This window comes from Oncorhynchus kisutch, linkage group LG14, assembly GCF_002021735.2.
Source record: "Oncorhynchus kisutch isolate 150728-3 linkage group LG14, Okis_V2, whole genome shotgun sequence".
Taxonomy (NCBI): Eukaryota; Metazoa; Chordata; class Actinopteri; order Salmoniformes; family Salmonidae; genus Oncorhynchus; species Oncorhynchus kisutch.
The window spans coordinates 35,489,358-35,561,064 of NC_034187.2; the positions used below are offsets into that span (position 1 = coordinate 35,489,358).

The following is a 71,707-nucleotide window of genomic DNA, read 5'->3' on the forward strand; positions in this document are numbered from 1 at the left end:
AACATTTATGCAGCATTGAAGGTCCAAGAAAACAGGGACCTGCATCATTCTTAAATGGAAGTTTAGAACCACCAAGACTCTTCCTAGAGTTGGCTGCCCAGACAAACTGAGCAATCAGGGCATTGGTCAGGGAGGTGACCAAGAACCAATGGTCACTCTGACAGAGCTCCTCTGTGGAGATGGTTGTCCTTCTGGAAGGTTCTCCCATCTCTGCAGCACTCCACCAATCAGGCCTTTGTGGTAGTGGCCAGACAGAAGCCACTCCTCAGTAAAAGGCACATGACAGGCCACTTGGAGTTCACAAAAAAAGGCACCTGAAGGACTCAGACCATGAAACAAGATTCTCTGGTCTGATGAAACCAAGATTGAACTCTTTGGCCTAAAGCATCACGTCTGGAAGGAACCTGGCACCATGCTGTGGGGATGTTTTTCAGAGGAAGGGACTAGGAGACTAGTCAGGATCGAGGCAAAAGACGGAGCAAAGAACAGATTCTTGGTGAAAACCTACTCCAGAGCGCTCAGGAACTCCAACTGGGGCAACGGTTCACCTTCCAACAGAACAACGACCCTCAGCACACAGCCAAGACAACACAGGAGTGGCTTCGGGACAAGTCTCTGAATGTCCTTGCGTGGCCCAGGCAGAGCCCGGACTTGAACCCGATCAAACATCTCTGGAGAGACCTGATAACTGTGCAGCAACGCTCCCTATCCAACCTGACAGAGCTTGAGAGGTTCTGAAGAATGGGAGAAACTCCCCAACTAAAGGTGTGCCAAGCTTGTAGTGTCATACCCAAGAAGACTCGAGGCTGTAATCACTGCCAAAGGTGCTTCAACAAAGTACTGAGTAAAGGATCTGAATACTTATGTAAATGTGACTTTTTTTTGTATAAATTTGCAATGTCTAAACCTTTTTGCTTCGTCATTATGGGGTATCATGTGTAGATTGACAAGAAAGAAAAAACATCTAATGAATTTTAGAATAAGGCTGTAAGGTAACAAAATGTGGAAAAAGTCGAGGGGTCTGAATACTTTGATGTCAAAATTCCACAACGTTGTGCCCTACTGAACCTGATCACCTAAACGTTTCTGCACTCAACAGCACTAGCATTGCCAAGACATAAACAGCTTAGTTGAAGCAGTACGAATTAGAGCCAGGCCACTAGATTAACAGTTTGTCCACTCATATACTCATTTCATATTTGGACTTCAACTCCTCTTTGGGTTGTACAGTAAAGTAAATCATTACCTGTTCACAAAAAAACAAAAAAAACATGACAGCCAGAATATTCAAAGGAAACCATTAAATTATCCAGAATAAGTACAGTATAAGTTAAAAAATACATATTTTTAACAGACTATATAAAGTTGAGTTAGCCAAGCAGAGGCATGAATACGGTGTTCACCGATCAGCCACCTTAACTTCAGCTCCAGCCATTGGACATCTCCTGTAAATCTGCTTTGATTGACAGGCAGTAAATCCCATCCCTCCCAGACTATTGGCTCAGACTCCATGGGGGTGTGGCTCCATCAGTTAAGACCACAGTAAACATTTCAGTTTGTTAAAAAAGTGAAGATATGACACATTTGTAACATTAATACTCTAGACTCCCCCTACCCCACTCATACATGTATACAAGGCTCACTTATAGCATTCAGAAAGAGAGCAAAGTTCACCGCAGACATTCATGCATAGCCGTAGTGACCACACAGAGGCAGAGAACTTTAAGGCGGAGAGCAGGTGTGCTTGTATACAGCCACAAAAAAGGCGAATGGCAAAGACATTAAATGCACTTCTAAAGCACAAACAAGTAATACTGACATGTGATAACTGTTGGCTTCCTTCCCAAAACAAGTTGCTACTATAAAGAGAAGAGTAAACAGAGGGGGACTGACTCGGGCAGCCCTGCAAGGCTATATGGTCCCCCATAGATTTAAGCCTTATTCACACTGCAGACCTTAGAGCTGCAATGTTACTTTTTGGGCGACCCAACCAAATTCACATTCATTCTCATTGATCAATGCTTTTGTCACTTCTAGGTTAGACGACTGCAATGCTCTACTTTCCGGCTACCCGGATAGAGCACTAAATAAACTTCAGTTAGTGCTAAACACGACTGCTAGAATCTTGACCAAAAAATGTGATCATATTACTCCAGTGCTAGCCTCTCTGCACTGGCTTCCTGTTAAGGCTAGGGATGATTAAGGTTTTACTACTAACCTACAAAGCATTACATGGGCTTGCTCCTTCCCATCTTTCCGATTTGGTCCTGCCGTACATACCTACACGTACGCTACGGTCACAAGCCTCCTTAATGTCCCTAGAATTTCTAAGCAAACAGCTGGAGGCAGGGCTTTCTCCTATAGAGCTCCATTTGTATGGAATGGTCTGCCTACCCATGTGAGAGACTCGGTCTCAACCTTTAAGTCTTAATTGAAGACTCATCTCTTCAGTAGGTCCTATGATTGAGTGTAGTCTGGCCCAGGAGTGTGAAGGTGAACGGAAAGGCACTGGTGCAACGAACCGCCCATGCGGTCTCTGCCTGGCCAGTTCCCCTCTTTCCACTGGGATTCTCTGCCTCTAACCCTATTACAGGGGCTGAGTCACTGGTGGTCTTCCATGCCATCCCTAGGAGGGGTGCGTCACTTGAGTGGGTTGAGTCACTGGCGTGATCTTCCTGTCTGGGGTCGTGCCGAGGGGGAGATCTTCATGGGCTTTACTCGGCCTTGTCTCGGGATAGTAAGTTGGGGGTTGTGCTTTGGCAAATTGGGTGGGGTTATATCCTGCCTGTTTGGCCCCATCCGGAGGTATCGTTGGATGGGGCCAGTGTCTCCCGGCCCCTCCTGTCTCAGCCTCCAGTATTTATGCTGCAATAGTTTGTCGGGGGGCTAGGGTCTGCTATGTCTGGAGTATTTCTCCCGTCTGACCAAATCAGATGAATGGGTGTTCAGACAGCAGTCATTGCTGACAGGGCTACACTAGTTGTCATTAACGACGGGGGTGTGGTGTAAGCTGATGGCGGTACTACCCATCACTTATGTAGTTAGCTAAGGTAACAATGCCTGGCATAGACATTTCCCAGTTGCTTTAAATGTTCAAAATCAGAGTTAATTAAGAAACACCTTTAAAGCCTCAAAAGGATGAGATGACCAAACTTTCAAAACAAGTGCCATTTTGGCTAGCCACAGCAATCAATCAACTAGCTAGCAGTTTAGCTCTCTAGCACACCCAATCGTTTGTAAACAATTAACAAAAGCTAGGTAGCTACCACATGTTCTTGTCAAACTGTCAACAGAGAAGCTATCAAGCAACAACATAAGCCAAATAACAGTAAAAACTATTTGAGGGAAAATAAATCAGATTTGACTGTTCAGACAAGTCGCACGGCTAGATATTAGATTTGTATCCGATTTCAAACCACCTACGGAGGTACCTGTAGGCATATATAGAGGTACTGGAGTTGGGGTCCGTGGTGATCCTGTTATGAGGACACAGTGACGGGGTTGAGGGAATCGTTCCTGCTGAAGAACTTGGTGAAGGCCTCTTCTAGTACAGTGGCCATCCTGCTTTGGTCCACCTGTAAGGACAATCAATCACATTACGTATAGAGGGAGCCCACACAGAAGAGTCAAGAGTTGGGGGGGTAGAATATATTATGTACATCGTTCTCCAGAGCTATAGGTACATAGTGAGAGAATCTATCAAATAAAAAAAAGACAGCCCTATCTGTAGAATAGAGGGCAGGAGCTGCAATCTGACATGTGCACACACTGCCTGTGATTGTGTGTGTTTATAGGGGTCAAGCAGAGCGGGATGCTCATCATGGACAATAATCCACTCTCACTGCCTCTCCTCTGCCATATACAACACTTACACTGCTCTGCCACAGAACACCTACACACACTTACCTCGCTGATAAAGCCCAGTTGGACCAGCTCAACAGCCAGTTCCTTTACATTCTCATCTGGAACAGAAACTGCAGGGTCAGTGTTAGCATACATACACATTTGTTCCTACGCAATCTTAAGTGCAATATTAAATGTGGTAGAAACCCAACAGACTTAATGGACTTGTGTCTGATTTAACCTCCATCTCTATGATAGGAGCAGCTTAAGTATTGATGGGAGGTATCATGTGGGAAGACAGGTAGTTAAGGACTATGCATGGGAGAGAGTATGCGTTTCTGTACGCGCAGGCAAATCTCTGAGTGTATATCTGTATTCATTTGTATGCCCTGCAGGGTGTGTCAGTGCCAAGCCCTCCCCAGAGATGGAGCAGCTGCCAGCAACAGCCACACACGCCTGACATTCTCAACACACGAGCACGCAACACTAGACACGCCTGTCGTGTGTGTGTGGGAGGGGCAGGGTCATTCGAACACACCCTCCTGGCTATGGGAAGACTCATGTTCAACGTAGATGCCCAACTTTGACCTGTATTCCCTATGGGGTACAATATAATACTGTGTTTGTACCGTCTAAGGATCCCTCATATGGCCTTTTGTGCATTGTCCCCCTCCACCCAATTCCACCTCATCTGCACTCCAGATCAAATAAAATATTTTGATTTGATTTGATCTGCACTCCAGATCCACTGGTATCTCACATACAAGGAGCACACATGCACACAAACTGTCTGATCATGCCAGCGATGAGTGCAATGGGAGCAGCCCCAACGACATGGATGAGGCTGGGGTTACCGTACACTAGGGCAGGGCCAGTGTCTGGAGTTCAAGACAAAACACACCCAGACTGGCTTCGTGGCCAAAGTCCTGCCATTCCCAGACAACATCCACAACAAGCTGGGTCAGACAAGAACTGATAGGGTTACAACTCAAATCCCTTCCCTTGTGAAACCTGACAATGTTAAAAGGAATGCTGTGTGGCTATGTTATCTTACCCAAACACCTGTCTATAACAGTTTGAGACTGGCTGCATAGTTTGATCGAGACTTGTGGTCCGTCTGGCCTGTGCACCTGTGTTCCATTCGTCATTAGTCACATTCGTCACATGCCTTCCTAACCATCTTAAATAAACATGCCCCATTCAAGAAATTTTGAACCAGGAACAGATATAGCCCTTGGTTCTCCCCAGACCTGACTGCCCTTAACCAACACAAAAACATCCTATGGCGTTCTGCATTAGCATCGAACAGCCCCCGTGATATGCAGCTGTTCAGGGAAGCTAGAAACCATTATACACAGGCAGTTAGAAAAGCCAAGGCTAGCTTTTTCAAGCAGAAATTTGCTTCCTGCAACACTAACTCAAAAAAGTTCTGGGACACTGTAAAGTCCATGGAGAATAAGAACACCTCCTCCCAGCTGCCCACTGCACTGAAGATAGGAAACACTGTCACCACTGATAAATCCACCATAATTGAGAATTTCAATAAGCATTTTTCTACGGCTGGCCATTCTTTCCACCTGGCTACTCCTACCCCGGACAACAGCACTGCACCCCCAACAGCAACTCGCCCAAGCCTTCCCCATTTCTCCTTCTCCCAAATCCATTCAGCTGATGTTCTGAAAGAGATGCAAAATCTGGACCCCTACAAATCACCCGGGCTAGACAATCTGGACCCTTTCTAAAATTATCTGCCGAAATTGTTGACACCCCTATTACTAGCCTGTTCAACCTCTCTTTCGTGTCGTCTGAGATTCCCAAAGATTGGAAAGCAGCTGCGGTCATCCCCCTCTTCAAAGGGGGGGACACTCTTGACCTAAACTGCTACAGACCTATATCTATCCTACCGTGCCTTTCTAAGGTCTTCGAAAGCCAAGTCAACAAACAGATTACCGACCATTTTGAATCTCACCATACCTTCTCTGCTATGCAATCTGGTTTCAGAGCTGGTCATGGGTGCACCTCAGCCACGCTCAAGGTCCTAAACGATATCTTAACCGCCATCGATAAGAAACATTACTGTGCAGCTGTATTCATTGATCTGGCCAAGGCTTTCGACTCTGTCAATCACCACATCCTCATCGGCAGACTCGACAGCCTTGGTTTCTCAAATGATTGCCTCGCCTGGTTCACCAACTACTTCTCTGATAGAGTTCAGTGTGTCAAATCGGAGGGTCTGCTGTCCGGACCTCTGGCAGTCTCTATGGGGGTGCCACAGGGTTCAATTCTTGGACCGACTCTCTTCTCTGTATACATCAATGAGGTCGCTCTTGCTGCTGGTGAGTCCCTGATCCACCTCTACGCAGACGACACCATTCTGTATACTTCCGGCCCTTCTTTGGACACTGTGTTAACAGCCCTCCAGGCAAGCTTCAATGCCATACAACTCTCCTTCCGTGGCCTCCAATTGCTCTTAAATACAAGTAAAACTAAATGCATGCTCTTCAACCGATCGCTACCTGCACCTACCCGCCTGTCCAACATCACTACTCTGGACGGCTCAGACTTAGAATACGTGGACAACTACAAATACTTAGGTGTCTGGTTAGACTGTAAACTCTCCTTCCAGACCCATATCAAACATCTCCAATCCAAAGTTAAATCTAGAATTGCCTTCCTATTTCGCAACAAAGCATCCTTCACTCATGCTGCCAAACATACCCTTGTAAAACTGACCATCCTACCAATCCTCGACTTTGGCGATGTCATTTACAAAATAGCCTCCAATACCCTACTCAACAAATTGGATGCAGTCTATCACAGTGCAATCCGTTTTATCACCAAAGCCCCATATACTACCCACCATTGTGACCTGTACGCTCTCGTTGGCTGGCCCTCGCTTCATACTCGTCGCCAAACCCACTGGCTCCATGTCATCTACAAGACCCTGCTAGGTAAAGTCCCCCCTTATCTCAGCTCGCTGGTCACCATAGCATCTCCCACCTGTAGCACACGCTCCAGCAGGTATATCTCTCTAGTCACCCCCAAAACCAATTCTTTCTTTGGCCGCCTCTCCTTCCAGTTCTCTGCTGCCAATGACTGGAACGAACTACAAAAATCTCTGAAACTGGAAACACTTATCTCCCTCACTAGCTTTAAGCACCAACTGTCAGAGCAGCTCACAGATTACTGCACCTGTACATAGCCCACCTATAATTTAGCCCAAACAACTACCTCTTTCCCAACTGTATTTAACTTTAATTTATTTATTTATTTTGCTCCTTTGCACCCCATTATTTTTATTTCTACTTTGCACATTCTTCCATTGCAAAACTACCATTCCAGTATTTTACTTGCTATATTGTATTTACTTTGCCATCATGGCCTTTTTTGCCTTTACCTCCCTTCTCACCTCATTTGCTCACATTGTATATAGACTTGTTTATACTGCATTATTGACTGTATGTTTGTTTTTACTCCATGTGTAACTGTCGTTTTATCTGTCGAACTGCTTTGCTTTATCTTGGCCAGGTCGCAATTGTAAATGAGAAATTGTTCTCAACTTGCCTACCTGGTTAAATAAAGGTAAAATAAAAATAAATTAGGAGAGGACAGTCCAGTAAGACTAAATCCTATTGGCCCCCTTGGGAGCAGTATAGTGGCTGTGGATTGTAGTGTTATTTTTATAGAAATCCTAATGGTCCAAGTGCTGTCTAATAAAATCACACTGGGTTAGCAAATAGCATAGATCCCAGTATGCAATCAGTATCCCTTTAACTGAACATACGCTTTGATCTCCTGCCTGCCCAGCTCAATGACATGTCTTTTTGTTTCTGTTGTTCTTACTGGGTAACAAGTCACAGCTTAAGTGTCTGTTCAGTTTGTCCTCCAGCTTCAACAGTAGTGTCAGCTGTGGAGGGAGGAGGAGATGGTTACACATTCAGAGACTGGCCTCGAGAACATGCTCATCGATGTCATCTAACTTTTAGTCACTGAACTGAAAACAATGAGATTAAAGCTACTTACATGATGTTTTGCACCCTCCTCCACTGGCTCAATATTACACTGCATCTGAACAACCTGCAGAAGGTGAGAAATGTAGGTGTTCAGAAAGGTGTCCAACAAATAAAATATTGCTATTGTGAAGTAATTGATGGGATAGATACACTCTTCCCGCTTTCAACTCACTCACCTTGCGTGTCTCCAGTTCCGAAGGTTCTGGGGTAGGGGATTTTACAGAGGGGGTGACAATGGGGGATTTGACAGGGGATTGCTGGGGCTGCTGGCGAGAGGGCAGACCGAACGCTGTCAGGGGGTAGATACCGTTCCTGTTAGGGAGGGAAGGGGAGTTACATTCATTTCATGATGGCACAGGTAAATTATGATGGTCAAAAGCTTACGTCAAAACTCTGGGATCAAATCTTGAGGTATTCTCATACATTGTTCCACACAGATTTTAGCATTTTACTTCAACAAAAAGTATGAACAGGGGAAGGGCTGGAGAAACACCTTATATTTCAGATGTTGGCAAACGCACAATAATAGTCAAATGCTAAATACAGCCACCCCAGATATTGTTTTACAAGATGCTTCTCTAATAAAGTAGTAACTAGAAAGAAGTCTGAGCCATCTGATTCAGCTACACCCTCTAGTGGTGGAAATATGTCATAGGCTGGACAGCTTCCTGGTCCTGTTCAGTAGCTGATGGAGAGTTCATTACCTCACATCCTCCAGGAACTTATCCAGCTCCAGGGCAGGAAACTGAGACAGCCTGATGAGAGAAAAACAGGATCAGCACAGGACTCTGAAGAATATATCCTGTTCTAAAGCGTACTCAGCTGAAGATAGAGGCACCAACAGTTTAACTTACTTGAGCTGCACGCCCTCCTTTATCTCAGCGATGATGAGGTTGGGGTCCATGTTCTTCGTGATCTCCTCTAAGGCATTCTCAGGGATCATATCTGATAGAGGTATGGAGAAGATACTCAAGCTGGTGGCTGACAATGACCCCTCTGGGGTTCAAATGTTTGCGTGTGACAATGAGTGAGTGTGTGTTTGCGCGTGAAGACTCAATCTGGTGGTGAAGTGTTTGTGTGCGAGAGACACTCACGCTGGTGGCTGACAATGCAGTGTGCAGCTAGCAGCTTCAACAGGGGCACCTCAAACAGAGCCTGGTGGAACAGCAGCTCTCTGGCTGTAGGCCTCTTAAACATGTCAGCCTCCAGACACTTCTGAATAAACTCCTGCAGGGCGCGCACACACACACAGGTATCTCACACACACCAACAATATTACCCCCCCCCCCCCCCCCCCCCCCATTATAGTACACACACACACAACCATAATATTACACACTCTTACCCTCTGCAGTGGGTCTTCCAGTGACTGTATGGCATTGTTGATGGCCTCCTGAGAGACGTAGGAAGATTCTCCATTCCCCTGGATCTCCAACACTGCCATCTATACAACAGACACAATGATATCACCACCATCCACCCAACACAAGCCTCAGCGCAGCAGAGATCAGATAAACCCGATACAGAGATGACGTCACAAGTTCTGACACACGGAGATGACGTCAATTTTAAATGCATTTCGAGTGCCAGCTCACCTCCAGGGCACACATCCCAAAGGAATAGATATCCACTGCAGTAGTGACATCTGCAACAGCTACAGGGGTCAGGGAGAAGATCGAGAGAAGAGATGTGAGGCACTGGTTTTAGTGAAAGACATTTCCTGAGAAGATCCTATATTTGACCTATCCATGTCATTCAGAGCCTTTACCTCCATATTCAGGAGCGAAGAAGTGCAGGTTCTTCTGTTCCTCTCTGCAGGTCTTCACATGGTTGTTGATGGTGTCTGGAGCCACTGGGGGACAACAGACACTGGATTAGACAGACAGTCTGTTTGGCTGTGGTTAGAAAGGCAGTCCAAAACTGATCTTTTGACCAACTACATTTTTTTCTCTTCTCCAGAGCTGATCTGATTGGTCAAAAAACCAATGAGTGAAAAAAAGATCAGAATTGGGCTGCCTGTAAACACAGCCTTATAATCTTATAACCTGGAGCTAAACCCATACAGGGCTGGTGTGGTGCTGTTCAGGACTGGAGCACTACCTGATCCTATCTTGATGAGTCCATTGTGCTGGATGAAGATTGTGTCACAGGTCAGGTTCCCATGAATGATGGCCGGCTCACAGGAGTGGAGGTAACTAACAGAGGGTCATCGGAGACCATAGGAGTTAGTCAACCCCACAGTTGTTTTTGTCCGTCATAGTAAACCAGGTTTGTGTTCCGTAAGGCACCTCAACAAAATGCTTGTTCTTATTAGTTCAGTTGAGGTAGTACATCCATGTTTCACACAATGACAAAACATTTTATCCTGTTTTGTGCCTACCGCACATGACCCCGATGACCTGTTTTTATTAAATATGGGGCCCTGTTATTAGTGTTGCAGCTATCACAGAGTTGGTCTGTAAGAGTGAGAGAAACTGACCTGAGCGCTGAGAGGATCTGGGTGCACCATCTCTTCCAGGCCTAAACAAATGATATATTCTGTTACATGTAGAGTAATGAAAGTCTTATCTGCAAAGCTAAATATCCTTTGATGTGCTACTGTGTTATCGGTGACATGGTGGGCAGGGCAAATTGTATTATGATATTTGCACCTTTTCATTCATGGTCTTGTGGTTCTTCTTAGTCTTCTTCAGAAACTGCTTCAGACTTCCTGAGGACATGTACTCTGTGATGAAAATCACCTGAGGTGAAGACCGCAACTTATCAGTTAGGAAGAAGAAGCATTGAAATGTGTTACATTGTTCCACCATTTCACTGACTCCTCACATTTAGTCCTGACTATAGCAACCAGACCATGTGATAGAAACAAGGAAAGTCTTCCCTCTCATAGAGGAATCAGAACTCACCCTGGCACGGTTGATGTCATTGATGTCAGCCCAGTACTTGTGAAACTTAACAATGTTGAGATGCTCCAGCTGAATCAAGTTGTCAAACACAGACTTCACCTTCTCCTGTTCAAAGAGGAATAGGGACAACATGGGGACAGCATTTAACTAAAGTCTCCATAGAGATGGGATCAACTGTTATAACTCCACTAGACAAGGACAGATAGACAAGGGGGCGATGTTGGTGAAGCAGCCAGACATACTTTACCTCCTGCAGCTTGAAGTTTTTCCTCTCAGAGAACATGACCTCGTTCCAGACCACTTCCACCCCCTCCTCCGTGTCCATGGCCAGGTAGGCAGCGTCTATCCCTGGGACGTTCCGCTGGTTCACCTGGGGGGAGAAAACAGAGGCAGAAACATGGTTCACACTGTTGCAATAAGTTCATGGACAGTCTAATGTGTCTCCTTCTCACCTCCTCCCTGCGTTTCTGCCAGCGGCCGCAAGGGCTCTCCTCCAGGATCTCAGACTCGTCTTCGCTCTCATCCTCATCCTCGGTGGGGGTAGGGGGCCCCGACACAGTTGTGGACACGGAAGCAGGTCCCTGGCCACTGGGTGCCACTGGCTCTGCCTTGGCCTCCAGAGCCTGGCCGGGTTTACTGTCTTCCTCTGACATCACGATAATACCGGTCTATGCGGCAGATTGTGCCTCTCTGGGGTTCAAAGGCCTTTCTCTCTCCCACTTCTGGAACTGTGGCAGCCGCACCCCCTTCCACTCACACACCCCAAGGACTATGATGCACTATTGGCAAAAGAGACACCATTATTATTTCTCTCCGAGTTGGAGCATACTGACAACTCATAGTTATCAATACTTTCTGTACTATGAAATGAGACAGTTTTTCTTATGAAAAAAAAATCAATTTTGCTATGTCGGGACTGGCTACGTCACTTCAAGTCTATGGTTGCCAGTGAGGATTGCAAAGACAAAGTATCTGCCATAAATTAGCATAACTGTAGAAAAGTAGCTTAGGCCTACTTACTACGCACTTATGCGGTGGACTGACATTGTACAGTAGCTGGCATTGTTAGTTATGTTTCACTTGTAACGTTAGGTAACTAACTTTAGAAGCTAACTAGCTAGCTATCTAACGATATTTAGCTAACCAAATGTGCACCTCTCTATCCCAAACGTAGGGCATCAAAGTTAGATAACTACCTAGAACTGGCTAGCTAATTGACCAACTTTCACTTCGACAACGTTAAACAAAGTCATGTGGTCACAGCTAGCTAACAGCATTTTCCAGGTAACATACTGTGAAGTTACACATTCAGAAAATATGTCTAGCGCGAACTCCGATAAGAACCAATTAGCTAGCTGAAAACCGTAGTTAGCTAGCTAACGTTATCAGCTAGCCTAGTAAGAGAACTTAATCAACTGTTTGATTCAGAAATGATCTAGCTACAGTAACGTTAGCTAGCGTAACTCTTAACTAATAAACTAGTCAGCAATACCCCCCTTTTGTTACCTAGTTTATGCGCTACATTGCTAACAAACACGGTAAAGTTAAGCTACTTACTTGGAAAAAAGTAACATGTGTTGCTTGTAAATCCCCTCGCAGTGCGTAAATTAGCTACTAGTAGTCGCTAGCTAGAAATGACAAGGACGCCATTCAACATTTCAGAAGTACTTCAATAGAATGAGGGGATTCGATTATCTGGCCCGGGTCGCCCCGGCTAGAACCAGGTGAAAAGCGATTGCTTAATTTTGCAGCCGGGCTGCCTCCCGTATATGGGGTTACAAGTGTAAACGTAGCAACTTTATATCAAAACGCACACTGATTTCTCTTACCCGCATGATGACTTGTCTTCATTTTCTACAGATACCTTATAGTTTAAAATAAATCAAATAAAACACATCAATACTTGACATCGCAATATTTCACATGCCCATTTGACGAATGTCAACATTCTTCATTCCTCAATTGACATTTGAATGATTTAGACATTTTGTTTTCAAGTATATGCATAAATAAGTATTATAATAGTAAAATAAAATATATTCATTCGATTCAGAGAAGTGACCCAAGTGGTTCAATATGGATAGACTGGCTACGGCCTCCAGATATGGGATGACGTAGTGACCGTAGTGGGAGAGGCAGCGGTTCCTCCGACCAGACCACATCGTCGACAGTCGTCACGACACAGAAAGCAGCTCGAAGACCCTAAAATACTCGATATTACAAACTCACATGGATGCATATGAACGTGTATATCGGCTAACTTTGGTATATTAGACTCGCCTTGGCCATTGCCTAAAGGCTACACACAACCATAGCCTATGAATTCGGGAACTATCGCTGCGTGGAAGTCTAACGTTTTATGGAGGCTTGGAGACGTAGGGGAGCGAGGAGCAGAAGGGGGTAAACTGAAGATCGACACCAAACTGGGAACATTGGACACATTCTGCTGGCTACGAGTGACCCACACGCACGGGACGGGGTGGAAACATGGCCGCGAATGTCAATTTAACATCTGGGATGGGAGAAATTATTCAACTGAACGTCGGTGGGACAAGGTATTACAGCGTTTAAATAGCCCCGCAGTCTATCGAACTGTCAATGTGCGCTCATGGAGGACGGTATTGACAGACTCGACATGTTGCAATGGTCGTTTCTTTTTAGGTCGGCAACGGCATGCTGTCGCAGACGAGAACATGGAATTGGAGCTGCGATAAAATGCACGAAATGCACGCCACACAAGCGCTCGTATTGTCAAGGCGTGTTTACATCGTATCAACATCACTTGGTGTTCCGCAGCGAATGGCCATGTTCTGTCACATAGGATATAGGCTCATATAGTTAACTATAGCTATGTCTGGAGAATGTGTAGTAGATTGACTGTGTTCCAAGTAGCCACAGACTCGAGGATAGACGTAACATAGTAAACTTAAATCCGGCACACTCCAATTAGTATGATATGTTACGTGTCCTATGGTATGTATTTAATTTGTGGATGTCCATCATCCATGTCGTATGTTATGTTTTACAATTGGTATGATATGTTACAAGTTGCAGTTGCATTGTGTCCATGAGGAGAAATCGAACACAACCTTGAGACCAGACTGCAGTAGCATTACCCAATCATGATACATGCATCTCACAGTAAACACTTTCCATAATGTATTAAGTGTGTATGTAACATGACTCCACCTTGGACATAGGTCTTCGGAGGAATACATGAAAACCCATGAGAATTCATGACCATTTGTATGTATTATTGTACAGTACAATCCATTGCGTCATGATACAGTATGTCTTATATCCATGGTCTGATCTAAGGTATATCCTCTCCTCCCTCTCAGGTTCAGCACCTCTAGACAGACTCTCATGTGGATCCCAGACTCTTTCTTCTCAAGGTGGGGTCTACATCCCTCTGTACTTGTTCTCTGCACATGTCTGCTAAGATGTGATCTGGCGTCAGCTCTGGAAAGGTCACCTAGTTCACTTCAAGGTTGATCTCCCAAGGATTCAATCTTGATAATGTATCAAAAAACAGTGTTAGGACTAGTCTGGCCCACATTTGACATAAAGCCAGAATGAAAGCTGAGAGGAGCTTGTTATGGGCTAACTACAACATGTGTTTATGTGTGTGTGTGTGTGTGTATGTGTGTTTCAGTTTGCTGAGTGGGAGAATATCAACTCTACGTGATGAAACTGGAGCCGTGAGTACATTCTTCTATGCGACAGGCAAACCTATTATTCGGGGGGGGGGGGGGCGTCTGGTGAGAGCGTTGGCCACACGTTTCACAATTACTCTCTCGTGTACTCTCGCACAGTGATGTTAAACTGTAACATAATTATATTTATGTGTTACGTTTCGAAATGTGCCTCTTGTCCTCCAGATATTTATTGACAGGGATCCGACAGCCTTTGCGTCCATTTTGAATTTTCTTCGAACCAAAGAGTTAGACTTGCGGTAAGAACACCTGACCCTCTCCACACACAGGATCAATATCCTTTAAATATTAGCAGAAGCATATTGGTCCAGGTTATAATGTCTTAGAATGGATGTTCTCTTCTCTTCATAGGGGGGTAAACATTAACATTCTCCGCCATGAGGCTGAGTTTTATGGGATAACGCCGTTAGGTATGACCTCTTTGCACTAGCCTGAGTAGTTACTGTGCTTCTAACATGGTATTACATTGTTATTTAACCATCACTTAATAGTTTGACCGTGTCAACTTCCCAAGTAGTTTTCAGTACACTATCTACTGCATAATACCAAGCAACTGTGTAAATCACATTGCATGCTGTCAAATGCTGATTTAGTGGCTTATATATATCAAGTTTCTACAGTGTTTCGGACTTTTTCCTCTTGTGTTGCGGTGGCTGTCTTCAGTGAGGAGGTTGCTGCTGTGTGAGGAAATAGAACGTTCGTCCTGTGGCAGTGTTCTGTTCCATGGATACCTTCCCCCTCCAGGTACTGTAGATAGAACGTTCGTCCTGTGGCAGTGTTCTGTTCCATGGATACCTTCCCCCTCCAGGTACTGTAGATAGAACGTTCGTCCTGTGGCAGTGTTCTGTTCCATGGATAACTTCCCCCTCCAGGTACTGTAGATAGAACGTTCGTCCTGTGGCAGTGTTCTGTTCCATGGATACCTTCCCCCTCCAGGTACTGTAGATAGAACGTTCGTCCTGTGGCAGTGTTCTGTTCCATGGATACCTTCCCCCTCCAGGTACTGTAGATAGAACGTTTGTCCTGTGGCAGTGTTCTGTTCCATGGATACCTTCCCCCTCCAGGTACTGTAGATAGAACGTTCGTCCTGTGGCAGTGTTCTGTTCCATGGATACCTTCCCCCTCCAGGTACTGTAGATAGAACGTTCGTCCTGTGGCAGTGTTCTGTTCCATGGATACCTTCCCCCTCCAGGTACTGTAGATAGAACGTTCGTCCTGTGGCAGTGTTCTGTTCCATGGATACCTTCCCCCTCCAGGTACTGTAGATAGAACGTTCGTCCTGTGGCAGTGTTCTGTTCCATGGATACCTTCCCCCTCCAGGTACTGTAGATAGAACGTTCGTCCTGTGGCAGTGTTCTGTTCCATGGATACCTTCCCCCTCCAGGTACTGTAGATAGAACGTTCGTCCTGTGGCAGTGTTCTGTTCCATGGATACCTTCCCCCTCCAGGTACTGTAGATAGAACGTTCGTCCTGTGGCAGTGTTCTGTTCCATGGATACCTTCCCCCTCCAGGTACTGTAGATAGAACGTTCGTCCTGTGGCAGTGTTCTGTTCCATGGATACCTTCCCCCTCCAGGTACTGTAGATAGAACGTTCGTCCTGTGGCAGTGTTCTGTTACATGGATACCTTCCCCCTCCAGGTACTGTAGATAGAACGTTCGTCCTGTGGCAGTGTTCTGTTCCATGGATACCTTCCCCCTCCAGGTACTGTAGATAGAACGTTCGTCCTGTGGCAGTGTTCTGTTCCATGGATACCTTCCCCCTCCAGGTACTGTAGATAGAACGTTCGTCCTGTGGCAGTGTTCTGTTACATGGATACCTTCCCCCTCCAGGTACTGTAGATAGAACGTTCGTCCTGTGGCAGTGTTCTGTTCCATGGATACCTTCCCCCTCCAGGTACTGTAGATAGAACGTTCGTCCTGTGGCAGTGTTCTGTTCCATGGATACCTTCCCCCTCCAGGTACTGTAGATAGAACGTTCGTCCTGTGGCAGTGTTCTGTTCCATGGATACCTTCCCCCTCCAGGTACTGTAGATAGAACGTTCGTCCTGTGGCAGTGTTCTGTTCCATGGATACCTTCCCCCTCCAGGTACTGTGTTCCCACAACTCCTCCTACCTGGAAGTCTGTCCTCTGGCACAGGTAAACTACATGACATCATTGTATTCTCCCTCCATCTCTCTTATCCCTCTATCTCTCTGTCTGCTTACAAGGGAAAGGTGAGCGCTCAAGTGACGCTCTTTCTAGTGTTCGTTTTGGTCTTTGAACTTTTGGTCTTTTTGACGTTCATAAAACGTGTCCGTCGTGTAGAATTATAGTTGTTATTTTCTTAGTTTGTTGGTTGATCGCTTGACGAATTTGTTTCTCCCACAGCTCTCCCAGCCCGTAAGTTCAGCTCCACCCCTGCAGCCTCGGGCCCTGCCCCTGAGGATCGGCCTGGTCCTATCGGAGCAGAGGGGGGGTTCCCCCATTCCTGTCCCCCCCACCCCTCACTCCCCGGACCCCCTGGAGCCGAGGGACCACACAGACTGGGTGAGCAGGAGGGCAGGGTAAAAAAAATAACAAGGGTTGGGGCGAGGATGTTTGTGTAATGAGGCGTAGAGCAGGGGCTGTGGTGGTCTACTCCCCAGTCTCCTCAGAACACCGTGTGCCTGTTTAACGACCAATCTGAGTAATCCTCAGTCCTACCGCTGGTCAGGAGATGGTGGTTGTGTGGCTGCGTTACAGCTGGAGCTAACATGACCCGACGTCGGGTAAAAAGCACCAAAGTTAAAAGTTCACACTTCAATTCGTTCTGGGCTGTGTGTGTTAGACTCAGAGCTGGTTTGAGCTGGGGTTCACTGTACTACGCACATACTTAGAACACAGCCGAATGATCCTATTAGTAATATTGACGATCAAATTTCATTTTGTTGACACCCTGACCCAAATACGTTGTGCATGGTCGTGTACAGACATTTTGTAATAACGTTGCATTTGTAAGCATCATGATAATGTACAGAGCATGCTCAGTATACAGTAAAAAGTAGCTAACAATATGGGTAGGTGGAAATAATACAACTATCAACCATTGTGTACAGCACTGTTTGTGTTTCCCGGTTGTAAGGTAAAATGTTATGTTTCCAGGTTATTAGGTAAAGTGCCTTGTTATGTGTCCAGGTGCTGTGGTGGACCCTAGGAAGGTGCTGATTGTAGCTGGACATCATAACTGGATCGTAGTGGCTTATGCACACTTTGTCATCTGCTACAGGTAACACTGGCATTAGTAGTCGGATTCATCGACTCCGAGTTGTTATTATTTATAGATTGTGCAGATTGTACATACATCTTGAGTGTGTGTGTGTGTGTGTTAACGTGTATGTTTTCTTCAGGATAAAAGAGTCGTCAGGGTGGCAGCAGGTGTTTTCTAGCCCCTATCTGGACTGGTCCATCGAGAGAGTCGCCCTTAACGCCAAGGTTACACTGCCAGGACTGCGCATCACTGAATCACAATGTATTGTCCGAAAGGTGCTTTATCAATGAAGTTTATTGTTGTACAGGTGGTGGGTGGTCCCCATGGTGATAAGGACAAGATGGTGGCAGCTGCCTCCAATAGCAACATCATCCTCTGGAGCATCCAAGATGGAGGGAGTGGCAACGAGATCGGTAGGTGTGTGTGTGTGTGTGTGTGTGTTTTGGGAAAGCGTGAGGCGTTTGATTGTTTCTCTCTCCTCTCGCTCTCTCTAGGTGTGTTTAGTCTGGGTGTACCCGTAGATCATCTGTTCTTCATCGGGAACCAGCTGGTGGCCACAAGTCACACTGGGAAGGTGGGAGTCTGGAACGCTGTCACACAGCACTGGCAGGTAGGATTACATAGGGTGTGTGTGTGTCTGGATGGATAGATGGAGGGGGAGGGAGAGAGATGGGAACAGGGCTTAGAGAAGAAGAACGTGTGTGCCGTGAACATAATTTTGTGCCTTTTTTGATGGCAGTGGTGTAAAGTACTACTTAAGCAGTTTTGGGGGGTATCTGTGCTTTACTATTTATATTTTTGCCAACTTTTACTTCACCGCATTCCTAAAGGAAATAATGTACTTTTTGCTCCGTACATTTTCCCTGACACCCAAACGTACTCGTTACATTTTCACAGGAAAATGGTCCCATTCACACTACTGCCTCTGATCTGGAAGACTCATTAAACACACATGCTTCGTTTGTAAATGATGTCTGAGTGTTGGAGTGTGCCCCCTGGCTATCTGTCAATCAAAATAAAATTACTTTTGATACTTAAGTATATTTAAAACCAAATACTTTTAGACTTTTACTCAAGCAATATTTTTACTGGGTGACTTTCACTTGAGTCATTCTCTATTAAGGTATCTTTTACTTTTACTCAAGTATGACAACTGAGTACTTTCCCCACCACTGTTTGATGCACAGCAGTAGCCATGAACATCAGAGAAAAGAATCATAGTGCTGTGTGAGCCCTGCATGACGTTGGCCGCCCGACACACATACAGAGAGGGATAGGTTTCATTTGAACCCTTTCTTTTCTCTCCTCTCCATCAGGTACAGGATGTAGTTCCCATCACCAGCTGTGACACGGCTGGCTCCTTTCTGCTGCTGGGCTGCAACAACGGATCCATCTACTACATAGGTACACACACGCTTAATTCAGGAAGTGGAATTCAAGTTGAGTTTTTTTGTTTACTTCCTTCGTTGACTGAAATGGAATTGACCCAAAGCCTTCTTGGTTCTCTCTCTCAGACATGCAGAAGTTTCCTCTGAGGATGAAGGATAATGATCTGTTGGTGACAGAGCTGTACCACGACCCGTCTAATGACGCCATCACTGCCCTCAGTGTCTACCTCACACCCAAGACCAGTGAGTCCACACACACACACACACGCGCGCTCATGAACACACGCTCTCGAACACATACCTGCGTGTACATGCATGCGCGCACACACACGCTCTCGAACACATACCTGCGTGTACATGCATGCGCGCACACACACGCTCTCGAACACATACCTGCGTGTACATGCATGCGCGTACACACACACTCTCGAACACATACCTGCGTGTACATGCATGCTTGTACACACACGCTCTCGAACACATACCTGCGTGTACATGCATGCGCGCACACACACGCTCTCGAACACATACCTGCGTGTACATGCATGCGCGCACACACACGCTCTCGAACACATACCTGCGTGTACATGCATGCGCGTACACACACGCTCTCGAACACATACCTGCGTGTACATGCATGCGCGTACACACACGCTCTCGAACACATACCTGCGTGTACATGCATGCGCGTACACACGCGCAAATCATGTATTTCCATCTTCATCGGGTTTCAGCCTTTCTGAACAATTATCTTTTGTGGAATCTTATCTCTCTATTTTTCTCTCGAGGTGTGAGTGGTAACTGGATAGAGATAGCGTATGGAACCAGTTCTGGAGCAGTCCGGGTCATAGTTCAACACCCTGAGACAGTAGGCTCTGGACCTCAGCTCTTCCAAACGTTTACTGTCCACCGCTCCCCTGTCACTAAGATCATGCTCTCGGAGAAACACCTGGTCTCAGGTAAGAAGGGGAGGAGGGGGTTTTGGGACAGGTTTGAGCGTTGTGTAATCAGGATAAGAAAATAACAGGTATGCTAATCATTTCTATGTCTAAATATCTGCATTTTAATGGCTGTGCTTCATATACAGTACCAGTCAAAAGTTTGGACACATCTACTCATTCAAGGGCTTTTCTTTATTTTGACTATTTTCTAAATTGTAGAATAATAGTGAAGACATAAAAACTATGAAATAACATGGAATCATGTAGTAACCAACAAAAGTGTTAAACAAAACAAAATATATTTTATATGTGAGATTCTTCAAAGTTGCTACCCTTTGCCTTGATGCCAGCTGTGCACACGCTTGGCATTCTCTCAAACAGCTTCACGAGGAGTCTTGAAGGAGTTCCCACATCTGCTGAGCACTTTTTGGCTGCTTTTCCTTCACTCTGCGGTCCAACTCTTCCCAAACCATCTCATTGGGTTGAGGTCAGGTGATTGTGGAGGTCAGATCATCTGAAGCAGCACTCCATCAATCTCATTCTTGGTCAAATAGTCCTTACAGAGCCTTGAGGTGTGTTGGGTCATTGTTCTGTTGAAAAACAAATGATAGTCCCACTAAGCGCAAACCAGATGGCAGGGTGTATTGCTGCAGAATGGTAGCCATGCTTGTTAAGTGCCTTGAATTCTAAATTGACCTCCATGCTTCACGGTGGGAACCACACATGCGAAGATCATCTGTTCACCTACTCTGTGTCTCAGAAAGACACGGCGGTTGGAACCAAAAATCTCAAATTTGGACTCATTAGGCCAAATGACAGATTTCCACCGGTGTAATGTTCATTGCTCGTGTTTCTTGGCCCACTCAAGTCTCTTCTTATTATTGGTGTCCTTTAGAAGTGGTTTCTTTGCAGCAATTTGACCATGAAGGCCTGATTCACACAGTCCCCTCTGAACAGTTGATGTTGAGATATCTGTTACTTGATGTCTGTGAAGCATTTATTTAGGATGCAATTTCTGAGGCTGGGAACTATTAACTCCTCTGCAGCAGAGGTAACTCTGGGTCTTCCTGTCCTGTGGTGGTCCTCATGAGAGCCAGTTTCATCATAGCGCTTGATGGTTTTTGCGACTGCACTTGACTGACCTTCGTGTCTTAAAGTAATTATGCACTGTTGTTTCTCTTTGCTTATTTGAGCTGTTCTTGCCATAATATGGACTTAGTCTTTTACCAAATAGGGCTATCTTCTGTATACCACCCCTACCTTGTCACAACACAACTGATTGGCTCAAACGCATTAAGAAGGAAAGAAATTCCACAAATTAACTTTTAACAAGGCACACCTGTTAATGGAAATCCATTCCAGGTGACTACCTGATGAAGCTGGTTGAGAGAATGCCAAGACTGTGCAAAGCTGTCATCAAGGCAAAGGGTGGCTACTTTCAAATATATAATATATTTTGATTTGCTTAACACTTTTATTTTGTTGGTTACTACATGATTCCATATGTGTTATTTCATAGTTTTGAGGTCTTCACTATTATTCTACAATGTAGAAAATAATATACATAAATAAAAACCCTTGAATGAGTACTGTAGGTGTGTCCAAACTTTTGACTGGTACTGTACATTGTGTGTCTCCGTCTGTCCGTGTGCGTGTCCTTTAGTGTGTGCGGACAACAACCACGTGCGGACGTGGACAGTGACGCGGTTCCGAGGCATGATTTCCACACAGCCTGGCTCCACCCCCCTGGCCTCCTTTAAGATCCTCTCATTGGAGGAGACGGAGAGCCACGGCAGCTACTCATCAGGCAACGACATCGGTGAGAGAGGGAGGGAGGGATGGGTAGAGGGTTGAGGAGAGCGGGGAAAGGAGAAAGGGACATACAGTTGAAGTCGGAAGGCTGAAGTCATTAACTCGTTTTTCAACCACTCCACAAATGTCTTGTTAACAAACTATAGTTTTGGCAAGTTGATTAGGAAATCTACTTTGTGCATGACACAAGTAATTTTTCCAACAATTATTTACAGACAGATTATTTCACTTATAATTCACTGTATCACAATTCCATTTGGTCAGAAATGTACATGCACTAAGTTGACTGTGCCTTTAAACAGCTTGGAATATTCCAGAAAATGATGTCATGGCTTTAGAAGCTTCTGAAAGGCTAATTGACATCATTTGAGTCAATTGGAGGTGTACCTGTGGATGTATTTCAAGGCCTACCTTCAAACTCAGTGCCTCTTTGCTTGACATCATGGGAAAATCAAAAGAAATCAGCCAAGACCTCAGAAAAAAAATGGTTGACCCCCACAAGTCTGATTCATCCTTGGGAGCAATTTCCAAACGCCTGAAGGTACCACGTTTATCTGTACAAACAATAGTACGCAAGTATAAACACAATGGGATCACGCAGCCGTCATATCACTCAGGAAGGAGACGTGTTCTGTCTCTTAGAGATGAACGTACTTTGGTGTGAAAAGTGCAAATCAATCCCAGAACAACAGCAAAGGACCTTGTGAAGATGTTGGAGGAAACGGGTACAGAAGTATCTATATCCACAGTAAAAGGAGTCCTATATCGACATAACCTGAAAGGCCGCTCAGCAAGGAAGAAGCCACTGTTCCAAAACCTACAGACTACAGTTTGCAACTGCACATGGGGACAAAGATCATACTTTTTGGAGAAATGTCCTCTGGTCTGATGAAACAAAAACAGAACTGTTTGGCCATAATGACCATCGTTATGTTTGGAGGAAAAAGGGGGACGCTTGCAAGCCGAAGAACACCATCCCAACCGTGAAGCACGGGGGTGGCAGCACCATGTTGTGGGGGTGCTTTGCTGCAGGAGGGACTGGTGCACTTCATAAAATAGATGGCATCATGAGGTAGGAAAAGGATGTGTATATATTGAAGCAACATCTCAAGACATCAGTCAGGAAGTTAAAGCTTGGTCGCAAATGGGTCTTCCAACTGGACAATGACCCCAAGCATACTTCCAAAGTTGTGGCAAAATGGCTTAAGGACAACTAAGTCAAGGTATTGGAGTGGCCATCACAAAGCCCTGATCTCAATCCTAAAGAAAATGTGTGGGCAGGACTCAAAAAGCGTGTGTGAGCAAAAAGGCCTAGAAACCTGACTCAGTTACACCAACTCTGTCAGGAGGAATGGGCCAAAATTCACCCAACTTATTGTGGGAAGCTTGTGGAAGACTACCCAACATGTTTGACCCAAGTTAAACAATTTAAAGGCAATGCTACCAAATACTAATTGGGTGTATGTAAACTTCTGACCCATTGGGAATGTGATGAAAGAAGTAAAAGCTGAAAAAAAAAATTATACTATTATTCTGACATTTCACATTCTTAAAATAAAGTGTGAAAAACTGAGTTTAAATGTATTTGGCTAAGGTGTATGTAAACTTCAACAGTAGATATGGTAAATGGAAGGGATGGGTAACATTTGTTTTTATCTAGAAAGGGTCTAGAGCAGGGGTGTCAAACATAAAACCCACGGGTGAATTAAGTCAAAATAAAGAATACCCCAAAAATGTTGTTGGGGGAAAAAACAAACACGATATACTTTAAAATCACTCAAACTAAATCCAAACTATGTAGAAATGATAATGGATCTACCTTCATACTGTTTCCAGCTCACTAATAGTCACCCAAATGAAAGCTGGACAGTCAGGGAGCAATGAAAATTCCCAAAACGGTGGATCGAGGACAATTTCCTTCAAATTTTGACGGCAAGGAAATACAACCAATTTTCAGTGTGGCCCCCTGGGACAAAATTAGTTTGACACCCCTAGTCTGAAGCCTAGTGTTCGTGTGGGTCTAAAATCCCAGTAAGACTGGCTTCATCTCCTTCAATGAAGGGCTTTTTCACATTTCTGAGCTGAACCGATGTGAGCCAAACCAAGCTGTACTGAGCCGGCCTGCTTATGCATCCCCCATAGTTGCTGAAACCGTGCTGAAAAGGACAATGTGAAAAGAAAATATCTGAGTCAACACAGTTTGGCTCGGGTGGGCATGATAGTGTGAAAAGGTTCTAGCAGTTGTTCTAGAGCCCACTCTAACCAGTGTGGTCTGGCTTCCCCTCAGGTCCGTTTGGGGAGAGAGATGACCAGCAGGTGTTCATTCAGAAGGTCATCCCCGTCACCAACAAGCTGTTTGTTCGCCTCTCCTCCACTGGGAAAAGGTGCTACGCATCAGTTATTCTCACACAACATCTACCCAAATCAAATTGTATTTGTCACATGCGCCGAATACCACGCTTACTTACGAGCCCTTAACCAACAATGCAGAGTTTTAAAAAAAGTAAGAAACATTTGCAAAATAAAAAAATAGTAAACACAAGTAATAATAATTAGGCTATATACAATGGGTACCGGTACCGAATCAATGTGAAGGTGTACTGGTTAGTCGAGGTAATATGTAAATTTGTTTAGGGGTAAAGTGACTATGCATCGATAATAAACAGAGAGTAGCAGCAGATCATGTGAAGGAATATGAGTGTGTTTGTGTGTTGGAGTGTAGTGTGTGTGTGTGTGTGTGTGTGTGTGGTTAGAGTCCGGTGAGTGTACATCGAACCTGTGCAAACATAAATAATAATAAAACAAGGGGGTCAATGTAAATAGTCCAGGGAGACAGTTTCCTAACTGATCAGCAGTCTTATGGCGTGGGGGTGGAAGCTGTTACGGAGTCTTTTGGTCTCCGTCTTGGCGCTCTGGTACCGCTTGCCGTGCGGTAGCCGAGAGAACAGTCTATGGCCTGACTTGGGTGGCTGTAGTCATTGACAATTTTTAGGGCCTTCCTCTGATACTGCCTGGTATAGAGGTCCTGGATGGCAGGAAGCTCTGCCCCAGCGATGTACTAGGCAGTACGCACTACCCTCTGTAGCGCCTTGCGGTCGGATCCCGAGCAGTTTACAAGCGGTGATGCAACCAGTCTTTACATTTTTTTATTTAACTAGGCAAGTCAGTTAAGAACAAATTCTTATTTACAATGACGGCCTACCCCGGCCAAACGTACCCCTAACCTGGACGATGCTGGGCCAATTGTGCGCCGCCCTATGGGACTCCCAATCACGGCCGGTTGTGATACAGCCTGGAATCTAACCAGGGTCTGTAGTGACGCCTCTAGCATTGAGATCCAGTCCCTTAGACCGCTGCGCCACTCGGGGGCCCAGCCTACAGCTGCACTATTTTCAGCCTCCTGAGGGGGAATAGGTGTTCTCGTGCCCTCTTCACGACTGTCTTGGTGTGTTTGGACCATGGTAGGTTCTTAGTGATGTGGACAGCGAGGAACCTGAAGCTCTCGCCCTGCTCCACTACAGCCCCGTCGATGTGAATGGGTGTGTGCTCGGTCCTCCTTTTCCTGTAGTCCACAATCAGCTCCTTTGTCTTGCTCATGTTGAGGGAGAGGTTGTTGTCCTGGTAACACACTGCCAGGTCTCTGACCTCCTCCCTGTAGACGGTCTCATCGTCGTCTGTGATCAGGGCTACCAGCGTTGTGTCGTCGGCAAACGTTATGATGGTGTTGGAGTCATGGGTGAACAGGGAGTACAGGAGGGGACTAAGACTCATGAGAGGCCCCCATGCACCATCTGGGGGTGGCCTGTCAGGATGTCCAGGATCCAGTTGCAGAGGGAGGTGTTCAGTACCAGGGTCCTTAACTTAGTGATGAGCTTGGAGGGCACTATGGTGTTAAACACTGAGTTGTAGTGAATGAACAGAATTCTCACATAGGTGTTCCTTTTGTCCAGGTGGGAAAGGGCAGTGTGGAATGCAATACAGATTGTGTCATCTGTGGATCTGTTGGGGCGGTATACGAATTGGAGGGGATCATGGGTTTCTGGGATGATGGTGTTGATGTGAGCTAGCCTTTCAAAGCACTTCATGGCAACAAGTGTGAGTGCTACCGGTCGGTAGTCATTTAGACAGGTTACCTTGGCGTTCTTGGGCACAGGGACTATGGTGGTCTGCTTGAAACATGTAGGTATACAGACTGGGTCAGGGTGAGGTTGAAAATGTCAGTGAAGACACTTGCCAGCTGGTCAGCTCATGCTCTGAGTACGTGTCCTGGTAATCCGTCTGGCCCTGTGACCTGTGAATGTTGACCTGTTGAAAGGTCTTACTTACGGAGAGTGTGATCACATCATTATGTTATAGCCTTGTCTGATAAACATGGTCCTTATAGCACTTTCATCCAGCTCACAGTAACCACACTTAAAATAATCAAATATGGGCATACAACCTTTTAACCGAAGTGCTGCTAGCACTATGCTCAAACACACTGAACTACCAGAACTGTGGTTGCCCTGTTCTAGTCTGAATGCAGTCCGTTCCGGTCTGATGTGGTCTGTCCTGGTTGTCCCTGCTAGGATCTGTGAGGTGGCGGCAGTGGATGGGACCACCATCTCGTGTTTCACGGTGAGGGAGTGCGAGGGTTCTAGCAGAATGGGTTCTAGACCAAGGAGGTACCTCTTTACTGGGCATGGCAACGGCAGCATTCAGATGTGGGACCTCACCACCGCTATGGACACCGCCAACAAGGGAGAGGAGAAGAAGACTGACGGTGAGGAGTGATAATACATTGTTTGTATAGGAACAGATGCTTCCGAGGGCATTGCACATATCCATGGCTTGTATAGTGTCATTTTGACACTTTGTCTTCACATTTAGTTTGACACTGATAAATTATAATGTGTTTGATTGACAGAGGTGGGCGGACCAACAGAGGAGGAGCTGCTGCAGCTATTGGACCAGTGTGACCTCAGCACCTCCCGCTGTGCCACGCCCAACATCAGCCCCGCCCCTTCGGTGCTGCAGCACAGCCGCCTCCGAGAGTCCTGCTCCAGGTCAGTTACACACCGTAGTCTGTTTCTGACTCTTCATGTTGTCAACGTTTGTCTATATACTTGTCTTTTTCATGGCATCTATTTCTATTTATCTGATTCCCATTCTCTTTCTGTGTGTCCCAGTCTCCAGCTGCAGGCCCAGGAGCCCATCCCAGAGACGGCCACCTATGGAGCCCTGCGACCCTACAGAGAGAGCCCCCTGCTGGCCCACGCCCGCCGCACAGAGTCCTTCCACAGCTACAGAGACTTCCAGAACTTCTCCCTGGGGACAGGTCTGCTGGAGAGCCCCGGACAGGCTCCAGGACAGGGGGCAGGCCTAGGTACAGAGGCCCGAACCCGGTCACTGTGCGAGGCTGGGGGAGAGGAGGGCGAGCGGAGGGGCTCGGCCATGGAGCTCTGGGCTAGCCGAAGCGCTAACGCCGCTAATGCTGATGTCGTTGCTAATGCTTCCGTGGTCACAGGTGGCGCCACTGCCGAAGAGGGCGTTTTCATATCGCCACGGCAACCCCCCGACAGTCCTGGAGGAGACGCTTGGCGAAGGGTCCAATTGGAAGAGGAGGGGGCGGGGTTAGGATCAGTGGCGGAGGCTAGGTCTGAGGTGAGAAGGAAGGGAGGGTTTGAGGGGGTAGTATTTCTGGGCAGAAAGAGAGCACCTCCAGTCCCCCAGCTTACCTCGCTCCCCTCGGTGGGGTCTGAGGGGGGAGGCAGTGACTCCTCCTCCACTGCTTCCCCCTCCCCCACCCAGCTGGCTTCCATTTCCCCCCGGCACAGGAAGTGCAGTGAGCCGGCCAATCAGGACAGCAGCCTGTGAGTTACGGACAGCTCTGACGCCGACACGCCCCTGGTGTCAGTCAGTCAACAGCTCTAGGGAGAAGTTACTCCCCTATCCACTGATCTAGGACCAGCCTACCCTCCCCAAATTCTAACCTTAACCATTAGGAATAAAACACACTAAACTGACCTTAGATCAATGTTTGGGAGCAACTTCATCTCACAGGCAATATTCTAGACTACCACAGTATGACATCTCAAAAGAAAGCCCGTCATTCTCAATCAAGAGAAGAAACTTGACGCCTGCTGGAAGTCGCTAACTAGCCTAAGGGTGATCTTCTAGTTCCGAGTATGACTTTAACCCTTCGGATCTCTCCATCATGGCAGTAAATCTGGTAGCTGCACAAGTGGTTCTCCATCAATGTTTGTTCCAATAGTCCACTCATGATATCAGTAGGACTTTGTGTTAGAGGCATATACTGTAGTTTATCGACTATTAACACAAAGTGCTAGATGTGTTAATTTCCCCCTGGTGGTTGTCGTCACTTTCACACACACTTGTAGTTTTGGGTGCACAGGTTGTGAACCTCCACACAACACACAGTCGTGCTGTTCAACCAGCCAGTAGGCGTGCGTGTCGTGTTTTAGACCTGCCTGAATTCTACTCTACACAGTAAATCTTCTTATTTCTCTTTTTTTTTGTCGAAAACAGACCGACATCTCATGCTGAAGGTCCAAGTGACTTTGCGTGGCATTCTATGTTATTTTAAATGTAAGGAATCATGCTTAGTGCCTTTTTTTAAACACTAGCCATAGTTTAAACATCCACCTGTCCTTTCAGTGATGCAGAGAGAAAGTAGACCAAAGGTTGAATGGAGGATATCTGTCTATAGTCTATGCAGTGTGTTGTTCTCACTGCCCAGTGACGTCACAGGTTGGACAGCTGCTATTATCGTCACTCCTGTCACCCAACAGTAGCTTTGGAGGGCGAGGAGAGAGAGAGAGTTGTCAGTGGGGCCCATCCTCCCTCCGCCCCATCACTAGACGAGACCTGGGTCAAATACGTACAACTTGAGGTGCACTTAATTTAGCTTGTCCAGTACAATGGAGCCAGTGGAATAGTCCCACCAAACTAAATCAAGCGCACCCATTGTCTCTGAAAGTACAGTATTTGACCCAGGTCTGTCTTATACCCAGCTGGTAAGTAAAAGATGGAATGAGACCAAGCTGAGGGTTCAACATGTACAAAGATGTAAATGTCAATAATATGCAATCTGATTATATATGGAGAATATATCTACATAATCAATATAATATGTAACCATGCTGATGCATTTAAATGTGTGTAGAATGTGTGTCTACATATTTGCTGTTGTTTGTGACATCTGTCTTCTCATATAAGCTATTCATATTAATAGTATTGTATCGTAGCTAAATTGCATTTGCACTCGCACTACGACGACTAAGTGATGAAGTAACACTTTATTTTGGTTGAGATAACATTCAGCCCGTTGAGGAATAATGCCTATCCCTCTATATCTCTGCGTGTCTAAGGCCTGGATTCATCCTGATCCGTGTCAGATCCGCCTGATTGAGCCGAAACTGTAAGCAGCATTTACCGTGAATGCGAACGCGGCAACATTGCCTTTAAAAAGGTGCATAGCTGGCCCGAAAATGGCCGATCGGATTAAATCGAGGCCCAAGCTATATCTCTTCTCTGGCTGTGTTTTACACTTTCACCTCAGACGGATACTAAAAAGGAATAGATCTATTGATGCCGCTCGTTATAACATTTTGGATAACATGTATGTCCCAACGCATTATTATGTCGCTATGTATTAGTGCTCGCTCGTCTACTTGGTATGATACTAGCCTATTACGCACGTGTTGGCACTGAATTGCCATTGTCGTTGAGCTGGCTAGACGTATAGGATGTAGGATGACGTCTTGGGGCTCTATTCAATCTGTATCGCTGAAGTGCTGCAGATTGCGCGATAGAAATGTAAAAGGTCCTTTCCGATTGAGCCGACATGTGCAGCGTTTACCGTGAGCGCAGTCTCTGCTGACGCGGGAACATTGCCTTTTAAATTTCAATCGCGCTGTAAAACTGAACTCCCGCGATACGGATTGAAAAGAGCCCTATAGACTGACACAGGACATGTTTTTCTAACTCTTTAGTTCAGCTTGGGTTTATCTGACAAGCAGTAGTCACACAAACCTGGTAGCCGTGCATTGTAACGTTGGGTGTAATAGGGTTGCAGGGCATGCAGGCTTTTGCTCCATCCAACCACTACTCAAAAGTCTTCGGCTGTAGTCTCTTATCATGGGATCAACGTGTCTTATGTGTCTCTCTCTCAGGGGGTGACAGTGCAAGGAGGGAGCACCAGGTTAGTGTGGATACTCTTGTCAAAGTGTGTGTGTGTGTGTGTGTGTGTGTCTGTCCGAAGCAGCGCTGGGCTCTCAGCAGTGTAACCTTCCCTTTAGAAAAGTTAGCAACTTTGTGAGCTGAAAATGGTGTTTGATAGCTGTGTGATTTATGAGCGTAATAAAGTGGTGTTGCTGCTTCTGAATGTGTGAGCTGCCAAGGGCCACACTGTCTGCTACAATCACTCTGTTTTTACTTTAGAAAACTTTTTTTATTTATTTAAAAACTTTGACAATAGCTGTGAACGTGGCTGTGAATGTGCAGCTACTATGCCCTTGTCAAAATGGTGTCCTTGAGTTGGGACACAGTCGTAACTGCCAGTTTGGTGTGTCCCTTTTTAAAAGACAAAAACAAAACTGACGGCTACAATACCGTGTGTGTGTGTGTGTGTGTGTGTGTGAAAGCATTTCCAGTTATAGCAGCAAAGGGGGGACCTACTCCATATTAATGCCCATGTGTTTGACAAGCAGGTGTCCACATACTTTTGGTTGTGCCCGTGATGTGATTTGGTGGACACGGAGGACCTAATACTAGTTGAATGGCAGGCCATAGTTACGCAGCTCCATCCCTACCACTTGGTAGGTGGGTCTGGGTGTCCTTGGTAAGGTACTACAATGTGAATCCACTAGAGGGCACTGTGGATGTGTGTAAAATCAAGTTACAGGTTGACGCTGAATAAATCAATGAATATATACTGACAACACATATGGGGTCTTCATACAGTTTAGTGTGGCTTTAACATTGGTTAGGAGTGCCACAGAACCCTGTTTATGACAAAAGCATGCTGTTTCTCTGTTGCTAATGATGACTTTTTCAGTGTTATGGATCACATCGACCCTTCATAGGAATTGTGTTAAACAGCGTTGAGATGAAACCGGTACTTGTGTGTGTGTGTGTGTTCTGTCACTCTAGCTGCTGTGTCTGTCCTCTCTCTGACGTCTCCTCATGTCTGTATTGATGGGAGTAAAACACAATAACCCAGTGTGTCAGCTTGTCTCTTTTGTCTTCGTCCTCAAACACCAAGCACAACTAGGACACACCATCACACTTGTTTCATGCCTCACTCCAGTCTTTTTGGTTGTATGTGTATATTATGGAGTGTGTGGATGTGCCGCCCTCTGGTCTTTGTTCCAGTCAACAACCGCAGCATATCACAATAAGTCAAATATCCCTTTATTTCCCAAGTACATTCATATTTGGAGACATACAAAAACACAATTTGTAAACTGGGTCGTTCGAGCCCTGAAATGCTGACTTGACTGAAGGCCGTGGTATTTCAGACAGTATACCACGGGTATGAAAAAAACACAATTTTTACTGCTCTAATTAGGTTGGTAACCAGTTTATAATAGCAATAAGGCACCTCAGGGTTTGTGGTATATAGCCAATATACCATGGCTAAGAGCTGTATCCAGGCACTCTGCGTTGCGTCGTGCGTAAGAACATCCCGTGGTATCTTGGCCATATACCACACTCCCTCATGCCTTATTGCTTAATTAGACCATTTCAATACAATGTGACGTGTCGTATCATGAAAAAGGGGAAAAAAGCATTCCAGTACCTAGAATTTTGATAAACCATCGATGTCCAGCTCTCTACACAAAGCTGCACAAGAAGAGTCAACTAGTTTTATTCAAACGGACCCTGTCTTCTGTTCTAACCGGGCCAGGAGCAGCCGAGGGGCAGGATAAGGGGAGAGTGAGGGGAGTCGAAACGAGGATACACTTCGAGTGGACTGTCTCTCTTCAGCTACGTCTACACTGATCATCCAACTATTTGCTATTTATAGTCTTCTAAAATCAACTATTGTACTCTGGACTAAGGATTGTTGTCTTTGCTAAACAGCTGAGTTGAAGATGAAGGAGATGGAGATTAGACGTATTAACATAGGCCAGATCACATACAAACAAAATTCTAAGCTATATAGAATACTCTTTACATTCATGATTATACAACGGGTGGGTCTAATGCTGAACGCTGGTTAAAACGGCATTCCAGCCGGCGTCTATTCCACAAGTTCCCACCAGCTAAATCCTATGACTGCGCAATCCACTGTGTCATCAGCCCAGCCAAGTCATTTATAAACTTGATCTCCACTATAACAAGCATCTAGACATGAATTCACATTTCTTTTAGACTGACATGAGGTTTTCAACAGTGGAGATTTGTATAAACCTTGGCTGTCTGTCTCTCTGACATTTGTCACATTGAATTTGAATATTGAAACAATCTCCAGCTGCCCCAGTTGGGATGTGAGGCAAGCAGGCAGCGATTCTCAGCCAGTTGAAATCATGAATCAGCTTTGCATCATCTTTATTAAAACAGTCATGTCACAAATACCATCTAAAACGGTTATTGCTGCTCCGTCTGCTAGGCACAGCTACCACACAAGTACAGTAGTTGAACTCTTAGGTTCAAATGGAAGAGGTGAGAGGCGTTGCTTTGAGTTCTACACTTGCTGAAATGGTTTCCTACTGTTGGCGTAAGTAGAAGTAATAATAAGAAGTATTTTCTTACTCTGACTGAGTTTGGAGAGTCATGGATTGGGAGTGTCTGGGATGTGTGCCAAGGTGGGGTCCCCAGGTAGAGGTGTGTGTCGGTGAACATGGTATCTTTCTTCCTCGCGGAGCTGAAGGGCTCAAAAAACTCATCATCCTCCACATACTGCAACAGTAACCTCCTCATGGTCAGAGATCCAGGGTCGTGTCCATCCTTCTCTCCCTCCTCTCCACCTACCTCCCTCTCACCAGTCCAGGGTCATGTCCATCCTTCTCTCCCTCCTCTCCACCTACCTCCCTCTCACCAGTCCAGGGTCGTGTCCATCCTTCTCTCCCTCCTCTCCACCTACCTCCCTCTCACCAGTCCAGGGTCGTGCCCATCCTTCTCTCCCTCCTCCCTATCTACCTCCCTCTCACCAGTCCAGGGTCGTGTCCATCCTTCTCTCCCTCCTCCCCACCTACCTCCCTCTCACCAGTCCAGGGTCCTCTCCCTTCTCCCCATCTACCTCCCTCTCACCAGTCCAGGGTCCTCTCCCTCCTCCCCATCTACCTCCCTCTCACCAGACCAGGGTCCTCTCCCTCCTCCCCATCTACCTCCCTCTCACCAGTCCAGGGTCCTCTCCCTCCTCCCCATCTACCTCCCTCTCACCAGTCCAGGGTCCTCTCCCTCCTCCCCATCTACCTCCCTCTCACCAGTCCAGGGTCCTCTCCCTCCTCCCCATCTACCTCCCTCTCACCAGACCAGGGTCCTTTCCCTCCTCCTCCCTCCTCACCACTCCAGAGTCTTGTCCTCCCTCCCCACCAGAGACATCCTGTCCTGTTCGATCAGCTGACTGACACAGGAAGATCTGGGCACGCGGATGACCGACATCTGGCTGAGCCGCAAGCCGCTGCCCACAATCTTACTGCCCATCAAGGGGGTGATGGGTAACAGGAAGTAGAGGTGGGTGAAATATATACACTGACCTTCATAAAGACAATCATCAACCACACACCAGTGGAATATAAGTTTTCCACATACTAAAAGAGTAACCCACACCAAGAGAAACACAACCCACATGCCCATGACATGGACACCGTCAAGCAGGTTATAGTTGTGGACAGGGATGGGTGTTAACATCTGCCTCTGTTGCCAAAAGGCTGCATGTTTGAATACATTGATAGAAAGTTGAGATTTTTGTTTTAAAGCCTACCCAGAAAACCTTAACCATTCTGAGTTAATGCCTTAACGTAACCTTAGACATGTCGAAATGTGATTGTTTTAATATGGATGAATGTCTAATTCTGATGTGGGACAGCTAGTTGAGAGTACTGGCATGCCTGCTTCGAACACGTCAGAGGACAGCCTCGGAGGGAGGAGAAGGAAAGAGGGAAAATGAGGACAAGTAGGAAGGGGAAGATAAGGACTGTGAATATGGCACAGTGAATAGTCCGTCAAATGTACAATTAGTACCCATAGGACAGACATCAGTTCAACGTCTAGATTTGGGTTACATCTGGTTGAGTTGTCATTGGATTTACCCTACAGGTCAAAAGTTTTAGAACACCTACTAATTCAAGGTTTTTCTCTTAATTTTGGACTATTTTCTACATTGTAGAATAATAGTGAAGACATCAAAACGATGAAATAACACACATGGAATCATGTAATAACCAAAAGTGTTAAATAAATCCAAATATATTTGAGATTCTTCAAATAGCCACCCTTTGCCTTGACAGCTTTGCACACTCTTGGCATTCTCTCAAGCAGCTTCATGAGGTAGTCACCTGGAATGCATTTCAATGAACAGGTGTGCCTTCTTAAAAGTTAATTTGTGGAGTTTCTTTCCTTCTTAATGTGTATGAACCAATCAGTTGTGTTGTAACAAGGTAGGGGTGGTATGCAGAAGATAGCCCTATTTGGTAAAAGACTACGTCTATATTATGGCAAGAACAGCTCAAATAAGCAAAGAGAAACAACAGTCCATCATTGCTTTAGACATGAATGTCACACAATCCGGAAAATATGAAGAACTTTGAAAGGTTCTTCAAGTACAGTTGCAAAAACCATCAAGCGCTATGATGAAACTGGCTCTCCTGAGAACTGCCACAGAAATGGAAGACCCAGAGTTACCTCTGCTGCAGAGGATAAGTTCATTAGTTACCAGCCTCAGAAATTGCAGCCCAAATAAATGCTTCAGAGTTCAAGTAACAGACACATCTCAACATCAACTGTTCAGATGAGACTGTGTGAATCAGGCCTTCATTGTCAAATTGCTGCAAAGAAACCACTACTAAAGGACATAAATAATAATAAGAGACTTGCTTGGGCTAAGAAACACAAACAATGGACATTAGACCGGTGGATATCCGTCGGTCTGATGAGTCCAAATGGGAGATATTTGGTTCCAACCGCCGTGTCTTTTTGAGACGCTGTGTAAGGGCTATTTTACCTAGAAGGAGAGTGATGGAGTGCTGCATCAGATGACCAGGCCTCCACAATCCCCCGACCTCAACCAAATTGAGATGGTTTGGGATGAGTCGCACCGCAGAGTGAAGGAAAAGCAGTGAACTCCTTCAAGACTGTTGAAAAAGCATTCCTCATGAAGCTGGTTGAGAGAATGCCAAGAGTGTGCAAAGCTGTCAAGGCAAAGGGTGGCTATTTTGAAGAATCTCAAAGATATTTTGATTTGTTTAACACTTTTGGTTACTGAAGTCGTCAAAAAAAGAAACATCCTCTCACTGTCAACTGCATTTATTTTCAGCAAACTTAACATGTGTAAATATTTGTATCAACATAAGATTCCACAACTGAGACATAAACTGAACAAGTTCCACAGACACGTGACTAAGATAATTGGAATAATGTATCCGTGAACAAAGGGGGGGTCAAAATCAAAAGTAACAGTCAGTATCTGGTGTGGCCACCAGCTGCATTAAATACTGCATTGCATCTCCTCCTCATGGACTGCACCTGATTTGCCAGTTCTTGCTGTGAGATGTTACCCCATTTCTGGGGGGAATGGCCCTAGCCTCCACCCTCTGATCCAACAGGTCGCAGACGTGTTCAATGGGATTGAGATCCGGGCTCTTCGCTGGCCATGGCAGAACACTGACATTCCTGTCTTGCAGGAAATCACGCACAGAACGAGTAGTATGGCTGGTGGCATTGTCATGCTGGAGGGTCATGTCAGGATGAGCACGCAGGAAGGGTATAACATGAGGGAGGAGGATGTCTTCCCTGTAATGCACAGCGTTAAGATTGCCTGCAATGACAACAAGCTCAGTCCGATGATGCTGTGACACACTACCCCAGACCATGATGGACCCTCCACCTCCAAATCAATCCCGCTCCAGAGGCCTCAGTGTAACGCTCATTCCTTCGACGATAAATGCGAATCCGACCATCACCCCTAGTGTAACAAAACCGTGACTCGTCAGTGAAGAGCACTTTTTGCCAATCCTGTCTGGTCCAGTGACGGTGGGTTTGTGCCCATAGGCAATGTTGCCGGTAATGTCTGGTGAGGATCTGCCTTACAACAGGCCTACAAGCCCTCAATCCAACCTCTCTCAGCCAATTGCGGACAGTCTGAGTACTGATGGAGGGATTGTGCGTTCCTGGTGTAACTCGGGCAGTTGTTGTTGCCATCCTGTACCTGTCCTGCAGGTGTGATGTTCGGATGTACCGATCCTGTGCAGGTGTTGTTACACATGGTCTGCCACTGCCTATGAGAGCGCTACAGGGAGACGGCTGTCTGACCTGTCTCCCTGTAGGGCTGTCTTAGGTGTCTCACAGTACGGACATTGCAATTTTCAATTTTCAATTTCACACATGAGCAGGGACTCTGGGCATCTTTCTTTTGGTGTTTTTCAGAGGAGTCAGTAGAAGGGCCTCTTTAGTGTCCTAAGTTTTCATAACTGTGACCTTAATTGCATACCGTCTGTGAGCTGTTATTTTCTTATTGACCATTCCACAGGTGCATGTTCATTAATTGTTTATGGTTTATTGAACAAGCGTGGGACAGTGTTTAAAACTTTTACAATGAAGATCTGTGAAGATTTAATTTTTACAAATTATCGTTGAAAGACAGGGTCCTGAAAAAACGATGTTTCTTTTTTTGCTGAGTTATTTCATAGTTGATGTCATTATTCTACAACAGATGGTTAAAAAAATAACCCTTGAATGAGTCGGTCTCCTCAAACGTTTGACCAGTAGTGTAGGTAAATAGTTGGGTGGGAAAAAAATGCCAAATGTCCTTACGTTGATTTATCTCAAGATCTTTTCGGTTGAACTGACCAGGAAACATTGAGTCAACCAGACATCACATGTACAGAAACAGTGACTCGGGTAGCAGTTTCCCATAAAAGCTTTTCAAAGTCAGAGGGCGCCAGTACATAAATGGGACTTCGCCATCCTCCACTGGGCACAAGGCTAAAGTGCAACAGAACAAAATTACAGTACAAGAAAGGAGTGTGTGGAGGTGTGTAGCTTGGAGTAGATATCTGAAACCCAAACCCCACTTAGCGGTAGAAGGACTAGAGGTGTGCGTGGCGACTTACACCTGAGGTGGAATTACAGGTGTTAAGTGTGTCACAGGGTGTAAAGTGACAGGTCCTAGGTCTGGTTTGAACAGGCAGGAGTGAAGCAGACAAGAGGACAGTTCACATTTATTTCTCTGAAGACATGGCTCTCTCCACAAGTTGAAATTAAAGTTCAAGCACATTCTTGGTTCACATTCGTATTTCAGTTCTGCAAGTCATTGATACTTCGTATCATTCAACACTTTAAGTTTTACAACCCATTTCAAATACAACCAAACAAAAAGGGTTGCAGGAAGCAACACAGTCCAGCAGGCAGGCAAGCATTTCTTCATGCCTTCTATTTCACCATTCCAACTCCATTTTAGCCATGCGCTCTCACCAAACAAAGAGGGGGGGGGGGTTACTCTTCACTGAGGTGCATGGTACATAAAAGGTAGCTGTGAATGCTGGTGTAGAGAAAAGAGAAAGTGGCTTGGGAAACATACACTACACTTCCTGCTCGTCCAACATCTCATTCCAAAATCATGGGCATTGATATGAAGTTGGTCCCCCCTTTGCTGCTAGAACAGCCTCCACTATTCTGGGAATGATTTTCACTAGATGTTGGAACATTGCTGCAGGGACTTGCTTCCATTCAGCCACAAAAGCATTAGTGAGGTTGGGCGATTAGGCCTGGCTTTTACAGGCAGCATTCCAATTCATCGCGATGGGGTTGAAGTCCGGGATCTGTGCAGGCCAGTCAAGTTCTTCCACACCGATCTCAACAAACCATTTCTGTATGGACCTCGCTTTGTGTACAGGGGCATGTTCATGTTGCCACACAGTTGGAAGCACAGAATTGTCTAGACTCCTCCTCCACCAAACTTTACAGCTGGCACTATGCATTAGGGCAGGTAGCATTCTGGCATCTGCCAGATGGTGATGCGTGATTCATCACTACAGAGAACATGTTTTATTTACCTAGGCAAGTCAGTTAAGAACAAATTCGTATTTACAATGACGGCCTAGGAACAGTGGGTTAACTGCCTTGTTCAGGGGCATAACGACAGATTTTTACCTTGTCCGCTCGGGGATTCGATCTAGCAACCTTTCAGTTATTGGTCCAACGCTCTAACCACTAGGCTACCTGTCGTTTCCACTGCTACAGAGTTCAATGACGGTGAACTGACTTGTTGGAAAGGTGGCATCCTATGACAGTGCCACATTGAAAGTCACTGAGCTCTTCAGTGAGGCCATTCTACTGTCAATGTTTGTCTATGGAGATTGCATGGTGGTGTGTTCAATTTTATACACCTATCAGCAACGGGTGTGGCTGAAATCGCCAAACCCACTGATTTGAAGGGGTGTTCACATACTTTTGTATATATAGTGTATGTTAACATTGCCAAAGCAAGTGAAATAGATCAGAAACAAACAATCAGAAATGAACAGTGAACATTACACTCACAAAAGTTTCAAAAGAACTCTCTCCCTCCTCACTACCCTCTATCCCCCCTCTCTGTCTGTCCCTCTCTCTAACCAAGATCCATCCATCAGTCAAAGTCGTCAGTAATGAGACAAACCTCAGTACTCACCAACGCAGCCTCTCTCTCTACGCATCTACATGACAATTACATTTCACCTTCATCAAGGAGCAACACACACACACACAAAACAAAACAACACAACACACACTCTCTCTCACACACCAGGCTAATCTTGTTTCCCTGGCAGTGTTAGTGTAATTACAGGGGAACACAGCTCAGGGTCAGGCAGGTGGAGATTTGCATGGGTAAGTCATTTGTAGATTGTCAGGAGCAGTGGAGGTGGCAGATGGATGCTGCGGCGGAGAGGGTTAAATTAGCCTCAATAATAGCCAATTACCCCGTGATCAATCAGGATGATAGATCTGAGAGGAGATGCAGGCGGACTGAGAAAGGATAGCAGAAGAGAGGATCACACGCATTTCAAATTCCAACGCACACCATTCCCTGAGTGTCAGCAGCCTGGAAGGAGAGAGGAGAGGGGGGGTGGGGGGGCTCTGTCAAAGGTCACCCTGTCACCTAGATGGAGAAAAGGTCAAGGGGGTGGTGGGGGGGATTGCTGTGTGTAACATGGATATGAGGTTTCTGTCATAACTAACATAACTCACACGCAAAACTTAAAGGTGTGTCCACATGAGACATTTCTAAGTTATGGTCTTCAAGAATCAATGGGTTATGAGTACAAAACATCAGGAACATTAGGAACACCTGCTCTTTCCATGACGTAGACTGACCAGGTGAATCCAGGTGAAAGCTATGATCCCTTGTTGATGTCACTTGTTAAATCCACTTCAATCAGTGTAGATGGGGAGGAGACAGGTTAAAGAAGGATTTTTAAGCCTTGAGGCAATTGAGACATGGATTGTGTATGTTTTCCATTCAGAGGGTGAATGGGCCAGACAAAAGATTGAAGTGCCTTTGAACAGGGTATTAGGTGCCAGGCACAGAGGTTTGGGTGTGTCAAGAACTGCAACGCTGCTGGGTTTTACAGGCTCAACCGTTTCCTGTGTGTATCAAGAATGGCCCACTACCTGAAAGACAACAAGCCAACTTGACACAACTGCGGGAAGCATTGGAGTCAACATGGGCCGGGCATCCCTGTGGAACGCTTTCGACACCTTGTGGAGTCCATACCCCAACTAATCAAGGCTGTTCTCAGGGCAAAAGGGGCGCAACTCAATACTAGGAAGGTGATCCTGTTTCGTACAGTCGGTGTAAATCGCCAATTTCAACGTAAAATAAAAATGGACGTGGCCGACCTGCCTCTTTAACATGAGGGATGAAATCAGCTGTGCCTTTGTTAACGCGCCGTGTTGTGGCCTCTTTCTTTAGTTCCAGGTAGCGTAACACACATCCAACAGTTTTCACCGGTGCCGTGTGTTTGTATTTAATAACACAAGAAGACTAGCACTGTTGAGATGTACATGCGACCAGAGATCAAAGCAACTTCTCTGCCACTGTGCGTCTTCAATAGGCCATTTCCACCCAGATACAGACAAGCGATGTCTTGCCTTGAGAGATATATCTGTGTGTCCTTGTGTGAGCTACAGACATTTTACGGCCTCCACACCCCGTGCATACTGAGATATCTAGTCCAGGTTATTACAGAGAAGATATGGCATCTTTGGGGCCATGGCAACAAAAAATCTACCCGAGCCGCGTGGACTCGGTCCGAGTCCTCTGATTGGTCAGCTGAAGCGTGGCGCCAGACGGACTTGGTTCGAGCTCTTCTGATTGGCTGTCGGAGATGTGTCATCATTGTAGAGACGGGGGTCGGAGGGTAAGTTGTGTGAAAGTGGGCGGTAATTAAAGGCTGGCATAAACCTGTCAATATAACATGAAGACCCTGGCTAATTAAGCTAATTTGATCTCCCTCTGTACTGTGGTGGGACTCTGCCCTTCCTTGTGTTGCTGGGGAGAAATGACCTCTCACACTCTCTGTCTCCTCTCTCATTTGATGAATGGGGATTACGCACAAACAGTATTTGTACATGAACATAAACACTTCATATAGGCTAGTAGTGAAACACACAACATCAACTTTAGTGTAGAAGCACCCCCAATCTCTCTCACCCCTTCCCCCCCCAACTCCCTTGTGGACCCACACATTAAAAGGTCTTTCTGATACAAGTCTGTATACGGGGTGTAAGTGGTTAATTCGATTGGCCGGATGGTAATGACGGGGCACTCTGTCTGCCAATGATTAATGGCTTTGTCGACCGCCCGTCATCTCTCAGCCCCACCTCCCCCCGTCATAAATAACGGCTGGTAAATAAGACGGAACAATCAGGCAAACTCAATCAATTAGAGCGTGGCTTTGCCCTCGCCTAGCGTAGCTGACAGGCAGGATGCTAATGTTATTGTGCTCTAAAGGGTAGCCTGTCAATTACCGACAACACACAAACCACCACATTAATATTGACTAGCATTACAACACCTGTCTGAGTGGGTCTGAGTGTGAGGGAGGTGTGTGTGTGTCTAAAGTACTGTATATGTTTGTGTGTGTAAAGTACAGTATGTGTGTGTGTGTGTGGTGCGTGGGTGTGTACGTTTGAGTGTGAGAGGATGAGCAATAACAACTTTAGTACCAATAGAATGTACAGAGCTTTTACCAGTCTGATTCTGTTAGTGGTGGGTTGGATTAAAAATGACACAATGCAGACGGTGGTTCCCCAACGTTGTGCTGGACAGACTGTGGTTCCCCACCGTTGTGCTGGACAGACTGTAGTTCCCCACCCCTGTGCTGGACAGACTGTGGTTCCCCACCCCTGTGCTGGACAGACTGTGGTTCCTCACCCCTGTGCTGGACAGACTGTGGTTCCCAACCCCTGTGCTGGACACACTGTGTTCCCCACCCCTGTGCTGGACAGACTGTGGTTCCTCACCTCTGTGCTGGACAGACTGTGGTTCCCCACCGTTGTGCTGGACAGACTGTGGTTCCCCACCATTGTGCTGGACAGACTGTGGTTCCCCACCCCTGTGCTGGATAGACTGTGGTTCCCCACCCCTGTGCTGGACAGACTGTGGTTCCCCACCGTTGTGCTAGACAGACTGTGTATTATCTGTACCTGGTACTGATTGGTAATCAGTGTAGGGCAGGAGACTGGCATCACGACACGTTGTGGAAGCATTCCTACACACCAGCACTCCTACATTCCTACACACCCCGCGGACCTCAGTGTTCTGACCCGTTCTTCTATAGACCTCATTGTGCAGGACTCTACCATTGGGCTGAGCCGGGGGAGGGGGGGGGGGACCAGGAGAGCAGGAAGACATGGTCTGGCCAGAAGCACTGAGACCCAGTCACTAGAGAAACAGCCCAACTCCGTACACGCCTCCACTCTCACCTCATACCTGATATAGACAAACAGATACACAGAGATATACACACTCACACACACCCTTAATTATGAAACATTATTCAATATTTCAATATTACACATATTTCCTCATAAATGTTGTCGTTCTGTATTTGTCATGCAGTGCTTTTAGAGAGAGGGAAATGGGAAATGGGAGGGAGGGAGAGAGGGGGAGAGAGGGAGAGAGAGAGAATAGGGAGAAGGTCAGCGGAGAGGCGTGCTGATGATCTGTAGATGATAAAGCTGATGAGCTTTTATTATCTGGCTCTTATCAGTATTTCACCTTACACACACACACGCACACACACATGAGTGCGCACACACACACTCCCATGCTCACACTCACAACACACACAGAGCCCTCTGTCTGACCGACTGCCTTTGTCTGGGACAGGGAAAGAGAGATGGAGACAAGACCCCTCCCTCAAGGTTGAATCCCTCCCTCCCTCCCTCCCTCCCTCCCTCCCTCCCTCCCTCCCTCCCTCCCTCCCTCCCTCCCTCCCTCCCTTCCTCCCTCCCTCCCTCCCTCCCTCCCTCCCTCCCTCCCTCCCTCCCTCCCTCCCTCCCTCCCTCCCTCTGTCCTTTTAACTTATTCAGGTCCCCCTGTTGTCTGACTCTATCCCTAATTTTCTCTCTCTCCTTCCCTCCTCTCCATAACTCCTTTCTTTCTCTTTGTTCCCCTCCATCACCCCTCTCTCTCTGTGCCCCTCTCTCTCTGCCCCCCCCTCTCTCTCTGTGCCCCTCTCTCTGTGCCCCTCTCTCTCTCTGCCCCCCCCTCTCTCTCTGTGCCCCTCTCTCTGTGCCCCTCTCTCTCTGCCCCCCCCCCTCTCTCTCTGTGCCCCTCTCTCTGTGCCCCTCTCTCTCTGCCCCCCCCCCTCTCTCTGTGCCCCTCTCTCTCTGCCCCCCCCCCCCCCCTCTCTGTGCCCCTCTCTCTCTGCCCCTCTCTCTCTGCCCCCCCCCTCTCTCTTGATTTAGCTGTGTATGTACTGTAGCTAAATGTTCCAATAAAGGGTTTCTAAACATGTCAAATCTCTCTCTCTCTCTGTACCTGTGGCTAGAGGTTAGAGGTCAGTTATTTAGTGTGACTGACCTGTGGTAGGATGTGAGCTCCTGCAGTGTGGTGGAGCGGCCAGAGAAGGCGCTGTGTTCTGGGTCATACAGGAAGCGGTGTGTTGCGGGCAGGGCCGTGTCTCTCTGGTACTCCGTGTCACTGACAATCCCCCGTTAGGCCTTGCTGAGGGCTCCCAGTGCACCCTCGCCTTCACAACATGCTCAGCATTACAGAGCTGATGCACCATTGACAATAGTAATAACAATGTGAGAAGAAGTGGCAGAATTAAAACTGCAGCAGGATCGCGGAGAATCTACTGTCAGGAATTACTGTCTGTAATGTGCTGAAGAAAACTCCAGAATCAAACCACTATAGAAAAAATGAATTGAGTATTTACATGTGTTTTCTAACTACGTAACCAGATACTGTAGCTACATGTCTGACATGTTTAAATAGTCCCACTCCTCCCATTGACCTGCTGTGGCCCAGAGGCTGCAGTGTGGGTGGACCAACACCAGAGGGAGCTGATGGCTGAAGAGTTTGGGCCGGGTTAGGGGTACACCACCCATAGGTACAGTAAACTGACATTGTCAGAAGCACCCCGTTACTCTCCAGTTGGGGAGGTCCGTGACACAAGGGACGCATAGGGGTTCCTCTTCACATGAACGACCAAGGGGAATGTTAGGCCGGGAGGGGGGGTTGTGGACTCAGGGGCTCTCTGTGTGTCCGGCGGTGTTGTGAACTCAGGTGATGAAGTGATATTGGGTCCAGGGCCATCACAGTGTGTGAAAAACTAAAAGCCTGGGTGGAGTTCTCACAGAACAGCACCTGACAGGGAGAAAGATAATTCATTCAATACAATTATATACGGAGTAAACCAAATATTAGGATCACTTTCCTAGTATTGAGTTGCACCTCTTTTGCCCTCAGAACAGCCTAAATTCTTTGGGGCATGGTGGGGCAAGGTGTCGAAAGTGTTCCACAAGGATGCTGGTCCATGTTGACTCCAATGCTTCCCACAGTTGTATCAAGTTGGCTGGATGTCCTTTGGGTGGTGGACCATTCTTGATACACACAGGAAACTGTTGAGTGTGTAAAACCCAGCAGTGTTGTAGTTGTTGACACAAACCGCTGCGCCTGGCACCTACTACCATACCCCTTTCAAAGACACTGAAATCTTTTGTCTTGCCCGTTCACCCTCTGAATGGCACGCATACACAATCCATGTCTCAATTATCTGATGGCTTAAAAATCCTTCTTTAACCTGTCTCCTCCCCTTCATCTACACTGATTGAAGTGGATTTAACAAGTGACATCAACAAGGGATCATAGCTTTCACCTGGATTCACCTGGATTTACCTGGTCAATCTATGCCATAATGTTTTGTATATTCAGGTTATATCAAGTGCTATTTAGGATAGACATAACTGACAAATAAAAGTTAAGTTCTGCAATATTTAATATACAGTAGCTAAATGTGCCAACAAAGGGTTTCTATAATATCAAATCAAATCAAATGTATTTATATAGCCCTTCGTACATCAGCTGATATCTCAAAGTGCTGTACAGAAACCCAGCCTAAAACCCCAGACAGCAAGCAATGCAGGTGTAGAAGCTCGGTGGCTAGGAAAAACTCCCTAGAAAGGCCAAAACCTAGGAAGAAATCTAGAGAGGAACCAGGCTATGTGGGGTGGCCAGTCCTCTTCTGGCTGTGCCGGGTGGAGATTATAACAGAGCATGGCCAAGATGTTCAAATGTTCATAAATGACCAGCACGGTCAAATAATAATAAGGCAGAACAGTTGAAACTGGAGCAGCAGCACAGCCAGGTGGACTGGGGACAGCAAGCAGTCATCATGTCAGGTAGTCCTGAGGCATGGTCCTAGGGCTCAGGTCCTCCGAGAGAGAGAAAGAAAGAGAGAAAGAGAGAATTAGAGAGAGCACACTTAAATTCACACAGGACACCGAATAGGACCCGAGAAGTACTCCAGATATAACAAACTGACCCTAGCCCCGCGACACATAAACTACTGCAGCATAAATACTGGAGGCTGAGACAGGAGGGGTCAGGAGACACTGTGGCCCCATCCGAGGACACCCCCGGACAGGGCCAAACAGGAAGGATATAACCCCACCCACTTTGCCAAAGCACAGCCCCCATACCACTAGAGGGATATCTTCAACCACCAACCCAGACAGGATGATCACATCAGTGACTCAACCCACTCAAGTGACGCACCACTGCTAGGGACGGTATGAAAGAGCCCCAGTAAGCCAGTGACTCAGCCCCTGTAATAGGGTTAGAGGCAGAGAATCCCAGTGGAAAGAGGGGAACCGGCCAGGCAGAGACAGCAAGGGCGGTTCGTTGCTCCAGAGCCTTTCCGTTCACCTTCCCACTCCTGGGCCAGACTACACTCAATCATATGACCCACTGAAGAGATGAGTCTTCAGTAAAGACTTAAAGGTTGAGACCGAGTTTGCGTCTCTGACATGGGTAGGCAGACCATTCCATAAACATGGAGCTCTATAGGAGAAAGCCCTGCCTCCAGCTGTTTGCTTAGAAATTCTAGGGGCAATTAGGAGGCCTGCGTCTTGTGACCGTAGCGTACGTGTAGGTATGTACAGCAGGACCAAATCAGAGAGATAGGTAGGAGCAAGCCCATGTAATGCTTTGTAGGTTAGCAGTAAAACCTTGAAATCAGCCCTTGCTTTGACAGGAAGCCAGTGTAGAGAGGCTAGCACTGGAGTAATATGATCAAATTGTTTGGTTCTAGTCAGGATTCTAGCAGCTGTATTTAGCACTAACTGAAGTTTATTTAGTGCTTTATCCGGGTAGCCAGAAAGTAGAGCATTGCAGTAGTCTAACCTAGAAGTGACAAAAGCATGGATACATTTTTCTGCATCATTTTTGGACAGAAAGTTTCTGATTTTTACGTAGATGGAAAAAAGCTGTCCTTGAAATGGTCTTGATATGTTCTTCAAAAGAGAGATCGGGGTCCAGAGTAACGCCGAGGTCCTTTACAGTTTTATTTGAGACGACTGTACAACCATTAAGATTAATTGTCAGATTCAACAGAATTTCTCTTTGTTTCTTGGGATCTAGAACAAGCACCTCTGTTTTGTCCGAGTTTAAAAGTAGAAAGTTTGCAGCCATCCACTTCCTTATGTCTGAAACACATGCTTCTAGCGAGGGCAATTTTGGGGCTTCACCATGTTTTATTGGAATGTACAGCTGTGTGTCATCCGCATAGCAGTGAAAGTTAACATTATGTTTTCGAATGACATCCCCAAGAGGTAAAATATGTAGTGAAAACAATAGTGGTCCTAAAACGGAACCTTGAGGAACACCGAAATTTACAGTTGATTTGTCAGAGGACAAACCATTCACAGAGACAAACTGATATCTTTCCGACAGATCAGATCTAAACCAGGCCAGAACTTGTCCGTGTAGACCAATTTGGGTTTTCAATCTCTCCAAAAGAATGTGGTGATCGATGGTATCAAAAGCAGCACTAAGGTCTAGGAGCACGAGGACAGATGCAGAGCCTCAGTCTGATGCCCTTAAAAGGTAATTTACCACCTTCACAAGTGCAGTCTCAGTGCTATGATGGGGTCTAAAACCAGACTGAAGCATTTCGTATACATTGTTTGTCTTCAGGAAGGCAGTGAGTTGCTGCGCAACAGCCTTTTCTAAAATGTTTGAGAGGAATGGAAGATTCGATATAGGCTGACAGTTTTTTATATTTTCTGGGTCAAGGTTTGGCTTTTTCAAGAGAGGCTTTATTACTGCCACTTTTAGTGAGTTTGGTACACATCCGGTGGATAGAGAGCCGTTTATTATGTTCAACATAGGAGGGCCAAGCACAGGAAGCAGCTCTTTTAGTAGTTTAGTTGGAATAGGGTCCAGTATGCAGCTAGAAGGTTTAGAGGCCAAGATTATTTTCATCATTGTGTCAAGAGATATAGTACTAAAACACTTGAGCGTCTCTCTTGATCCTAGGTCCTGGCAGAGTTGTGCAGACTCGGGACAACTGAGCTTTGAAGGAATACGCAGATTTAAAGAGGAGTCCGTAATTTGCTTTTCTAATAATCAATAATCATGATATAATACTAAAGAGCAAGGAAGCTAATCGAGATACAGACCTTGGCACTAGGGGTTTCCTCCTTGTTACTCCTCCCCATCCCCTCATCCAGCCACAGCAGGAAGTGCTCCAGGTGAGTTCTACACTGTGCGGACCAATAGCTCTGGGTACGGGGGCGGGGATGCTGCCGTGTTCACATACTAAGGGGGGTGTGGGTGCAGCCTGCGGAGGTACACGCCTCTAGAACCAGAGAGCAGAATGGTGGTGGTATAACTCTGGAGGGGAGGGAGAGAAAAAAAAGGAGTAGAATAGAGGGAATGTCATCCGAGTCATCGGAGTGTGTGTGAGTACTGTGATAACCCCTTTTGATATGTTTGTGTGTGTATGTCTGTCTCTGTGTGTGTACCATGAGCACTGTACTGTCCCAGGTGAGCAGTGTACCGTCCCAGGTGAGCAGTGTACCGTCCCAGGTGAGCAGTGTACCGTCCCAGGTGAGCAGTGTACCGTCCCAGGTGAGCAGTGTACCGTCCCAGGTGAGCAGTGTACCGTCCCAGGTGAGCAGTGTACCGTCCCAGGTGAGCAGTGTACCGTCCCAGGTGAGCAGTGTACCGTCCCAGGTGAGCAGTGTAGCCCTGCTCTCTCTACTCTAGACTGAAGTTGGCCAGAGGGTGACACCTCCAGGGTCCGAATGCTGACCCAGGGACTGGATACACTGGTTGCCCTGTCCACTGCCTCCACACACACGCTGCCCTGAGGGGGAGAGAGAGAGGGAGAGGGTGGCAAACGGAGAGAGAGGGGGAGGCAGAGAGAGAGTGGGGAGGGACAGATAGAGAGAATGGGAGGTGGAGGGGGAGAGAGAGAGAGAGAGAGAGAGGAGAAAACGAATGTGAGTCATATGTATGTACAACAGACAACCACAAAGACTGACAAGTGACCACCCATTATATACTTACAAAGAGCAGAATTCAAAGGGAATTATAACACAAACCAAACAATTGAAACCTAACATACTTATGGATATCGACACGCACGCAACACCGTAAACTAACTGCAAATGAAAGTGAACAGTGGAGAGGGAGAGACAGACATGCAGACAGACACACACAGGTCCCTGGGGGAGTGTTAGCTACAAAGCCCCTGAATACAGCCCTGGTATCAAACATGCCATAGCCTCTCCACCAATACCCCACGGCACAGAGACAACACGCAACTCACTGCCAAGTCTCAGAGCAGGCTGCAACGCCAGCCTCCATTATCAATGGTTTAAAAGGTCTGCGTGTGCTATGGCAGAGCAACGAGAGTGCTAGGGATGTGGACGTGTGTGTTTTGTAGCATTTTAGGCCCCAGAATGCGAGTGTATTTGAGAGTTTGTGTGTGTGCGTGTGTGTGTGTGTGTGTGTCTGCGTGTATGCGTATGTGTGTGCGTGCGTGTGTGTGTGTGTGTGTACCACTATGAAACCCAAGGCCCAATGCAGAACGCAGTCTGTTCGTCTCCTGGTGCAACGGGGATTAGTGTGAACCCTTGTCACTGTTTTAGAGGATCTGAACACAGCCATCACTAACAACATAACAAAACCTCCACACACACATCATCAGAACTGTGTCCAAACTAACGTGACACCGACGTTTTTTCACTTGTGTATTTGTTCACAGCAAACAGGATTAATGAGAGAGCAAAAGTGAAATCCTTAAAAAATCACACACTTTGCCAGAAAATATGAGAAATGCATTAGCTTACTCCCAGTTAGACAGACAGAGTGTGAGAGAGAGAGAGAGAAAGAGAGAGAGAGAGAGAGAAAGAGAGAGAGAGAAAGAGACGGAGAGAAAGAGAGGGAGAGAAAGAGAGGGAGAGAAACAAAGAGAAAGTAAGAAAGTGTGAGAGAGAGAGAGAGAGGTGGGAGAGAAAGAGAAAGAGAATGCTTAAAGCTACCTTTAGCACATTGAAATATGTGGCGCATGTGGACCATAAAATGGTTAACATATGCACATTGTCAATAGCAACAGCTGTTGGTGTGTCTTTATTTGAGCGGAGAGACTTCCCGGTGGCCCCTAGATGGCAATGCAATCAAACACTTTCACTAAAACACCACGTTAACAGGCTCCTTGCTCACACAAAGACACTCACACAAAGACACTCACACACAGACACACAACCACAGACGCGTGCGCACACCCTTCTCCTGACTGCCATTAAAAAACGACTAAGAGAATTGATTTTGTTATAGATTTCTGAATAAATGTTTACAGCTTGGATGTGTACAATAGGTTGTGTTTAACTTTTCATTAATGGAGGGGTGTGTGTGTGTGTGTGTGTGTGTGTGTGTGTGTGTGTGTGTGTGTGTGTGTGTGTGTGTGTGTGTGTGTGTGTGTGTGTGTGTGTGTGCCTATGTGTGCATGTGTGCGTGCCAATCAAATGTATTTTATTAAGCCCTTTTTACATCAGCAGATGTCGCAAAATGCTTTACAGATACCCAGCCTAAAACCCAAAGAGCAAGCAATGCAGAGGCAGAGGCGTGGTGGCTGGGAAAACTCCCTTGAAAGGCAGGAACCTAGGAAGAAACCTAGAGAGGAACCAGAAGGTGCAAGGTGCAGATTTAAGAGTAAGTGCGGCCATTAATGCCAGGTCATTGTTCAAGACGTTTAAACGATGACCAGCAGGGTCAAATAATAATCACAGTGGTTATAGAGGACGCAACAGTTCAACACCTCAAGAGTCTCAGTGTGTGTGTGTGTGTGTGTTGGCTGGTTGGTTGGCTTTAGTGAAAACACTCACGTCTGCCAACATGAAACAATGTGTTGATTTCAATGTCCACCCTTGCTTCTTTAAGTGAGAGAGAGAGAGAGAGAGAGAGAGAGAGAGAGAGAGAGAGTAATTCCCTGAGATATTCAGAGAAGGTAAACGTCAACATGTCTATGGCAAGAGAGAGAGAGAGAGAGAGAGAGAGAGAGAGAGAGAGAGAGAGAGAGAGAGAGAGAGAGAGAGAGAGAGAGAGAGAGAGAGAGAGAGAGAGAGAGAGAGAGAGAGAGATGGAGAGAGAGAGCGATAGAGAGGGGAGATAGAGAGCAGATAGGGACAGGCAATACTAATTTATACATACAATTGTTCTCAGATCTACCAGGACTCGCCTGCGCTCAACACAACGTAACATTTGGAGGAAAAAAACCTTTTGTATTTTTCCCTTCCTTCCTCCCTCTCTCTTTCTTTCTCTCTCCTTTCGTCTGTGAGTGCAGGTCTCCCTTGGTCAGTGTGTGTGTGTGTGTGTGTGTGTGTGTGTGCGCGTATGTGTGGGTGATGCAGGTGGACAGGCGCAGTGCGGACAGGGACAGGCTATGATACTAATTAAGAATAACCATGTGTATTTGTCAGAATAATTATGCTGATTATCTCTCACAGTCAGTACTGAGACCAGAGAGGAGGGGCTGGGACCGCCATTAGCATATGGCATGGACTACACACACATACACACACATGCACTTGCGCGCACGCACACACACACACACCACTGACACAACACGCAGGGAATTCTACCATTCCTTTCATTTCAACTCCGTAAAGCAGTCTGGCTGTATTCACTGATCCAGCAGAGGCCTCTCATCCCTTTTCCTGCCTCCAAACCAAAACACACTATATATATCCCCAGGAGAGAAAACTGTAAAAACACATGCAATAATACAGGATAATGTAGCCTTTGAAATATTCCGGTAGACTGTGGAATTCATGCCTTTTGAGACCAAACAATGTGAAATGTAAAGCCTATTTTAAGTACCAGTATGAGAGGTAGTGGGACAGAATGCCAGCCAGCCCATCTAAGCCGAGGACAGTCCAAGGCAGCCCCATGTGAGCAGTAATTGTTTTGGAGTTTCCTGAAGGGAAACAGTCCACCACACACAGCTCTCTGCCCACATGCCAGACTCACATGCACACAGGCCAAGTGTGTGTAAGTGTGTGCCCTGAGTGTGTTTGATTCTGTGTGTATGTGAATGCTCTGTGTGTGTGGAACACACAAACACACACGCACACACACAGTGCCACGGGGGCAGCCCGCGTGTCTCTGGCCAGCTCAGAGGGTAGAGAGGTGGCTGCTGGGAGAGCTGTTCTGGGCATGCCCGCTTCACACTGGCAGCCATGATTGTTTTTGGCGTCTCGAGGCCCCAGGACGGGTCATCAGGCCCAGGGAGCCGGGGCGGCCAGGATGTGCCTGTTTATAATTCTCGAATAATTCACCCTGCAGCGTGAACTTGTGTGTGTGTGTGTGTGTGTGTGTGTGTGTGTGTGGATACATGCCAGTGTCCCAGTCCTGTGAGTTCAGAGAGAGTACCACACAGACACACAAAGACACACAGAGACATACACACACATACACACGCACACACACATACACACACACAAACACATCAATTGCTGAGATCATAACTTCAAATCCACCGGCATAATAACAAAACATATCCTGATACTACTGTTCCAGAATAATACCTCACAAGGTTTGGCCGTTGTCAAATGAACCACGGTGAATTCTCATATTTCCAAAGGACATAATAACTGGACACTGTTTGAAGATAGCTGTGTCGATCATTGCGAACGATGTCTATACTCGACAATTCACCTTTTTTTGAGGTTGACCATCTCATTCAGAATGCTATTATCAGTTCTTCACACACACATCACATGGCACCGTTGGCTTCTCTTCCTCGTAATGGTTGCGTTCGATGTTCTGAAGGGGCCTCCGACCAGAAGGTCAGCTCTGTTTGTCCATTTCCGTATCTCCTGTCTTCACTACAGTTTAGTTGTCTTCATTTCAAGTTGCCATTTTTTTGTTATTTAGAGGACGCTCTTTACTGGTCCCCCCCCCCCGTGGGAATCGAACCCACCTGAGCCACATGGGATCATTGTAATACAACAGGGTATATACATTGTTCACAAGCATTTCTCTACACCCGCAATAACATCGGCTAAATATGTGACCAATACCATTTGATTTGATTTGACATGCGTCGTGGTATATGCTGACTGAAGGTAGTTGGCATGTGGTGGGGGACGGATGAATACTTACGTGCACGCACGCACGCACACACACACACACACACACACACACACACATTCCTCTACAGTCTCGCCGTCCACTCTTTTTTTTCTCAAAACACAAATTAGGAGACGGGAAGAGCACTTCAAACACACATACTCACACACACACCTCTTGAGACAGGCAACATCTCAGCACGCATTTAGAGAAAGAGGGAGCTCTTATCTGGAGAGATGACGCGAGATGGAGGGAGAGAGATGGAGAGAGAGAGCTGGAGAGAGAGAGATGGAGTAGTTGTGGTTGTTGTAGCTGATTATTTGCTGTTTATGCGAGGGGCCTGTGTGAGACAATCACCCCGAGTGCCCTCCAATCACAGCCTGAGTACGGTGGCGAGGGGTGGGGGCTGGGGCGAGACCTAACGAACCCTCTACCCACCTACCCTGTCTCTCCTCTTCTCTCCTCTCCTCTGTCCACTCCCTCTCTTCTCTCCACTCCTCTCTCCCTCTTCAGTACTCTTCATTCCATTCCATTGTGCCACTGAGCCCAAGGGCAAATCCTTCCCCTCCTCTCTCCTCCGTACTCTACCGCTCATTCTCTATGTTGTCTGCTTAAGGGGATTCACGCAGCAGGGTTAAAGAGTAGGCTTCACTGAAACGTAAAACAGTGTGAGAGAGACAGAGAGAGAGAGAGAACATTGCAATAAAAGAGAGAAAGATAACTGATGAGGTGGAAAGAAAAAGACAATGAAGGGGCTAATGAGAGAGACATGGAACGGTAGAGCATGTCATTTGTCCTCTTCTGATTGGGGTCATCGGTGTGTAACAACACCGTGTCACCTCTGACCTTCAGCCCAGCCTCTACGACCGGGAGTTTTATGACTCGACTGTGTTCGCTTCCAACCGTGCATCTCCGACCGTGCAACGGTGTGCGTTGACGGCGAGACACGGTCCACCGGTTGCCCCTCGCTGTCCCTCTCCTCTCCTCCTTGCTCTTAATGGTAAACTAACAGATTGTAAACATGCTGCTAGCACTTCTCTCCCTCTCTCTCTCTCTCTCTACCCCCCTCCCTCTCTCTTTTTTTCCGGGGGTATTTTTTAAACAATGTCCTTCATGTTAGAGTGGTTACAGGCAGCAGAAGGACATCATTAGCGCCGTGGTTAAACTGTAATTTACACCATTAGAGAGGCAGGAGCCATTTTTATTGCCTAGTAAATTTCAGCTCTGAAATATTTAGACCATATGGCTCAATTTGTGTAATAACCCTAATTTCTGCACTCTTCAGGTCCTGGTGGCTGCTGGGCCTGGCTGGCGGTGGAGCGCAGAGTGTACAGACACACACACCCACACGCGCGCGCGCTCACACACACACACACTAACACGCTCACACATACACACACACACACTAACACGCACACACACACACACACACACACACACACACACACACACACACTAACACGCACACACACACACACACACACACACACACACACACACACACACACACACACACACACACAGGCGCTCACACAAACACACACACACGCGCGCAACACACACACACACACACACACACACACACACACACACTAACACGCTCACACACACACACACACAGGCGCTCACACAAACACACACACACACACGCTCAACACACACATACGCATTCACTCGACACACACACACACACACAAATGTGCTCACACAAACACACACACACATGCTCAACACACACACACGCTCAACACACACACACAGTGCTAGGTGGTAGCGGTAGCTGCATCAGATTAATGCGGTGTCAGGTTGTGTTTGGGTGAAGGCGTGCGAGCAGCAACCAGATGGCTAATGACTGTCAGGGGTCCTGATCTGATCAATCGCATGTATTAATACATCTCCCTTCACCAGGGGCCCCAGGGGCCCTACACACAACATCTGGAGAGATGAAGGGTGGGAGGAGGGAGGGAAAAAAGGGAAAGAGAAGGAGGAGATGGGTATAGTGTACGGGATGTATGTATAATTATATGTGCCTTCACCAGGGGCCCAGGGGCCACAAAACAACATCTGGAGTGAGAGAGGGAGAGGAGGAGGGAGGAGGGAGGAGGGAGGAGAGAGGGAGAGGAGGAGGGAGGAGGGAGGAGAGGAGGAGGGAGGAGGGAGGAGAGAGGGAGAGGGGTAAGAAAGGGAGAGAGGGATGCGTGTGTGAAAAAATGAAGTAGACAGAGAGAAGACGGGAGAGAGAGAGAAAATAGTTAAAGATGTTAAGATCCTGTAGGCTGGATCTGGAATGGGAAGTGAGGAATGAATAGGTGAACGAAAAGGTGTTAGGTTAGCATCTCTAGATTGGTGTGTAGTGTGTGTGTGCACCAGCGGTGTGCTAGGTGGGAGCGAGGTTCCGGCGGGGCGGACCGCCTGCGTTCCGTACCCTCATTCCGTCCAATCGCCATGACGACCCCATTAATCACCCACACTGGCACGGAGAGGAGCTCCCAGCCCAGCCAGAGATCAAAACACACACACACACAAACACACACGTACACAAACAAACACACAAACACACACACACACACACACACACACACACACACACACACACACACACACACACACACACACACACACACACACACACACACACACACACACACACACACACACACACACACACACACACACACACACACACACACACAGGCTTATTGCATATCTCTGTGGTGTTGCTCTCCCTCTCTGTAGTGGACATTAGTGAGGAGAACATGAACCCATCTGCTCTGAAGGCTGTCAGACTAGAGATGAAGAAACTTCACCAGACTACACACATGTTGACTTCTGCCAAGTTCTCAACCAGAAACATGAGGACTCCACCAACCTGTTTATCCATATGAAAACAGACTTGCACTGTTTTTAGACAGAAACATGAATGTTTAATTAATGGCTTGGTGGAGTTATTTTTGTTATTTGGGAGAGAGGAGGAGAGAGGAGAAGAGAGAACATGGTTAGAGAGAGAAGGAAAGAGAAGAGGAGAAGAGAAGTGAATATAACAACGAGAAAGAATAGTGAGTAGAGAATCAACTTGTGATTAGTCAACAGTTGTCTACAGTAAAATCAATAGACAGCAGAGGGCCAAGTATGGACTCCACAGAGAATCAGGTGTAATAGCATAGACCAGGGGTAAAGAGCTACGGACCCAACTCCTGGCCCAGGCCTCCAGCCAACAGACCCTGCACCCGTCTGCAGCCACACACACACACACACCCGCACGCGCGCACACACACACACACACACACACCAATGGGACAGAGGTGGTTCCATGAACTGCATTTGTGTGATGAGTGACCTTGCCTAAAACCTGAAGGCTTGTCTTATCTGTTCTTGGCAGTAATGCTTTGGCTTTAATTCAAAGGATTAGTGCTGGCTGTGTCCAAAATCTTTCCTGCCTATTACTTACTAAAACTACATATCATACTACAACTGATTAGTAACAATGTATGCAGCAAGACAACATACTGGACTCACCCATACTGACAATGCGTTATCTAATGCGCACGCGCACACACACACACGCACACACACGCACACACACACACTGCTCCATATCAATGAGGAGGTGAAAGGTCTGTATTTACATGCTGTATTAATTATGACTGACAACACAAAGGTCAGAGGCAACTAAAGATCTATATACCTCTCCCTTTTTCCAATGTTTTCTCTCTCTCTCGCTCTCTCTCTGCCTCTCTCTCTCTCTCTCTCTCTCTCTCTCTCTCTCTCTCTCTCTCTCACTCTCTCTCTCTCTGCCTCTCACTCTCTCTCTCTCTGCCTCTCACTCTCTCTCTCTCTGCCTCTCTCTCTCTCTCTGCCTCTCTCTCTCTCTCTCTCTCTGCCTCTCTCTCTCTCTCTCTCTTTGCCTCTCTCTCTCTCTCTCTCTTTGTCTCTCTCTCTCTCTCTCTCTGCCTCTCTCTCTCTCTCTCTCTGCCTCTCTCTCTGCCCCTCTCTCTCTCTCTCTCTCTGCCTCTCTCTCTCTGCCCCCTCTCTCTCTCTCTCTCTCTCTCTCTGCCCCCTCTCTCTCTCTCTCTCTCTCTCTCTCTCTGCCTCTCTCTCCCTCTCTCTGCCTCTCTCTCTCTCTCTCTCTGCCTCTCTCTCTCTCTCTGCCCCTCTCTCTCTCTCTCTCTCTCTCTGCCCCTCTCTCTGCCCCTCTCTCTCCCTCTCTCTCTCTCTCAATTCAATTCAATTCAAGGGCTTCATGGGAAACATGTGTTAACATTGCCAAAGCAAGTGAGGTAGATATTATATAAAGTGAATATATAAAGTGAAATAAACAATAAAAATTAACAGTAAACATTACACATACAGAAGTTTCAAAACAATAAAGACATTACAAATGTAATATTATATATATACAGTGTTTTAACTATGTACAAATGGTAAAGGACACAAGATAAAATAAATAAGCATAAATATGGGTCTCTCTCTCTCAATTTCTATCTCTCACACACTCACAAACACAGAAACATCTTGTAATTTTCTGTATCACTCTAAGGCCACAACCCCAATGTTGTGCAAGCCAACAATGAATACTTTGCGGTCATCATTGAGTAGGCTATAAATGTCAGTAAAAATCTATTGTCATCGAACAAATATGTGTCTGATCAATCAATGACGATGGTATTCAAGTGAAACTGATCGTATGTACAGACACATATGGCAGCACAAAGACACGCACACACACACACACACACACACACACACACACACACACACACACACACACACACACACACACTGTTCTCTATTCATAGCAGTTTGGCTTTGGCTTCTGAAAAAGCTCAATCAACTTGTAACACCATTCAACAGAATCTGTACATTTTGAAGCTGTTCTGATTTCTTCGAAAACAAAATACATGATCTTTTCCAGTACGAAACACTCTGAAAACCAATGTCATTACTACCTTGGAAGGACATTCCATAGAGCAAGTCAAGATGTACAAATATCAGGGACTTTGGGTGGGTGAGATTCTGAGCTCCTCTAATCATGTTGAGAACCTGGTAAAGAAGATGAAGCTGACAAGAGGTTTTTCTTACCAGGATAAGGCAGTTTTTTTCTTACCAGGATAAGGCTGTTTTTTTCTTACCAGGATAAGGCTGTTTTTTTCTTACCGGGATAAGGCTGTTTTTTCTTACCGGGATAAGGCTGTTTTTTCTTACCGGGATATGGCTCTTTTTTCTTACCGGGATAAGGCTGTTTTTTCTTACCAGGATAAGGCTGTTTTTTCTTACCAGGATAAGGCTGTTTTTTCTTACCGGGATAAGGCTGTTTTTTCTTACCGGGATAGGGCTGTTTTTTCTTACCGGGATAAGGCTGTTTTTTCTTACCGGGATAAGGCCGTTTTTTCTTACCGGGATAAGGCCGTTTTTTCTTACCGGGATAAGGCTGTTTTTTCTTACCGGGATAAGGCTGTTTTTTCTTACCGGGATAAGGCTGTTTTTTCTTACCAGGATAAGGCTGTTTTTTCTTACCGGGATAAGGCTGTTTTTTCTTACCAGGATAAGGCTGTTTTTTCTTACCGGGATAAGGCTGTTTTTTCTTACCAGGATATGTTACGGTTTTCTTCTATATCCTCCTCTGACGAAGAGGTAGAACAAGGATCGAACCAAAATGCAGCGTGTTGATTTAGATACATATTTAATGAAACAAAGAAACACAAACTTACACGAACACTACAAAAACAATAAACGAAACCGAAACAGCCTATCTGGTGCAAACTAACCGAGTATACACATAGGACACTAAGGACAATCACCCACGACAAACTCAAAGAATATGGCTGCCTAAATATGGTTCCCAATCAGAGACAACGATAAACACCTGCCTCTAATTGAGAACCACTCCAGACAGCCATAGACTTTGCTAGATAACCCTACTAGCAACAATCCCAATACCACCACCACCAAAACCCCAAGGCAAACACACCACAATTACAAAAACCCCATGCCACACCCTGGCCTGACCAAATACATAAAGATAAACACAAAATACTTTGACCAGGGCGTGACAGAACCCCCCCCCCCTAAGGTGCGGACTCCCGAACGCACCTCAAAACAATAGGGAGGGTCCGGGTGGGCGTCTGTCCATGGTGGCGGCTCCGGCGTGGGACGTGGACCCCACTCATTTAATGTCTTAGTCCCCTCTCCCTTCGTCCCTGGATAGTCCACCCTCGCCGCCGACCATGGCCTACTAGTCCTCACCCAGAACCCCACTGGACTGAGGAGCAGATCGGGACTGAAGGACAGCTCGGGACTGAGGCAGCTCGGGACTGAGGGGAAGCTCAGGAGTGAGAGAAAGCTCAGGAGTGAGAGGAAGCTCAGGAGTGAGAGGAAGCTCAGGAGTGAGAGGAAGCTCAGGCAGGTAGATAGATCTACCAGATCCTGGCTGGCTGGTGGTTTCAGCAGATCCTGGCTGACTGGCAGATCTGGAAGAGTCTGGTTGACTGGCAGATCTGGAAGAGTCTGGTTGACTGGCAGATCTGGAAGAGTCTGGTTGACTGGCAGATCTGGAAGAGTCTGGTTGACTGGCAGATCTGGAAGAGTCTGGTTGACTGGCAGATCTGGAAGAGTCTGGTTGACTGGCAGATCTGGAAGAGTCTGGTTGACTGGCAGATCTGGAAGAGTCTGGTTGACTGGCAGATCTGGAAGAGTCTGGCTGACTGGCAGATCTGGCGGCGCTGGGCAGACTGACGGCGCTGGGCAGACTGGCGGCGCTGGGCAGACTGCCGGCGCTGGGCAGACTGGCGGTGCTGGGCAGACTGGCGATGCCGGGCAGACTGGCGATGCTGGGCAGACTGGTGGCGCTGGGCAGACTGACGACGCTGGGCAGACTGGCGACGCTGGGCAGACTGGCGGTGCTGGGCAGACTGGCGATGCTGGACAGACTGACGGCGCTGGGCAGACTGACGCTGGGCAGACTGGCGACGCTGGGCAGACTGGCGGTGCTGGGCAGACTGGCGGTGCTGGGCAGACTGGCGGTGCTGGGCAGACTGGCGACGCTGGGCAGACTGGGGGCACTGGCGGCGCTGGGCAGACTGACGGCACTAGCTGCTCCATATAGGCTGACAGCTCTGGCGGCTTCTTACAGACTGACAGCTCTGGCGGCTCCGTGCTGACTGGCAGCTCCTTGCAGACTGGCAGCTCCTTACAGACTGACAGCTCCTTGCAGACTGACAGCTCCTTGCAGACTGACAGCTCCGTGCAGACTGACAGCTCCGTGCAGACTGACAGCCCTTTGCAGACTGACCGCTCCTTACAGACTGGCAGCTCCTTGCAGATTGACAGCTCCTTGCAGAATGACAGCTCCGTGCAGACTGACAGCTCCGTGCAGACTGACAGCTCCGTGCAGACTGACAGCTCTGGCTTCTCCATGTAGACTGGCAGCTCCTTGCAGACTGACAGCTCTGGCTGCTCTATGCAGACTGACATCTCTGGCTGCTTCATGCAGACTGACAGCTCTGGCTGCTCCATGTAGACTGGCTGCTTCATGCAGACTGGCAGCTCGGGCTCCTTCATGTAGACTGACAGCTCTGGCTGCTCCATGTAGACTGGCAGCTCCTTGCAGACTGACAGCTCTGGCTGCTCTATGCAGACTGACATCTCTGGCTGCTCTATGCAGACTGACATCTCTGGCTGCTTCATGCAGACTGACATCTCTGGCTGCTTCATGCAGACTGACATCTCTGGCTGCTCCATGCAGGCTGGCAGCTCTGTCTGCGCTGAACAGGCGGGAGACTCCGGCAGCGCAGGAGAGGAGAGAGGCTCTGGTTGCGCTGAACAGGCGGGAGACTCCGGCAGCGCAGGAGAGGAGAGAGACTCTGGTTGCGCTGAACAGGTGGGAGACTCCGGTAGCGCAGGAGAGGAGAGAGGCTCTAGCTGCGCTAAACAGGCGAGGCGCACTGAAGGCCTGGTGCGTAGTGCTGGAACTGGTGGTACTGGATCGAGGACACGCACAGGAAGCCTGGTGCGGGGAGCTGCTACCGGAGGACTGGTGCGTGGAGGTGGTGACGGATAGACCGGGCCGTGCAAGCACACTGGAGCTCTTGAGCACCGAGCCTGCCCAACCTTACCTGGTTGAATGCTTTCGGTTGCCCTGCCAGTGCGGCGAGGTGGAATAGACCGCACTGGGCTATGCAGGCGAACCGGAGACACCGAGCGCAAGGCCGGTGCCATGTAAGCCGGCCCGAGGAGACGCACTGGGGACCAGACGCGTAGAGCCGGCTTCATGGCATTTGGCTCGACGCTCAATCTAGCCCGGCCGATACCCGGAGCTGGAATATACCGAACCGGGCTGTGCACCCGCACTGGAGACACCGTGCGCTCCACAGCATAACACGGTGCCTGCCCGGTCTCTCCAGCCCCCCGGTAAGCACAGGGAGTTTGCGCAGGTCTCCTACCTGGCATAGCCATACTCCCTGTGAGACCCCCCCCCAAGAAATTTTTGGGGCTGACTCTCGGGCTTCCATCCGCTCTGCCGTGCTAGCTCCTCATAATGCCGCATCTCTGCTTTAGCTGCCTCTAGCTCGGCTTTGGGGCGACAATAATCTCCAGGCTGATCCCAGGGTTCATCATCGTCCAGTTCGTCCTCCCATTACCATTTCTCCATGTAGTGCAGCTTCTCCCACTGCAGCTGCTGCTCCTGCTGCTGCTGCCTCTGTTGCCTCTGTTCCTGCTGCTCCTTTGGGCGGCTACACTCCCCTGGTTTAGCCCAGGGTCCTCTCCCGTCGAAGATTTCCTCCCATGACCAGAAATCCTTTTTGCGCCGCTGTTGCTGCCTTTGTTGCCTCTCCTCTTTCGGCTGCTCCTGCCTGTTGACACGCCGCTTGGTCCGTTGGTGGTGGGTGATTCTGTTACGGTTTTCTTCTATATCCTCCTCTGACGAAGAGGTAGAACAAGGATTGAAACAAAATGCAGCGTGTTGATTTAGATACATATTTAATGAAACAAAGAAACACGAACTTACACGAACACTACAAAAACAATAGACGAAACCGAAACAGCCTATCTGGTGCAAACTAACCGAGTATACACATAGGACACTAAGGACAATCACCCACGACAAACTCAAAGAATATGGCTGCCTAAATATGGTTCCCAATCAGAGACAACGATAAACACCTGCCTCTAATTGAGAACCACTCCAGACAGCCATAGACTTTGCTAGATAACCCTACTAGCAACAATCCCAATACCACCACCAAAACCCCAAGACAAACACACCACAATTACAAAAAACCCATGCCACACCCTGGCCTGACCAAATACATAAAGATAAACACAAAATACTTTGACCAGGGCGTGACAGGATAAGACTGTTTTTTCTTACCGGGATAAGGCTGTTTTTTCTTACCAGGATAAGGCTGTTTTTTCTTACCGGGATAAGGCTGTTTTTTTCTTACCGGGATAAGGCTGTTTTTTCTTACCAGGATAAGGCTGTTTTTTCTTACCGGGATAAGGCTGTTTTTTCTTACCGGAATAAGGCTGTTTTTTCTTACCGGGATAAGGCTGTTTTTTCTTACCAGGATAAGGCTGTTTTTTCTTACCAGGTTAAGGCTGTTTTTTCTTACCGGGATAAGGCTGTTTTTTCTTACCGGGATAAGGCTGTTTTTTCTTTGGAGGCCAGAAGAGCTAGTACGGTGTACATTCTTGTCTGTCTTAGACTACAGTGATCACTGGGATCTCCATGGTGCTGTTGGCTGGTCTTCGTTGACTCCACGTAGTCTTAAACAGCGTTCTATATAATGATCTTCGCTTCATACTCGTCGCCAAACCCACTGGCTCCATGTCATCTACAAGACACTGCTAGGTAAAGTCCCCCCTTATCTCAGCTCGCTGGTCACCATAGCATCTCCCACCTCTAGCACACGCTCCAGCAGGTATATCTCTCTAGTCACCCCCAAAACCAATTCTTTCTTTGGCCGCCTCTCCTTCCAGTTCTCTGCTGCCAATGACTGGAACGAACTACAAAAATCTCTGAAACTGGAAACACTTATCTCCCTCACTAGCTTTAAGCACCAACTGTCAGAGCAGCTCACAGATTACTGCACCTGTACATAGCCCACCTATAATTTAGCCCAAACAACTACCTCTTTCCCAACTGTATTTAATTTTAATTTATTTATTTATTTTGCTCCTTTGCACCCCATTATTTTTTTATTTCTACTTTGCACATTCTTCCATTGCAAAACTACCATTCCAGTATTTTACTTGCTATATTGTATTTACTTTGCCATCTTGGCCTTTTTTGCCTTTACCTCCCTTCTCACCTCATTTGCTCACATTGTATATAGACTTGTTTATACTGCATTATTGACTGTATGTTTGTTTTTACTCCATGTGTAACTCTGTGTCGTTTTATCTGTCGAACTGCTTTGCTTTATCTTGGCCAGGTCGCAATTGTAAATGAGAACTTGTTCTCAACTTGCCTACCTGGTTAAATAAAGGTAAAATAAATAAATAAATAAAAATCTATAAGGCCATTTTGGGAAAACTGACACTTAATCTCCGTTCTTCTTTGATAAGGTTAGAAAACGTGTTGTAAGTACTCAGCTCCATTGTCTTGGAATTCTCTCCACTCTTTGGAGGAGTTTAGAAGTCTGGTTGACTCACATGTTACTGAGGAACGTGATTGTCATTAGGACTTGATGCGGTTGAACATATGATTGATTTCTTATCTAGTTGAAGTGAATGTGTGTCTACGTCCCAAAATGTTTTTTTTGTGGTGTGTATGTCTGTAAATTGTTACAGTATGTCTGATATTTGTCTCAAACATTGTTCCCCCTGCTGCTGTCCTGGTAGGACCAGGAACAATAGAAGTTACTAACCTGGATAAATAAAGGTTTAAAAACGCACACACATACACACACACACACACACACACAGAGCTTTAAGTGGTGGCATGGCGTGCTGAGGGGATCGTATCACAGAGAGGTAGCATTGGCGTGGCGTACCTCTGATGTCAGTCTGTTTACTGAGCTGCCAGGTTACATTTAGTCTGGCTGACAGGCAGCACACACCTGTGTGTGTGTGTGTGTGTGTGTGTGTGTGTGTGTGTGTGTGTGTGTGTGTGTGTGTGTGTGTGTGTGTGTGTGTGTGTGCGTGTGTGCGTGCGTGCGTGCGTGCGTGCGGGGCTCGTTCAGTTATTCTCTGTGTGGGAGTGATTGAGCAGACTTGGCGTGGAAGTGGAGGATTGTGGGAAGAGCCCTGGAGGACAAGAACCCTTGGCTGTGTGTGTATTGTACAGTGGGGCAAAAAAGTATTTAGTCAGCCACCAATTGTGCAAGTAGAAAATCACATTGTAGGATTTTTAATGAATTTATTTGCAAATTATGGTGGAAAATAAGTATTTGGTCAATAACAAAAGTTTATCTCAATACTTTGTTATATACCCTTTGTTGGCAATGACAGAGGTCAAACGTTTTCAGTAAGTCTTCACAAGGTTTTCACACACTGTTGCTGGTATTTTGGCCCATTCCTCCATGCAGATCTCCTCTAGAGCAGTGATGTTCTGGGGCTGTTGCTGGGCAACACGGACTTTCAACTCCCTCCAAAGATTTTCTATGGGGTTGAGATCTGGAGACTGGCCAAGACCTTGAAATGCTTCTTACGAAGCCACTCCTTCGTTGCCCGGGCGGTGTGTTTGGGATCATTGTCATGCTGAAAGACCCAGCCACGTTTCATCTTCAATGCCCTTGCTGATGGAAGGAGATTTTCACTCAAAATCTCACGATACATGGCCCCATTCATTCTTTCCTTTACACGGATCAGTCGTCCTGGTCCCTTTGCAGAAAAACAGCCCCAATGCATGATGTTTCCACCCCCATGCTTCACAGTAGGTATGACGAGTTGAGTATTTTGGTTTCATCCGACAATATGACATTCTCCCAATCTTCTTCGGGATCATCCAAATGCTCTCTAGCAAACTTCAGACGGGCCTGGACATGTACTGGCTTAAGCAGGGGGACACGTCTGGCACTGCAGGATTTGAGTCCCTGGCGGCGTAGAGTGTTACTGATGGTAGGCTTTGTTACTTTGGTCCCAGCTCTCTGCAGGTCATTCACTAGGTCCCCCCGTGTGGTTCTGGGATTTTTGCTCACCGTTCTTGTGATAATTTTTAGAACTTGAGAACTTGCGTGGAGCCCCAGATCGAGGGAGATTATCAGTGTTCTTGTATGTCTTCCATTTCCTAATAATTGTTTCCCAGCCTGGTGCAGGTCTACAATTTTGTTTCTGGTGTCCTTTGACAGCTCTTTGGTCTTGGCCATAGTGGAGTTTGGAGTGTGACTGTTTGAGGTTGTGGACAGGTGTCTTTTTATTTATTTTTATTTTACCTTTACTTAACTAGGCAAGTCAGTTAAGAACAAATTTTTAGTTTCAATGACGGCCTAGGAACAGTGGGTTAACAGCCTGTTCAGGGGCAGAACGACAGAGGTGTACCTTGTCAGCTCGGGGGTTTGAACTTGCAACCTTGCGGTTACTAGTCCAATGCTCTAACCACTAGGCTACGTCTGTGAGAGCCAGAAATCTTGCTTATTTGTAGGTGACCAAATACTTATTTTCCACCATAATTTGCAAATAAATTCATAAAAAATCCTAGAATGTGATTTTCTGGATTTTTTTTCTCATTTTGTCTGTCATAGTTGAAGTGTACCTATGATGAAAATTACAGGCCTCTCTCATCTTTTTAAGTGGGTGAACTTGCACAATTGGTGGCTGACTAAATACTTTTTTGCCCCACTGTATGTGTGCGTGTGTATTGCATGTGTGTGAGTGTATTGTATGTATGTGTGTGTGTATTGTATGTGTGTGTGTATTGTATTGTATTGTATGTGTGTGTGTGTATTGTATTGTATGTGTGCGTGTGTATTGCATGTGTGTGTGTGTGTGTGTGTGTGTGTGTGTGTATTGTATGTGTGTGTGTGTATTGTATGTGTGTGTGTGTGTATTGTATGTGTGTGTGTGTGTGTGTGTATTGTATGTGTGCGTGTGTATTGCATGTGTGTGTGTGTGTATTGTATGTATGTATGTATGTGTGCGTGTGTATTGCATGTGTGTGTGTGTATTGTATGTATGTGTGTGTGAGTATGAGCGTGTGTCTGCAGGCCCCCTCACCGGCAAGCAGATGGCACCAGCTCCACAGGCAGTGCCCAACACATACACACAATGGCAATACAGACATGCATGCTTATTGTGTGTGTGTGTAGTCTTACCGGTACAGTCAGAGTAGTAACATCTAAGAAGCTGAGTGTGGGCTCTGTGTGGTGTTTTCTGCAGCCAGGTCATCGGTGATATAAGTCAGTATTTGACGTCCATCCATGTCTGAGGACGTCGGGAGATGCAGTGGAAACCGGCCACTAGGGGCAACAGTGAGCACTTTTACCTTCAAGTAGGTTTTGGTTTTGCTCGGGCGTTGTAGCCGGGGATGGGGTGTGGATGTAAGGACCCGTCTCTGATTCCAAAGGTCCAAAGGTCCATCCCTCCCTTTCATCTCTCACTCACTAGTAGGTAAGAAAGTGGGAGGAACCATGACCTCTGGCCCCGCCTCCATTGTGACGGCTGAAGCCCATTGGCTGTAGACAGAGCCCTGGGCGTGTATCCGTGTACCGTGTATTGCCTGAAGGGCTGGAGGGCGTCGCTGGCTTCAATGGACTCAAGCGGCCCATTGGACCAGATGAACAGCAGCAGCTCCTCCTGCCTCCCCATCGATCGCTTTGCAGGAAACAGGCGCATGTCTAGGCCCACACGGTGCCCCTAAACTACCACACGCAGCCAGACTTGATGACATGCAATAAACAACCCCTCTCCCATCCCTCTACCCCCTTCCTTCGTCGTTAGCTGACACAAGCCCTCTCAGATCTATAGCAAGCCCCCATTATGTGTGAGAGTCAGACATCATCATACGTTTGGTTGGGTTTGTTCAAATACACACTTGTCAACGTCCAAAACCCAACCAGACATGATCTGAATAGTTTTTCAGATCCTAACTTGAGATGTGTACACGTAACTCCAATCCTGGAGCAAATCTCCCACTGACATTTGTGTCTGCATTTGCTAGTCGGACTGCCGTGTGTGGATGTGAGGTGAGGATTCTTCCCTCAGCCTGTATGCTAATGATGTTTCCACAGGACTTATCAAGGCTTAGATACTCTCTGACCCTGCATACAGATACCTCTAGTCAACAACACACACTTGACCTTGACCACAAGCAAACACACAGGTAACTGCCAAAAGAAAGGAAACATAAAGGGCGTTGGGCCGCCGCGAGCCGCCAGAACAGCTTCAATGCGCCTTGGCACAGATTCTACAAGTGTCTGGAATTGTTGTTACCTGTGTATACAAGTTTATTACCTGTGTATGAAGTAGGGGGAATAGTTATTAGTTTAAGGTTTTGACCTTTGTATAAATGGTTATTACCTGTGTCTAAATGGTTATTACCTGTGTATGAATGGCTATTACTTGTGTATAATTGATTGTCCTTGTAGGAATGGTTATTACATGTGTATGAATGGATAGTACCTGTGTATGAATGGTTCGTACCTGTCTATCAATGATTATTACCTATGTATGAATGATTATTACCTGTGTAATTGAGGAGGGGGTGGGCACAGAGGTACGCACATACACCCCCTCACCCTCTCCACACCCCTCTGACAGACAGAGAGAAGGTGAGTAGAGAGAGCGAGAGAGAGAGAGAGAGAGAGATACAACATCAGACTTACCAGATATAGTGTCAGTCATCAGAATCACCCAGATGTGTTCTAAAAACAGGATTAAGTGAGTTAACTGAAGTCAGCCTAAAACACTGAAGGTCATTCCCAGTCTTTCCTGGGTTGACAGGTCGGGACTCTGATGTGGTACTGGGTTTAGGGCTCCGAGGCAAACACACTGAGGTACTGGTCCCGCCCCACCGTACGCATCACAGACCTGGCACTTCCTGGATTCAACAGGATGTTGTAGTACAGAGGAAGGCTGGTGTTGAACAGACCTGAGAGAGAGACAGAGAGAATAGACAGGGAGATAGAAAGAGAGAGAGAATGCATTCTTACTTTGTATCCACATGATATCTCTCCTGTCTTTTGAATGTACTGTAGCTAGCTAGCAAGGTAACTCACAGATCAAAGATATACGAATATCTGCATCAACACTTCTAGACACATAACTGAAGGTGATTCACTATTAGAAAGGCTCTAGATGAAGAAGACAGTTTGGCCGATGGGGGACCAATACATTGGGTTATGCTTTTTCCGTTTCATTGAGCAATCAGTACTCTCTGATTTATCCAGCATTTGGCTGTCTGTCTGCTGAGAGGTGGGAAGAGATGTGGGAGGTCAGGGCTGGACTTATCACCTCTCACCTCCTGTGTACATCCATGTGTGAGTGAGTGAGTGAGTGAGTGAGTGAGTGAGTGAGTGAGTGAGTGAGTGAGTGAGAGAGAGAGAGAGAGAGAGAGAGAGAGAGAGAGAGAGAGAGAGAGAGAGAGAGAGAGAGAGAGAGAGAGAGAGAGAGAGAGAGAGAGAGAGAGTTTGCCTGTGTGTATGCAGGCTTTGGCTATGATTGTCTGCCTGAAGTAATCCATCTCTAAATATTATCTTCTCATTATGTGTGTTTACTATGAGAGCGGCCTGATATGGGGGAAATCACACAGACATATCCATAGGCAGGCTATTCTAGCGTCATTACAGGTTGATTCTAAAAGAGGGGAAGTATTGCCTGGTCTCTCACGCTTGGTTAAGCTGCAGGACCCAGGGCTTGGAGTGTGTGTGTGTGTCTGTGTGTGTGTGTGTGATTATCTGCGTGCATTCAAGCATATGTGTGTGTGTGTGTGTGGTAGTGTTTGTGTGTTAATGTGTGTGTTAATGTGTGTGTGTGCATGTGACAGATCGCTACTGAAGGGTCTCTCCTGGCTGCTGTGGCTGCCATTACTCCTGATTAGGCTCTGTGTGGAGTTGAAAGTGGGGAAGTGTAACGCCGCTGATTACTAGTAAGTAATAGATCCTAAGGAGAGCTCCCATTGAACCTCTGTGGCAGCCAGGCAGAGATCAAAGCAGGGTGTAATACGGGCCGCGCGCATGGGGGTGTGTGTGTGTGTGTGCATGCATGTGTGCATGTATGTGTGTGTGTGTGTGTGCGTGCGTCTCGATAGAAGGCTACATCTGCTGAGGGAGAGAGCTATGAGGAAAGGTGAATAATTCAAATGTTTCATTTGTTAAAGATAATCAGGCCATTCTCAATGCATCCTGGAACTCATGAATGTTGAATGACCTATCAGCCTACAGTTGGCGTGAATTATGGAAAAGCACCTCTGATGGGAATATTAACAGAGCGTGTGTGTGTGTGTGTGTGGAGGCAGAGGCTAGTGAGTTAGGGACCGGAGACAGAGATCACAAGCAGTCTTATTGAGAGGTTGGGCGGGTCACATTACTTTTGTCATAGAAATTTCACATACATTATAGCATGTATTATAGCATATATGAGCCTACAGGGCTTTTGCCACTGCACTCTTAGAAAACAGGGATCCAAAACGGTTCTTCTGCTATCCCCATAAGAGAACCAGGTAGAACTCTCTTGGGTTCCATGTAGAACCTTCTGGGGAAGGGTTCTTTATGGAACCCAATAGGGTTTTAACTGGAACCAAAAAGGGTTCTTCAAAGGGTTCTCCTATGGGGATAACCCTTTTAGGTTCTAGATAGCACCTTTTTTTCTAATCGTGTACCCATTGGTGAACCACTGCATTGGGGCAGTCTTTCCCACATAGGGAGAGCCTGACTCCAGGCTAGATAATATATGTCTCAGCCAACTCCTGACTATTGCTGTCAGACCTCTCATATATGTTTAGCATGACAATGAACCAACATGGCAGTGAGTTGTCTGAAGCACATACGTGTCTGGACAACCAGATAAGGGGTAGGGTGTAGGGGGTAGACAGAGAGGGGTGTAACCACTGACCTGGGGGTGTCCAGGAGGCGAAGAGAGGGAGAGAGTGGGGGCCGGACAGTATGTTATGAGGGGGCGGGACTCCCAGAGGGGAGAAGACGGGTATCTGGACGACGTACCTGTCAGATGAGATGAGCAGAGGAGGGGAGAAATAGTCAATGCTGTGTTACACAGTGGGCAGACACTGGCACAGACATAGACCCAGAGAAGAGGTGACACATTATACTGTATATAATAAATTCATGTATACTTTTTTCTTAGCGGGATCAATGAAGGAGCATTTACAGCAGTGCAGCAAGCTGTGACCCTTGATAGGACTATAAACCAGGTGACCCCTCACAGCCCTACCATAAAGACTGCACTAATATCCTCTACATATTAATATGTGTGTGTGTGTGTGTGTGTGTGTGTGTGTGTGTGTGTGTGTGTGTGTGTGTGTGTGTGTGTGTGTGTGTGTGTGTGTGTGTGTGTGTGTGTGTTAGAATGCATGCGCCTGTGAGTTTGATAATGTGGCCGGACTTAAAGAAGACCTCCATGCCTCTCCCTCTCTCACACACACACGCACACACACACAAATGACATCACAAGACAGATTTGCCTTTTAAAGGCAGAGGGCCGCGGGTGTTCAGGCCTACATTAGCTGTGTAAGTGGGACACATTTAACATTGAAAGCCTTTAATTCTCTATAAAGTCCACACACGCACATTAATAGCCGTACATTAGCTATTGTTCCAGCGCAGGCAGCTTTAAACAGGCCCATTACCAGTTATGCAGAGGGTTAGACCAGCGCACTGAAACACATTAAAACCACTGATTTGTCACTCTGTCACGTTTCATATAGATACTGAGATTATATCACACAGAGAAAGTGGGAGGAAGAGAGGGGGAGAAGGGGAAGAGAAGGGGGTGACAGAGAGAAGGAGGAGAAAGGGAGGTGGGAGTGAGAGGGGGGGAGTAGAGAGATAGAGAGAAAGGGAGAGAGAGGTCTATAGTTCAGGAAGAATGCAGACCAACAGTATGGAATTTAAGTGAATGTAAATAGAGTCTGAGGATATCAAAGGAAATGTGTATATACATTAGTGTGTCTGTGTTTCCCAGGGGGTAGACTGGGGGGAGAGGTTAACACCCTAGTCATCACAGACACTTCCTTCTCTGGTGAGGTAAGTGACAGCTAATCAACATTGTCATAAATAATCAATGATCATGGAGCAGACCACTTTACACATGCACACACACACACACACACACACACACACACACACACACACACACACACACACACACACACACACACACACACACACACACACACACACACACACACACACTCTAGGATAATAGGGCCACTGCTCTCTATGTAATTCCTGGTGCACGGCTAAATTGGGTGGAGAAAGGGAGAGGAGAAGAGTGGGAAAAGAGAAAGGGAGAGGAGAAGAGTGGGAAAAGAGAATGGGAGAGGAGAAGAGTGGGAAAAGAGAAAGGGAGAGGAGAAGAGTGGGAAAAGAGAAAGGAAGAGGAGAAGAGTGGGAAAAGAGAATGGGAGAGGAGAAGAGTGGGAAAAGAGAAAGGAAGAGGAGAAGAGTGGGAAAAGAGAATGGGAGAGGAGAAGAGTGGGAAAAGAGAATGGGAGAGGAGAAGAGTGGGAAAAGAGAATGGGAGAGGAGAAGAGTGGGAAAGAGAATGGGAGAGGAGAAGAGTGGGAAAAGAGAAAGGAAGAGGAGAAGAGTGGGAAAAGAGAATGGGAGAGGAGAAGAGTGGGAAAAGAGAATGGGAGAGGAGAAGAGTGGGAAAAGAGAATGGGAGAGGAGAAGAGTGGGAAAAGAGAATGGGAGAGGAGAAGAGTGGGAAAAGAGAATGGGAGAGGAGAAGAGTGGGAAAAGAGAATGGGAGAGGAGAAGAGTGGGAAAAGAGAATGGGAGAGGAGAAGAGTGGGAAAAGAGAATGGTAGAGGAGAAGAGTGGGAAAAGAGAATGGGAGAGGAGAAGAGTGGGAAAAGAGAATGGGAGAGGAGAAGAGTGGGAAAAGAGAAGGGAGAGGAGAAGAGTGGGAAAAGAGAATGGGAGAGGAGAAGAGTGGGAAAAGAGAAAGGGAGAGGGGAAGAGTGGGAAAGAGAATGGGAGAGGAGAAGAGTGGGACAAGAGAATGGGAGAGGAGAAGAGTGGGAAAAGAGAATGGGAGAGGAGAAGAGTGGGAAAAGAGAATGGGAGAGGAGAAGAGTGGGAAAAGAGAAAGGGAGAGGAGAAGAGTGGGAAAAGAGAATGGGAGAGGAGAAGAGTGGGAAAAGAGAATGGGAGAGGAGAAGAGTGGGAAAAGAGAATGGGAGAGGAGAAGAGTGTGAAAAGAGAAAGGGAAAATGAGAGAAAGTGAGCACCATGTAATTTTCAACGTGGATAACTGTGTCAAATTTGGTTGAGACGTTGATCAATGAGATTACAACCTATATTGACCCACTCAAAAAGACAGCCAGAAGTTAGTTGAATTTCCAATGTGTTACAACTATGCTTTCAACCATTTAAAATCACAGCAAATTTCAAATCGGAATACAATGTCAGAATTTGGGTTATCACTGTGCTTCATCTAATAGCACAACCAA

General features: G+C 46.7%; 2 protein-coding genes across 4 annotated transcripts; one reads left to right on the forward strand and one right to left on the reverse strand.

The window, feature by feature from the left end:
• Positions 1 to 2,779: 2,779 nt before the first annotated feature.
• On the reverse strand, positions 2,780 to 12,701 carry LOC109903906 (nuclear receptor-binding protein-like). 3 transcript variants are annotated; one of them, XM_020500916.2, is made up of 18 exons: positions 12,320 to 12,467; positions 11,215 to 11,541; positions 11,010 to 11,132; positions 10,763 to 10,867; positions 10,508 to 10,597; positions 10,336 to 10,376; positions 9,957 to 10,051; positions 9,625 to 9,708; positions 9,452 to 9,510; positions 9,202 to 9,300; positions 8,951 to 9,083; positions 8,711 to 8,801; positions 8,561 to 8,611; positions 8,033 to 8,168; positions 7,867 to 7,920; positions 7,687 to 7,750; positions 3,907 to 3,962; positions 2,780 to 3,575 (listed from the first exon to the last, which is right to left on the reverse strand). In XM_020500916.2, exons 2-18 carry the CDS (start codon positions 11,413 to 11,415, stop codon positions 3,480 to 3,482), a joined length of 1,578 nt encoding a protein of 525 aa, XP_020356505.1. In that variant the 5' UTR covers positions 11,416 to 11,541; positions 12,320 to 12,467; the 3' UTR covers positions 2,780 to 3,479. The 3 variants fall into 3 exon arrangements, with proteins under 3 accessions (XP_020356505.1, XP_031644173.1, XP_031644172.1); XM_031788313.1 differs by lacking the exon at positions 12,320 to 12,467 and adding an exon at positions 12,592 to 12,701 and having other exon boundaries at positions 2,780 to 3,962; XM_031788312.1 differs by having other exon boundaries at positions 2,780 to 3,962; positions 12,320 to 12,471.
• A 165-nt stretch (positions 12,702 to 12,866) lies between these two features.
• Positions 12,867 to 31,073, forward strand: kctd3 (potassium channel tetramerization domain containing 3). Its single transcript, XM_031789204.1, has 20 exons — positions 12,867 to 13,317; positions 14,104 to 14,157; positions 14,418 to 14,463; positions 14,644 to 14,717; positions 14,830 to 14,888; positions 15,142 to 15,294; positions 16,567 to 16,617; positions 16,849 to 17,007; positions 17,635 to 17,725; positions 17,847 to 17,931; positions 18,015 to 18,120; positions 18,202 to 18,317; positions 19,024 to 19,111; positions 19,222 to 19,338; positions 19,884 to 20,054; positions 21,700 to 21,855; positions 24,136 to 24,232; positions 26,417 to 26,610; positions 26,755 to 26,893; positions 27,017 to 31,073. Exons 1-20 carry the CDS (start codon positions 13,250 to 13,252, stop codon positions 27,702 to 27,704), a joined length of 2,712 nt encoding a protein of 903 aa, XP_031645064.1. The 5' UTR covers positions 12,867 to 13,249; the 3' UTR covers positions 27,705 to 31,073.
• The last annotated feature ends 40,634 nt before the right edge of the window (positions 31,074 to 71,707 follow it).

Coding starts and splice junctions, on each gene's coding strand:
- kctd3 (XM_031789204.1), top strand. CDS start 13,250: ATGGCCGCGAATGTCAATTTAACATCTGGGATGGGAGAAATTATTCAA. Junction 14,158..14,417: donor CCAGACTCTTTCTTCTCAAG/GTGGGGTCTACA, acceptor TGTGTGTTTCAG/TTTGCTGAGTGGGAGAATAT. Junction 20,055..21,699: donor GGAGAAACACCTGGTCTCAG/GTAAGAAGGGGA, acceptor CGTGTCCTTTAG/TGTGTGCGGACAACAACCAC.
- LOC109903906 (XM_031788313.1), bottom strand. CDS start 11,415: ATGTCAGAGGAAGACAGTAAACCCGGCCAGGCTCTGGAGGCCAAGGCA. Junction 9,511..9,624: donor CTTCGCTCCTGAATATGGAG/GTAAAGGCTCTG, acceptor TGACCCCTGTAG/CTGTTGCAGATGTCACTACT. Junction 9,301..9,451: donor TTGGGATGTGTGCCCTGGAG/GTGAGCTGGCAC, acceptor TCTGTTGTATAG/ATGGCAGTGTTGGAGATCCA.